The following is a 69762-nucleotide window of genomic DNA, read 5'->3' on the forward strand; positions in this document are numbered from 1 at the left end:
CATATTAACTCATTCACTCCCAGTGACAAGTATACTTGTTAATTATAATTTTTCAGAGTGGGGATAGATGGGAAGAATCTCCACTGTAAATGTCAAACTTGGAAACACCTTTACCTTTGCCTAACCACCGGTAGATGACATCATTGCCCCGTTTTATACGAAATAAACAGTTTCAGAGTCCATGGGAGAAATGGCTTTATCTTGGCAAACCTACATTTTTCTACTGTCAATTATAATAGAACGGGACGGGGCAAAAAGTATTCTATTCTGTCGTTTGGTAGATTTGACTTATATTCAATTTATTGAACGTAATATCGCGTGGGTATTGAACATTTTGAATTTTTTTAATATGGCTGGCAGTGAAAGAGTTTTAATAGTTATGAATACATTGCCTTGACTGTGGCATTTGTTCTTTCTAAATTGTCATCAGAACGCATTTCCATATGTGATCACGATGACTTTACATATATCAAGGAGAGTGGTCCGCTGTATCTCAAGGGGCTGATTCCAAAGGTGTATTTGAGCTGGGACACGATAACGTGGATTGCAGCACCTGTGGTGTAACCTCGGACCAGCGGCTCCGAGAGGTAGGTCACCACAAATCCGAAATGGACCAAGCCGAGTACGATCTACATAGATTGGACAACAAGAAGTCAGAAATGCATGCTTTGACAAGAAAAAAAAAAAAGCAATGCATGCTTTGTTACAACTGGGCATGGAAGCAAATAGTGCACCTGAAATAGTCCTACTAAGAATGTAACGGCAGTTGCCACTCGGATCCGCTCTGCGTCGCGAGCAGGGCTGTCCAATACGCTGGTGTTGGTCACGTTGTCCCATAAAGTCATAAAGTCTGAGTCTGGAGCTAATCGCTCGGTAACCCCACCGAGCATCACACTAATCACTGCAAATGTTCCTGAAGGAGAGAAGAGTACAACTCATAATCCAAATACTGCACATTTCTAAGATAGAATGTCAGAAGGTAATATTAACCTCTGCAGCAGGGGTCTCCAAATTCGGTCCTCGAGAGGCCCTATCCAGCCTGTTTTCCATGTCTCCGTCCTTCAGCACAGCTGAATCTAATGATCAGCTAATCAGCAAGCTTTGCAGAAGCCTGATAACGATCCCGATCATGAATCAGGTGTGTTAGTGGAGGGAAACATGGAAAACAGGCTGGATAGGGGCTCTCGAGGACCGAACTTGGAGACCCCTGCTCTACATTCTATCTACTTATTGACTTTCCTACAACCAAATAATTTAAGTTTCCTGGCTGTATATCAGCTTTGTACTCAAAAGGCCCAGATTTCACACGAAGAACAAACCACAACTTCAATGAAGTTGGGAAATTGTGTAAACCGTAAATAAAAACACAATACAATGATTGGCAAATCTATTTTTAAATTAATACACATTAATACAGTATACATACAGTATTAGTAGCATACAGGCGTATACATATTTAGTGTTCAAACTGATGAATGTTATATTTTTTTGGGCAAATAATTCCCCCCGAACATCTGCTTGAGCAAATAATCCATTACATCCAATACTTTTTTTTCCATTTTATTTCAGCAAGACCACATCAAGCCACATTCTACATGTGTTAAAGCTGCAATATGTAGCAATTTGCCCAAAAACATCTTTAAAAATAGCCTTTTTATTGGAACATTTATGACTCAAACATCTTCCAATAAGCAGATTGAGACCTTATCTTTTCACAATGGATACTCCTGAAAGCTTCTGGTCAATAGTGTTCAGATTGCATCCGGGTTTGAATTTCCCGCCTTCGGTCTGCGGATGTGATGTTATGTGCGCGTTGCGTAAGTAAGAAGGGAGAAGCAGTTCCAAATTGAATTTTCTGCATTTAGCAGCTTCAAAACAACGTGACAAATGTAGTTTGAAAAAAATGTGTGAACACTCTCTACCAACAGTCCCGACATGTCTCCCATTGAACATGTGGCACATTATGAAGCGCAAAAGAAGACAATGAAGACGTTATACATCAAGCAAGAATGGGAAAGACAATCAGTTCCCAAAGGTTTATTGAGTGTAAATAAAAGATAAGGTGATGTATCAGTCAGTGGTTAACGTAATAAAAAATAATAATAATAAAAAAATAAAAATAAATAAATAAAAATAGTAATGTTTATCCATTTGTACTTCAAATACAGTATCTTGTCTTTTTTGTGTATTCAATTGAATATAGGTTGAAAATGATATGCAATCATGTTATCCTGTTTTTAATAAAAATTTTATTCAATATCCCAACTTCTTTGGAATTGGTATTTGTACATTTGTTAGTAAATGAAGACTTTTGCAGTATGTACAGTATACTTTTTGTGACATTTTTGTTTGGTGGTGTCCCATGAGATCTTTCTAATGTAAGATATGTGCTCAATAAGTCATTAGACTCTGTGAGTGGCTAATTACCAACCTATTGAGATGTGCTTGGAGGTGCCAAAAATGAAGTAGATGAGGACGGGGTAGAAGGAGGAGTAAAGGCCGAAAACTGGAGGAACAGCCGCTAGCAAGGCATAGGCCATACCTTCAGGGTCACAAAAAAAACAAAAACAAAAAACAATCATCAGCATATCAACCGACTATCGTACTTTGTTCAAATCAATATTTATTTAGTGTATCTAAAGTGACAAGTTGAAGTTTACATGTTCGGCAAGCTCAAAAATCCCTGTAATATATTTCTATGCAGTATGCATATCTGACCTTGGGGCAGCTGCATGATGCCCACACTGAGCCCAGAGATGAGGTCACCCAGAGCATTTTCTTTGATGGCGTAACGAGGCAACCAGGACAGAATAGGAATGCTACCCAGCAGGGAGCGCTTGATGCTGGAACTTAAACACCCGAGATGAAGATTCGACCTGGGGGGAGGCAGACATGGTTCTTTTGTTTTCATGTACCTGTATACTTTAATTGGTGGTCTCTGTGTGGAGCAGCAGATGTGAAATGGCGAAGGTGAATCTTTTCCTTTCATGCGAGTAGCCAGCTTGTATTACTTTGTTGTTGTGCAAACTTTAGTTTTACAGTATTCAAAAGATTATTATGCTCTGACAAAATATATCCATTAAGTTACTCAGTGACATCAGTGAAGTGGGTGGGACAAATTATTAAACCAACTTTTATGAGCAATTGATCGTCCTTTCACATTTAAGAACAACAGTACTCCTCTCCACTGAGGCCAAAGAGCTACTGTAAGAAAAAATGTCAAATTCTGTTTGGTAAAACACAGTAACAGTGGTCAAATGAATATTAAGATAATTGATTTATAAAAGGGATGGATGCTTTGTTAAAATAGTCGCTCAAAATCTACTTTCTGCATTCCTTAGCCTTCCATGAAAGTAAAAAAAAACTTGCAAAACAAGACATGATAATATATTAGCTTGGATTTAGGAAAAATTAGCAATTTTCGCCCATTTTCTCACATGTTTTGACTCAAAGACAACCTGAGCAAAAACCTTCCTTTGTAAACAAGTGGGTATACTGTGAAAATGTTAATTAATGATCAATCCAATTTGGTCATTTTAGACATTATTGTGAATGTGATTTTATTCTGTCAACATAACAAATAAATAATTAAAATGTTGAAAAACAGTATGAACAAGAAATCATGACCATTACATCAGATGACTTACAAGATACTAGACATTAAAAAAAGATGTTACATGTATAATTCCTTTGAACTTTATGAAACAGGCGTTATATCAATGCTTTTTATATTGTATTGTGAAAATATAAATAAGTGGGCATAAATTCTGAGCAGAAACTAAAATTGTGTTGGTCTCCAGCATTAAGATACCGTCATCTGTTGCAAGCAAATTAGCATACTGAAGGTAACAATGACACTCTTAGCATCAGCATTCTGATTCGCGTTGTAGTCATGCTCATAACATTACAATGCTGATAACTTTGAAGTGAAAGGTCTATGGGTGATGACAGTTCATCGTGAGGTGTTCAAGGGCAGGTTGGAAAAATGCGTTACTACATATTAAAAAGGAATGTAATTGTTTTAATGGCTGTAATAGTGTGAGGGAGGACAAGAGGACAGACCACTTGGAGGTTTCTCAAATTTGTTTGTGGAACAAACACAACAGGAAAAAAAGTTTTGTTTACATGCCCATGCCATGTCAATGGATGAGGATAAATGAAGTTTACCTGAGTGATTTTTTGACCCGGTCACACACAGATGCTTTTGGTGGCAAAACCCCGGCCAGTTTCTCTACAGTTTCTTCATCCATGATCTCCCTGTGGACTCTGTTGACTAGTTCTCTCCTCTCCTCCATGACTAACAACAAAAAAGGTTTACAATAACACCTGATGGATCTTGATTCCTAAAAATACACACTCTGGTTCCATACTTACTAAGCACAGAAAACATGGAGCAACAATTACCTTGAGCTTTCCTGTTGTATCCAGAAAAATAACAAATGATTAAAAAAAAAAAAAAGTCTTCAGTTTGTTTTTCCCGAATCAGATGACATGGGTGCTTGATGAACTCATCCAACTGAATAAAATCAAATTTGTTAGGTCCTAAGAGGTCCACTTGATAACAAATGATTCCTCGCTATGTGCAAAGCAGTCCCCCAGGCTTTCGATCCAATTTGCTGAAGAGTTTTCCATCAGATTCAAGTGGGACAGCTCTTCATTGACTTTTTCTGAGCCACAAGAAATAGCCGAGCGCAATACGGTCCCTCTTTTAACTTGCGCTCTTGTTATAGCTTGTATCCGCGAGAGATTAGATTAGTCAGCCATTGGAGCACAGTGCGGGTTGTTTCTTGTCCAATGATTACACCACGCGGAAGAAAATATGATGCCAGCTGGATTACTTTCAAAACAGATAACAATTAACTGAGCTGGAGAAACAGTAGACAGTCAAAAGGTGATGTTTACAGAACTGTTGTCTCACAGCCTCAAAAGTCTTTTGAATTGACTTAATTCCATATATATATATATATATATATATATATATATATATATATATATATATATATATATATATATATATATATATATATATACACATATATTAGTGCTGTCAAACGATTACAATTTTTAATCCGATTAATCACGCTTTTTAATTTTGATTAATCACGAATAATCAGCTAAATTACTTGCGTAATATAAAATGCAAAATACCGTAATATTTGGACATTAACGCATTTTATGATCTGAATGTCATTTGCAAACATTGATTAAATGTACGTACGCAATTGCATGCATGCGTGTATTGCTCAAAACATAACAGCATCATATCAATTGGGTGCAATTCAGCAATTATATTGCAAAGAACGTGCTGAATGCTGACGTAAACTTGGTAACAGCATCAAATCAACTGGGTGTAATTCAGCAATTATTAATTAATTAAACGCAAATTACTTTTGTTTAATCTAAAGTCCCGTCGGAGTGTTTTTTTAAAGCGAAATTTAGCACCGAGCACACCAACTGGAGTCACCCCGCTCATTTTGGAACAACAGGCGTAGGAAATGCCGTGCACTGACCTAATCAGTGACCTGCGCAGCCTTCAATGTAACCATCCGCGGTTACGTTCAAGGCTCAAGTGCGGTCGAAAAAAATACTGCGATTAATATGCGTTAATACGTGATTAATGCAACATTTCTGTGATTATTATTGTCTATGATTGTTATTGTCGCGATGAACTGATGAGTGGTGAAACAATGTTTTTTTTCTTCAAATAAACAGACTTTATTAAGTGACACGACTAGCTCGAATTAAGTAGTAAAAATTAGATTTTCCTACATTTCGCAGTTGCTTCTTCTGTGCCTTCTTCTTCTTCTTTGGTTTATTGGCAGATTGCAGCCTTTCATAGTCTGTGTGCCTTGAACCTGTTGTAGTTTATATTCAGCCAGACTATAGGAAGCAGTGAAGAGCGTCTATGTATGACATCAGAACAACACTTCAACGCAATAGTAGAAAACAATTGTACTTTTTTTTTTCTCGGGTGACCGACATTTCATTTCCAAAAAAAGAGGACACTTGGCCCAGCCTCGAGATCGTGATATACCAGTCACAGTAACACTGCACTTCACCTCCTATTAGTCATGCAATGAAAATCGGATATTTTCATTAATTTATCGTAAAAAAAACACACAACAAAAACAAAAACAAAAAAACAAACAAAAAAACGATTTGATCATCCTAAATAACCTAGTAACAAGAAAAATTTGGGGCGAACAGTATACAAACATTTAAATGAGAACAAAGAATCAAGATTTAAAAACAGAGTTGTTTACAACAGCTTTTGCTAGTCCACTATGTTTTTCGTATATAATAACTAGGGATGTAACGAAATCCAAACATCACGATACCATATTATCACGATATGAAGGTCACGATACGATAATTATCACTGTATTGTGGGGGGTTGGTGATATTTAAAAAAGATCACAATATGGTAAAAACAAAAAAAAAAAGAGCTCATACTAAAAAAAAAGCACAATATTGTGATTTTGTACATAACAGCAATCCATATAAACTACCTACAATCTCGAATAACAATATTGAGGCACTTACTGGGTAATGCAAGCACACATTGATCGCTTCACAAGCAAATTAGGTTCGCCTTCATCTGACAATTAGCACAGATTTTAAACATAGAAGGGCAAAACATCCCTAATGAAAATGAAATTGCACTAATAAACTAGCCACTAGAGGGTGCTAGAACTGCACAAATGGAAATCAACCTGACTTTTTTAACAGATGTGGTCCTTTTAAATATTGTGAACATGACGACAATATTGTGGCAGTTTTAATATCACAATATCACGATATTGCCCTTATTGTTACATCCCTAATAATAACCTGGACTGCTAATGCCACCGTAGTGAGAAGTGAAGCCTCAGCTTCAGCCTTTTTACGTTGAAATATGTGACAGGAGTCCGTTGTCGGTACCATATGTGTTCGGCCTGCCAGATCCATTCGGGGGCCTTCGCGTCTGGTCGGCGCTTGCTGATGACGTCAGTACAGCAATCGAGCAGTGTCAAATGTGTTCACGTTGGTTTGGTGTCCGAATTTTGCGGTTCACGTATCACAATACATCACAAAAACAGTCGTAATGATTATAGGAACACATTAGCACGTCAACTGACAATATTTCGTCCCATCGCAGTTTTACTTTTTTGCATTTATGTGCTATTTTACCTCCATTTTTTATATTTATTTTATCTAATGTATTTTTTCAATCTATTTCATTATTTAGTCAATCTTAAAGTATCCTGCTTTTATACTTACGTTTATTTACGTTTTGCAATCTCAGCCCATACATTTTGTTATTTAAATGACATCTTTAATATTTTCTTGCCAATGTTACCTCAGAGGTGACACTGCACTATGAGTTGCGGAGGGTCGTGCGTATTGCAGAAAATAATTACCATGATGATGATAATAAAATGATGGAATTATTGCCTGAGATGTGACATTTCCTCACCAATATGTTCTGTACTCAGCCTCAGGTTATTAGGTAACTACGAATTTATTTGTAACCTTCATGTTTGTGCATGTGTGTCTCATGGACTATTGATATAAATATTAATCAAAGGTAATGGCCTACTACCGTAAAGTCGAAACTCATAAGTTAACTTCATCAACTACAGTAGCACATTTTACTTTTTCTTTAAAGATGTCAAATGCATTAACAAATCAATGAATGACACATGAATGAATGAATGAATGAATGAATGAATGAATGCACAACTTTTCTTTATATGTTCAGTATTTTTTTTCCTTCCACAAAACAACAACAACAAACAAGTCTGAAAGGGTTTCACGGCAAACCTTTAATCCTAGACAAGGGAAGACGAGAGATCAATACATTAGAATAGCCACGGTGAGATGCAATTGATTGATGATGATTGATGAATGATTTTGACGCGTTACGAATCCTTGCCTTTTGGGTCGCCGAACAGTTTGATCCAGTAGTGCGGCTGTGATAAGTCCCATTAGATAAATAATAATAAATTTATTCGTAAAAAGCGTCAATGTTTTCCCTCCAACGACTGGAAAGTTGCCTCACCAATCACAATCGTCGACATCTCAGCCAATCCTGTAGCGTAAAACGTCTCAGCCAATCCTGTAGCGTAACGTCATCTGTAGGCGAAGGACCCCGAATGGATCTGGCAGGCCGAATACATATGGTACCGACACCGTCACTCCTTACTGACCAGTTATTGACGATTATATTGATGAATTAAAACCCACTTTAATTGTCAACAAAACGGATGTCCATCATTGACGGACTTTGTCAGTATTGATGGAATGCCCACTTCAACATAATTAAATAAAATGTAAAGAATGTAATCTTTTTTTTTTGTTTTTACAAAAATGTTTGTTGGGGGGTTTTTTTGGCCACAGGGAGGGCAGTACAAGACAGTCGACTTTTAAATGGAGGTGACTTTCGCAACTACTTTAAGTGATTCAGTAAATCTCTGTAACAATAGTCACTTTATTTTCAGAGGTTAAAGATAGATACAAACAAGTCTATGGCATTTTGCTTTGTGCGTTCGTATTAAGCAAGCAGAAGGCAAAGTTGTGTTTGAAATACACAACCTTTAAGTCTCATTGTTTAATGTTTAGACAGTAAACATGAACTTGGAGCAGCACTAAGCAGCTTGCAGCCTCTATTGTTTGTTTGTTTTTTGTTTTTTTAGGAATTGTTCTCAATCTGCTTATGTGCTGCTTGTTTTGAAGTAAGTTGAGTTCATGGCTCGTATCTGGGAAAAAAATTCACAAGACAGGTCACTCATATTTTAAGACACCACTGTATCTGTATGATTTTAATTTGGCAATATTTCCCCAGTCTTAGTTATAAAACCTTTCCAAATCTGTCAAGATTGTGAGGTTATCTGCGGTTCACGGACCCCTTTAGGTCAAACTACAGATTTGACAATTGGATTTATGGCTGGGTCATTCCCAAACTTTGAATGCCAATGTTAGTACAAAACCAAATTGTTGGCTGCTATTGGCGTTGCCACTGATTTGTTGCCACATATCTTCTTGTTTTTCATCAATTCTGGCGATGTCGGAGTCAGTGTGGTTCTCCGCTTTCTCCACTTGATGATGACAGTCTTCATTGTATTGCATGTAGTTTTCATTGCTTCTTTCAGCTCTACCTTTTAACAATCAGAAGCCCTTTATGCCTTTTACTACCATGCATGTCCACTTTATTTGGGTTGTAAACAAAGTCACGTTTTAACGTGGGAAGTGTTTATTGATGGAATTTTTTATACCGAAGCACAGCCACGTTTTAGTTTTCCCGGAAGTTTCAGAGAGTGGTTTACAATTAGTTTTTCCTTTACAGTAGTTGCATATATATATATATATATATATATATATATATATATATATATATATATATATATATATTTTTTTTTTTAAATCCATTTTTGATGAAAAAATATTCAACAAAACGTCTAACTTTCGCACCTTAAGCATGGAAGAATGCTATATTAACGGAACATTAAGCCTTAATGTTTTATTTCAATGCTGTTCTAACATGAAAAAGGTTACAACCTGTTTGTTAAATACAGTGGCTCACAGTTATAAAACTGAAGTTTGCGATCAATAAAAAATTAATTTTCATACAAATCTTACAGTGTACATGTACAAGTTCACTGAATGGTATTTTCTACATTTGAGTAAAAAAAATCGCAACAATCGACTTGTAAATTCATATCGGGATTAATCGGTATCGAATCGAATCGTGACCTATGAATCGTCAGGTTCTAGGCAATTCACACCCCTAATATATATATACATACTCAACAACAAATATATATATATATATATATATATATATATATTTTTTTTGTTGTTGTTGTTGTTGAGTTTTGTTTTCTAAATGACCCTCCTGATTAAAATGTACGTGTAGTTCAGAAGTTCATGAGACTGAGCATGCAAGCGTTGTTTTTGCTAAGTGAAATAAGTAGCACATGATAATGGAATTGATAGTGCAATCACAATTTATGACTGCACTCGATTAACTTCTAATCAAGATAAGGAATGATATGAAGAGACTATCATTTTTTGGAGAGCATCCAAAGATGCTGTGGCACATATTGTGAAACACTTGCTGTATGACTAAAAATCATGAGCTCAGAAGTCATATAATATTTATTTATTTATTTTAAAGAAAATAGTCAGGAAACATTATCAAAATTTAAAAACTCTAATATGTCCCTGACACCTTACAACACACACTTAGCAAAGGGGCTGTCTGCCGGTTTCACTCCGGAAAATGCACTTTTTAAATACAGGATTTAAAAAAAACAAGCTACTTCTCAATTCTATACACCCCCAGCCTGTATTTTGCCATTTTGTGTTTGTTTTGTAAACAGCGGGCTGTTCCAGCCAATCGCAGAGAGCGGGGGGGGGGGGGGGGGGGGGGGCGCAAACGGGGCCGGGCGAACGTGTCAGCTGCGTGACGTCACTGGCAATTTGAAAGCAAGCACGTTTTTTTTTTCACTCACTGAGTGAGTGAGTTAGTGAGTGAGTGAGTGGAAAAAAAATAAAATAATCCGTGCGTGCTTTCAAATTGCTGCGGGAGTGACGTCATTCACAGCTGACACATTCGCCCGGCCCGTTTGCGACACGTCACCCCCCGCTTTGCGATTGGCTGGAGGGGTGCAAACACTGTCTTTCCACAGAAACGGCCCGCAGTTTACAAAACAATCACAGAATGGCAAAATACAGGTTGCGGGTGTGAGGGTTTAGGACAAAATCACCCCCACACGTTATGAAAAGCCCATATCTATAAATTGAGAAGTAGTTTGTTTGTTTAAATCCTGCATTTAAAAAGTGCATTTTCCTGAGTGAAACCGACAGACAGCCCCTTTAACATTTTCAAAACATAAATGTTATTTTTCCAGCGTCCGTGTTCAATGGTGCCATAGTTTTGAGATGTACAACAGAGGAAGCAGTCCAAGTTGTACATTCAACTTTGTCTTGCATCAGAGGTGATTTCCTGAGTAAAGACAAAAAAAAAATAAAAATAAAAACCTTTTTTGTGATAGGCTAAAACAGGCTAAGTTGTCTTCTATATTCTCCAAGTATTCATTTGTGAAAGAAAGAAAAAAAAGTCACATGCACCGATAAGTAAACCTGAATTGTTGTCACGTTCTGAAGCATTCACACACCATTCCTATTTTCTATAAAGTACACTATCAAGTAGGATGAAACACACCTCAAGAAGTACAGGCGGGGAGCTGACACGATGGACGGCGTGATGGACTGATGGGAAGATGGAGGAGCTGGGCAAGCTGTTGGGGATGCATCCCTGATACTGAAGCTGGGATAATAAGCTGTCTATTGACACACAGCATATCTCAAGTTTATGCACTTTGGTCATGCAATCAAAAATCACATTTTTATATTAACATGTTTGTGACACCACTGAAACTTATGCAGGTAAAAAGAAACATGCATATACGTGCAAGTCTCGGTAACTTCTTTATGTCCAAATTGGGTGTGTGCGATCTTAAGCACGTGTCACAATGAGTGAGTTTAAAAAAAACAAAAAAACAAAAAAACAAAAAACATGCAATAAAACTAACCCGGGCACGAGGCCAGCAAAACACGAAGACTCTGCGCTTCAAAATTCTTCACAAGCTGTTGGACACACAAAAAGAACACAAATCCTGAGAGAATGACGTGAATATATTTTCATTCAAGCAAAATCTGTCACAAAGCTGGACAAGTTATTTGTGCATTTATTATTTTTTCAGTGAGGTCAAAGAGGTGATAAAGTTGTAACAGTAAGATTGGTTAGTCATTCATCTAAAGCCGTCAAGTGTAAGATAGTGTGCAATCAACAGGGTGTGTGTCATGTTTTCATCAACACGTGACCACTAAACATTTGAAAGGAATTTCTGAAAGGGAAGAAAAAACAATAGTGCGATCCATAATCAAATCACTACAAATCACATGCACTTCTCATTCATTCTCAAAGTAAAAGGAACAAACTCCTTTTGATATTTTCAAGTTGTTGCCTGTTGGTCTGGTTGGTTTGATTTTCAAAAGGCTAAGAAGAGCTATACAGTGAATATGGTGTTTCTTTGTGAATTAAATATAAGGTGGGGATTCTTATGATACCCTGCAATTGGCTGGCAACCCCATATGAGGACATATTGACAACATAACATACATACCTTGAAAGTACTCATCAAAGTGGAAGTAGGAGTCAATGAAGATCAATTTTTTTCACTGCCACCGTAGGGATCCCAGTTCAAGCAAAGAAAAATGTCAGTTTTATCGACCATGTACAATATGTGGGAAATTTGGGGATCTTTTTATTTAAAAACAAACAAACAAACAAACAAAAAATCATATTATTCACAGGAAGCTACCATACTTATTGTGTCATTTCAATGATTTCCAGGGGATTTTTTTTTAATCTTTTTTTTTTAATTTTTTTTATGAATATTATTCACAGGAAGTGACTGTACTTACTGTGTCATTTCAATTATTAAAATTAGGGCTGGGAGAGGACTAATATCATTTATCGTCTGATTTCATGACAGCTGCCTAGTATTGGCTGCCTTCTGGTGGCTGTTTTACAATCAGGAACTGAAGGCATACACGTCAGAGAGATGCCCATTAAGTTGCCATTTCTGTAAGCAAACGGTCTATAAAGAAATAGAAAAAGATCATAGAAATTTGCTATTAATTTCATGTAATTTTAAGGAAAAATGTTAAATTAAATTAGATCTTTCTTCAAAATTATTGGAAATGTTATGTATCGTGCTTGGAATCAGTAACTACTCAAGAATTGAGTACTTGTACTGGCATCAGTCTGAAAAAAAGTGGTCTTGAATATCCTAAATTAATATCCAATGAATTGCCTCAAATTACATTAGATAATCAATCATACTCCACCACTCATAAACATTGAGTTTGAAGTCAAATAACCGATGAATAAAGGCCAATTGTGAGAACACACATCTCAGTGCTTTCTAAATCTTGGTCCACTGGAGCACAAATGTCACAAGTGTTGGTTTGTTGACCCAGAAGGCTGACGTCAGTCGCGTCATTGTGACTCCACTGCGCTTTGACAAGATCAATATGGAAACAATGAATGAATCAATCACCTTGCAGAGTGCTGTCATGGCCACCGAGTCCATAAAGCTGACCGAGCTGAGATCCAGAATCAAGGAGTGGCTGCGTGTCGGCGCCTGGGCGGAGCAGGACATCAAGGAGGTTCGGACTCCTGCTGGGTCCTCCTCCTGAGCACCACTCACGATCTGGATAGAGAAGGGAAAACTTGGAGACAATTCCATGACGCTGTGTATGTTTGTGTGTGTTTTCCACCTCTGTGATCTCAGTGAAGACCAGTTCAGAGTTAGCAAAATAAATTGGACTGCGACAAAGGATTATGGTAACTCCGGGAACCATCTTTGCCTGTGAAACATACACACATGATAATCACTTCTGCTCAAGAAAGAAGGATGCAACCTTAATCCAACATACAGTTGCTACCATGGACATTCCTTTCTATATTTTTATGCCCACCTGTTGAACCAAAAACTAAGATTTATACGATTTTTAGCCCTTGACTTTTTCTTGATTGGCTCAGATGGTATCCAGTCAACCATAGAACAAAAGCAAAACCTATAACTGCTCATAGATTAAATTAAAAGGTCATTGAAACAATAAAACAGGTATTTAAAAAAAAAAGGCGAAAACACCTCAGTGTAGAGTTGCACATCTTTGTAACAATCTGTACCAGGAATTTGACCTAACACAGCAGTGGAAGAGCTGGAAGATAAGGACACATGAGAGAAATATTCATCAGGACAACATGACAAATGACCACAAAAAAAAGGTATAAAACCTCTACCATATAATTACAACAAAAACAACACAGGTATATTTTAACATGGCAACACCAATGCAATCCATTAGTCCATCTATGGCATTTTGCATTGTTTGTTACCATAAAGCGTGTTCAATTGTGAGGTGATCAGTCCAGTCATTTGAAGACTTAAATGTAGGTCAAAATTAATATCATGCATAGAATTGTCTGCAGATTAAGAGGTAAAATATAAATACACTGACCGTTGTGTTCTGTAGATGAGCATAAGCAGAGAGAAGGGTATGGCCACTGCAAGTCCCAGGTCCAAGTTAAGGACGAGAGTTGAGATCAGTGATGCCACCCACACAAGCTTATGTAGAGAGACATCAGAGCAGAGGTCAAAGGTTCATGCTCAGGAAGGCGTCATGATAAATGAGTGCAGTTTGTATACTACCAGATCGATGCGATCAGACTTCCATAACGAAACCACATCTTTAAACTGAGCCAGCAAGCCCTGCAGGTTCACCACAATGATCACTGCTAACACTGCCTGGAACGCACAGCAAGTTTTTCATTCATTGTCAATCTTACAACTTGCTGACATATGACAGTCAAAAAAAACAACAATGATCCATGACGTGATAATTCCGTCAATTTTCTACCACTTATCCTAGTAAGCATTGACAAATCTTCTCAGAATAGAGAATAGTTTGGTGAAGGTGTACGCTATTGGCATACACAAATTTTGAATAGTGACATAAAGTGTCCAAGGTCAGCTTCCTTATAGAACTGATGCCTTCCAGCATCTGACCAATCTTTATATTTTAGTGTTTACAGAGTATAGCAGGGCGGCACGGTGACCGAGTGGTTAGCACATCCCCCTCCCAGTTCTGAGGACTTCGGTTTGAGTCCAGGCTCCGACCTTCCTGGGTGGAGTTTGCATGTTCTCCCCGTCCCCGCGTGGGTCTTCTCCGGGTACTCCGGTCTCCTCCCACATTCCAAAGACATGCATGGCAGGTTAATTGGGTGCTCCAAATTGTCCCTAGGTGTGCTTGTGAGTGTGGATGGTTGTTCGTCTCTGTGTCCCCTGCGATTGGCTGGCAACCAGTCCAGGGTGTCCCCCGCCTACTGCCCGAAAGCCAGCTGGGATAGGCTCCAGCACCCCCCATGACCCTTGTGATGAGCAAGTGGTTCAGAAAATGGATGGATGGATGGATTCATAATTTGTGGGTTTTTTTTTCTAAAAATTAACTTAGCATGAAGCTTTTTATTTGTACTTGTAGCGTGAGGAAGCCAAAGTGAACAACAGAGCCTGAATATGCATGCATGACTGCAGGAAATGGTATTCCAGAAAAAAAATAAAAAATAGCTGCAATTATTACAAATAGACTTCACCTTTGGCAGCTGCTCAAAGAGATGACCAATCTTCAGCAAAACAGTTAAAATCATCAGGGCTGATACCAAGCCTGACATCTGAACAGCAAAACCAAAGATTAAAAAGAACAATGGGAAGGATAAAGTAACATGAGGATTTGAATTGGGGGGTAATGAAATGAAAATCGTCAAAGCTGGAATTTGTCATGTTGCGTTTCCACCAATAGAGTCTTTCAGGGGAACAATACCTGTGATTTGACACCAATGCTTTCTTGAACCATACTGCGTGAGAAGGAGCAACTGACAGCAAAACACTGGAACACGGCTCCTATGGAGTTACACAAACCCAGAGCCAGCAGGTCCTAAGGAGGGAGGAACAAAGATGCTTTGGATTTAAGAAACAAAATTAGATTTTACACATAATCTTCCAAAAATATCAGCTCAGGTTCAGAGAGGGTTTCAAGTGATGTTTGAAAAACTACTGTGATGTTCATTTTGGATGTCAACTAGCCCAGAAATCTTCTATTTGTGTTAGTATGGTATGAATGGAAGAGACCACTTTGCAATTGAAGTGGTATTGAGTCAATTCATGATGAAATTTCAAAACGACTTGGACTAGGGTTGTAACAAAATATTGATGTCAATTAGGCCAGCACGATATATCGCTTGAAAATCGCGATTGCGATAGCCACATCGCAAGACGTGCGATGTTTTTATATATATTTGTTTTTAGAGCAAACAAACGTTTGTTTTGCTTCATAAAGGAAGCAAGCACCCACCCACCACTCCCCCCCCACCACCCCCCATCAGTCACCGGTGCCGCCCCCATTGGAGTTCGGGTGCAAGGTCGTTGACAAGGAAGTTGACAAAAGCATATCAGCCATAATAATGTTCAGTTTTTGAAGATCTACTGCACCTGACTGGAGTCAAAGTGGTAGCCATGTTTGTGGGCAAACACTGAGCCCATGGCTGTGAGGAAGCTGAAGCCCACCAGAGCGACCGACAGAGCCGGAATGAAAAGTTCCCTGACCATGGAGAGAGACGGGAGGACGGGCGCCGACAGCCTGCAAAAGAGGAAGAATGACAGTTCAATTCAATTCACAATATAATTGAAGCATTTTATCGCTGACCTCAATAATCAATACTCTTAAGATTGAAAATCAATGGGTTTCTTTTGGATGCAGCAGAGTAATCTGAAGGGCTCAACTATTCACAAGCAAAGATGGGGCGAGCTTCACCACTTGCGTTTCAGAAAAAAACATTTCTCAATGTACAAGTGCAAGGAATTTAGACATCATCTACATTCCATAATATCAACAAAAGATTCAGAAAATCAGGAGAAATCTCTGCTTGAATGCAGCAAGGCCAAATAAACAACATTAAATGCCTGTGAGTACCTTCCATCTCTCAGCTGGCACTGCATTAAAACCCGGCATATTGCTATAATATATTGGATACACATGGGCTAAGGAACCATTATCAATTAAAAAAGTTGCAAGTAAAAACTCAACCATGCAAAGCAAAAGCCATACATCAAAAACACCCTGAAACACCATTTGCTTCTCTGAGATGGTTGGACTCAAAGTGATAAAGTGGGCTGTGGTCTGACGAGTCCACAGGTAAATTGTTTTTAGAAAATATGGAGGTCGTGCAATCAATACCTCCATGCACTGAGGTTACTACATATATTCAATGTAGAGGATAGCTTATTTACAAACATCAATACTACTAAATATGGCATTAGAAAATGAGGAGCTTGACATTATGATAACAAGACAGGAATGTGGGTCATTCAACATATAGCCTCTATTCATTGTTTATATATTGTATAATTCATGCCAATTGTATAATTCATGTCAATTCACAATAACAATAGCACTAGTATCTGGTATTAGAAACAATGGATGTTGAACTCAAAACAAGCAACAACAACAACAAAAAAAGACCATAAGACTATTCCACTGACCCAGAGGGAATGTCTCCAACCACTTGGACTCTGTGTTGTCCAGCCAGGTCCATCTGTACAGAGATCACAGTACCCAGGACAATCTGCATGTTGAAAAATATAATAAAAAAAAAATGCCATTTGAAGAAAAACATGGTGTGGCATTTCATTCACATTCTGATACATGACTCTTATACATACAAATATGCTTTATACTTGTATAATTTAACAGTTTATCAATGGTACATTCAATCACATGGGTGATTGCATGTGTTACTCACCAATATTGCTTCCCAAGGTATGGCCACTGGAAGCTTGCTTTTAAAATGTCTATTCAGCATTTTGCCACCGATGAGCATCACCATGGAAACCGAAGTGACTGACAGAGTTCCTGGTATTGCGCTGGTCATCCCACACAGGACATCGTATAAAGTCTTAGAGAAGAGGACATAATCAAAGTAAAAATACTTTAAAAAAATATACAGTACACCTCAAAGCCTTATCAGTCCTGATGTGAAGAAATTGAGAAAGTTTAGTTCAGTTCCTAATCTTCCAAGGAGTGGCCGTCCTGTAAAGATAACGGGCACCAAACAGTGCAGAATGCTCAGTGATGTAAAGAAGAATCTTATAGCTAGAGACTTCTGGCACAAGCTAACGTCGCTACTGACAAATCTATGATAAGTAAAGCTGTAAACAAGAAAAGATGTCATGAGAGGATACCACAGAGGAAGCCACTGCTGAAAAAAAAAAACAAGCACTTTGTCACAGGTTTTAAATTTTTAAACGAGCACCTGAAAGTTCCACGTTGGCCGAAAATGTTACATCATACAACCAACAAAATCTCAACACAACTGTTAAGTAAGGAGGGAATCAACATAGTTTGGAGCAGCTTTGAAATCTCAGAGCCTGGTTGGATAGTTATAATCAACGGGGAATTTATTGCTGAACTTAAAACAATTTTGTAAAGAGAAATGGTCCATAATCCTGAACGTTGTGCAGGTCTGGTTTGCCAAATGAAATGTTTGGTAAAAATTATTGCTGCAAAGGAGATTCAACAAGTTATGAAATCCAAGGTTCGCACACTTTTATCCACCATGCACTGTGGCATTTATCTGATGTATTCTATAAAAAAGTTGGCAACATGATATTGTGTGCTATTTGTCTATTGTTATGATCAGAATCACATCACATTTTATGACCAAATTAATAAGAAACTGAGGTCATTCCAAAGCGTTCACAAACCTAAATACATCATTGATATTGATTTAGATAACAGAGAAAAGATGAGGAGAAAATGTCGCGAAAGTGGTGGAAGTGAAAAGTCGTTGCCAACGATAATACTGTACATGTCTGTTTGACTTGTTTGAAGGACCAATCATGACTTACTGTCATATTTATATAATTTACAATTGGAAGTGATCATGAGAATAAAAAAAAAACAGGTATAAGGCTTTTATGAGAAGTGCAACAAGGTTTTGGCCCAGGAGCAAAAGTTAGCAAAAGTCGCCACTACTCCAAGTAGTATAAGTGTGCGTGTGTGTTATTAAAACAAACCCAAGTGGAGGCCATCAGTCCAGTGTGTCTCTGTGCAACTATTCCAGTCATGAGGGGCAGCTGCATGGCAACCACATGCAGGCCAGCACCTGTTGTGTAGCCTCTGATGAGAGGATCGGACAACCAGCGGCACACAGCTCCGCAGCGCAGCAGATACAGCAGCAGCTGGATGAGTGCACACACAAACAAGCACGTAAAACACTGCTAGCAGTTTTCAAATCTGGAATTAATAGGAACTGTTGAGCTCATACACAACATTATGACTTATTTTTGTGTGGTATGGGAAGGGTTTGTTGTGTGCCATCAGACTTTTAAATGTACAAAGAATTTCAATTAAAGCATTTTTTAAAATCAGAAAATAGATGAAAATGTATCATCAATGTGTGCACCTGTATGAGACCACAGAGCAATGTAAGTTGGACAGCTATGTTTACTTTAGCTGCCACCGCATCAACATCATCGTCAGGCAACTCCACAATGGCAGGGACAGACCCGATCATGATGGCCAGGACAGCAAAAGTTCCTGAAACATAAACACACCCTTTGCTGAGGTGACTTTAAAAGTTGCATGTCCACCAAGCAGTTTAGTTTGCCACTGTGTCATTTTTATGGCTTTCCATTATCAAAAGTTGCACAATTTTTGGTACTGTTGATTTGACGACATCACACTTATGTATGCCATCCAGGCAGGATGGTGGTGAAAAAAAAAAAAAACGAGGCTGCAATTGGTATATTTAAGCATATTCATATAACAATTTTCACACATTTCAAGAATTACACATCTGGAATAGAGCATGGAACCTGTGGCATATATACGTCACTGGCATTTTGGCTTTAATGTGACAGTCACCCAAGGAGAGATGTCGAGACGTGCCGAATATGAAGTAGATGATCAGCGGGTAGAGAGACGTGAAGAGGCCAAACACCGGGGGAACGCCAACCAACATGGCGTTGGCCATACCTGGATAGGAAAGATAAAGGGACATGACTTCTAGGGAATAAATAAATAAATAAATAAATAAATAAATAAATAAATAAATAAATAAATAAAGTGCCAGAGGGTACTAGTTAGCCCCAAGGACAACATGAGTAGCAAGGGACAGCCCACGGGTGTGTTCGAAAAACAGACTTACTTGTCTTCAGGATAGTGTTGTTCCGATACCGATACTGCATAAAAACAGTGGTATCGGTATCGGTGACTACTCACAAGTAACATGCCGATACCATTAATTCCAACGCTAATATAGGATTTTGGATGCAGGATCTTGTGTCTTGCTCGTGCACAACATTCACTGGTATGTGACATGTTCACTGCATGCCGATCTAAGATATCCTATTGGCCCTTGAATGCTCTGAATCAATGGCAGGACAGCTTTTTCATGTTGAGGAAAAAAAAAACAACTTAAGTATCGGTATGGTATCGGCCGATACTGCAAAGCTGCGTATCGGTATCGGGAGCCAAAAAACGGTATCGGAACAACACTTCTTAAGTACTAAAATAAATCAGCTTGTGTTCATCCATCCATCTATTATCAATGGGGAAATGCTGTTTTAAGTTCATTGTAGAAATGTGATTTTAATACCGTAATACTACAATATTTTTGATCACAGTTATCATAACGTCAGAACCTAATATCGGCCCATACCTACCTTGTAGTGGCTCACTAAATCAATAAATTTCAGTGGGAAAGGAGTATACACTTGAGTCTATCCCAGTTGGATGGAAAGCTGGAACTCAAATTCAAATCTGTAACTTTAGAACTGTGAACTACCAACCTCAAGTGAGACATTGTGCCACATTTACATGCAATTTTTAATGATACTTTTCTGTTCTGTTAAACGATGCTCACCCTGTGGCAGATGCATGACTCCCACGCTAAGCCCAGACACCAGGTCTCCCACTGCGCTTTCTCTGACGGAGTAGTGAGGCAGCCATGACAGGATGGGAAACAACCCCAGCAGAGTGCTCTTTAACCTGGAGACTGAACACCTGAATGGAATGCAAACCCACAATTTAGATGTTGGCCCTAGTTGAGAGCATGCAGCAAACCTGTCCTTATTTGACTCACCGACATTGCATCTTGACCCTCTCCAAAAAGGACATGGACGTGTCTACTCGCTGTCCAATGACCTCCAGCTGGGCCTCATCCAGGGCCACAACATGACAATGCATGTTGTCAGGATGGCTATTTTCATCCATCTCAAACCAAGTTTAGGACTTTCCGGTAAAAAACGAGGACTTTCACTTTTAACACTAAGTGTGCCTTCAATGTGTCCTAAGTACTTTTCTGCCTGCAAAAGGCCATACAACTGAAATGGGAGGCTTTACAAGTAAAGCGAATGAGGGAGAAAGGGTGACCTATTTGAGTGTTCACATGCCAAAGTGAGAGTGGGGAGCAAAGCACACGTGAGACGAGGGAGGTGGGGTAACATCCTTGAACTCTGGACACTGCAGAACGTTGACAACCCCCCTTGTCTTACCCCACCACCCTCATTCTCCTGCTCTGAATGCCTCGATTATGGTTTGTGTGGAAATAAGTGTATACTTTAGTTACGTAAAGAACGCAAAAAGCGCACCTTTCTTCAGTGATGTCATCTATGTCCCGCTCCCCACTGACACACGGCTACTTCGTCAAAAAAATACTGTAACATAAGTAATCATCTTAAAACAACGAGCACATCGGGACAATTACGCAATTTAATAAGAAATTCCCCATGCGCTAGGATAATTTATAGCGGGATAAAATACTTAATATAAAATATACACTAATAGAAAGTAAGTGCGACATTTTGTTCCGCATCTTCGGACAGTCAAAACAACAAACAGACATTCAGGAAGGTACGTGGCGAGGGGGCGAGTCGACACGCTACAAAAATTCAAAAGCAGAATATATTTGCTATTTAGTATACTCATAGAATTGGAGTAGTACAGTAGGCTACTGTAGCCCATCTGTGGCGAAGACCATTAATAAAATAAAAAATGTATATACACCGATATAAAATTTCCCTCACACTCACAAAAAACAAACAAAAAACAAAAAAAAACTCACACACTTCCTTGCCTGTCGGTAGACGTACGTGGCATTGGCACGGTATGAAAGCGCTAGGTCCTTACCATTATTATTATTCCGAACATTATCTTCTAATTATGAGAAACTGAGATTGGATGCGATGCGATACTACTTTATTTGAGACAAAATAACATATTTATCTGAACTAGCCGGACACTATATAAAAGACACTACAAGTCCCAGAATGCACTGCAATAGAAGGCATTCGTGGGGGGTGGGGGTCAGAGAAGAGGAAAAAAAAGAAGTGCTGTTTATTTATTGTTTCATGGATGGCAACGGTGTTACCCAAGTTTATTCTTCTAATTGTTCAGCCTGTCAGTGACTAATTTGTATATTAATAGAATATGCGCATAAAGAAAAAAAAAATAAAAATTCAAAAAAAAAAAGAGAACATTAAAACGTCTAATCTCAGACTGAAGCAGATGTACTACCACCACCACCACCCTACTGTGCTTCGTGCCACTAATTTAGGTGGTACGGATTCTGCGGCGAACGAGTGTGGCTCAAAGGGCTGTTTGTTGTTTTCTCAATAAGCGATGTGCGCATTAAGTTTGCGCATGCGTGGGGAAAAAAACGAGGCTACCAAGTCCAACTACCCTATCAATTTGAATGGCGAGGATTAGAGTGGTGACAATGTTTGCGTAACTGTACACTTTAAAGCTTGCCCCGATGTCAGTAAACCACATGCAATGCATGTTAATAAAAAAAAACCCAGCAACATTCAAGCGGTTGAAACGTTACTACCAGAGCTGATTCCATTGGATCCAATTTATTTTCAATGACCGTTTGGTTTCGCCTACCCATAATGCACCGCACCGCTACCCATAATACACCTTGAATTCGAGACGCACACATCGCTTATAGTGCGCATGCGTCAAAACAAACCCCTCCACCCTGCTTTATTTTACGCAGAAAACGCGCTGGAGTGTATTTGATTACATACAATACTGACTCGTTGCTGCAGCTACGAGTCTCTAACATCCATCCATCCGTTTTCTTGGCCGCTTATTCCTCACAAGGGTCGCGGGGGGTGCTGGAGCGGAGCCTATCTCAGCTGGCTGTGGGCAGGAGGCGGGGTACACCCTGGACTGGTTGCCAGCCAATCGCAGGTGTCTCTAACATGTCGGGCTATTCTATGGTAACTGTCTACAGTTCTTACTGAAAATCTCTTCAATGTATTTAGAAAGGCGCATGTAGCTATGCTATTATTGGGACTGTTTAGAACTAGCTATAGCATCAAATGTTGTCATACTAACGTACAAGTTAGCTTTACGGAAACCCTCATTCGTTTTTGCTCTGTAGTAGTTATATTTTCTGTCAGTACATAAACAGCATATCGATTGTCACATTTTGCTATATTTTGTATGTCGTTAGAGCCTGGAAGGTGAGACCCTTGAGGCTTCTGACTCTGAATATGAGGACGACATAGCAAGAGTCCAAAATCTCCAGGCCCAGAGGATTACAAGTGCCTGGGTATGTTTCAGTAGACCTGTATGTTATCCTTTCTTACATGCACGTGTTTGATAGTTACATGTACATCTGATTGCAATAATAGTTAGGTATTATTGTAATATTACCTGGCCAAGTTGTAATGCTAAAGAGAATTGTATTGTAATTGATGAATGTGATTGCATGTTTGAGCCAATTTGATACAAATTCACATTTCAGTACACATTCCTGCAGGTTTTTCCACCGGTGTACACAATTAGATACCATAAATGCTCATTTTGATTTTGGTTTGTCTACAGGCTAGGATTCAGAGTCTAAGCCATGAAGAATGTCAAGTGCTGCTTGAGCAGTGCCTCAACCGTGAGCCCAGTTTGATTTTTGACCTCCTGGACACATGTAATGCAACTCCAGTAGAACCTTCTCACTCACAACCACTGAGCTGGTGTGTATGTGGGCAAATGCAGAGAGATGCCCACATTTCTGGAGAGGAAATGCTGTGGACAAGAACCTCAACACTGTGTGTCGTTGATGCCACACATGGACTTGTTCATACTTGAAGATGGTGTACTGCGAATTGCCAGACGACTCTGGAATGATATACGAGCAGAACAAGACTCCCAAGAGCCCGGAGAAAGCAATAGGCAATTTAGGCACGCCGCCTATCGCCAATTTGTTGTTTGGAGATATGGAGCGCTAGACCCAGGCAATGGGATTGTTATACCAAGTTGTTGTGTATGGAAAATTCGAGACTGTTTTCCTGACCCACATGGTAATTATGTTGATTTGATTCCGTCTAGAGCAGGGGTGTCAAACTCATATCAGCTCAGGGGCCACATGGAGGAAAATATTTTACCAAGTGGGCCAGACAGGTAAAATCATGGTACACAATTTGTGTCAGTTATACACCGATGTGAAGGCCAGCCCTAAATAGCTCAACTGTAAATACATTGTTCCAAAAAACAACACAAATGCAGATGGAACATGGCAACACTTGGCTCATATGAGTTCTGAAAAACCTTTTTGACTTTGCGTGTATACAGTTCTGCCTTTTCATTGTAAGCCACTGCAACATTATGTAACGTGTACATTAACACTGCAATTAAATAAAGGGGAAATGTACGTACAGTTTTTGCCAATTGCTTGAAGACTATAGTAGACACATGCTTAAGCCAAAGTAACATAACTTGAATTTGTCACAATACCTTAAAAACAAAGTGAGACCATGCCTTAAACACAAGTGCCGCTTTTCACATTTGTTGCAAATTGCAATGCTCTAACACACTTGAAAAATTGTCACCCCTTCATCATTTGTTACCCATCTCAGGAATAGGTTTATTAACTGATGGGCCAAGCTAAAACATACATATGTAACAGAGTACGTGAATATTATTGTATAAATTTGGTTGATTCAGAAAGCGAGTGTTTTTTTGTTGTTGTTCTTTTAAATCAGTAGTGTGTCTCCCTCAAAAGCTGCATTAGGTTCCTCATACGTTCGGGACGCCATCGAGGTGACTGGTGCAGAGGAAGCTCAAAGAAAGAGAAGGTGAAGCTGCGAGAGAAGCTGAGGTCGCTGATGGGACGCATTGGAGGGAGGCGGATTGGACGAGGTGTCACAGACTGGGCCGGCACCTTCGGTTGCGTATTTAGTTCTATGCATTCTTCATCTAAAGAGAGCATAGAGCACCAGTATCAATATAAGTAGGTTTACATATGCAGCATAGCCAAGCTACTACTATAATTCTAATGACCGTAAGTGATTTATGAAAATTAAGAGGTTCTCAAAATATGTTAGACATAATAAAAATACCTTTACCTTGTGAGCTGAAACTCAAAGTTAACACATTGTTCTGATTCCCATGATAAGGAGTTGATGGAGGCTGTTTTGGAGAAGAGGGTACATGAATGGATGTGAAAGATGAGTCGGAGAGGAGGAGGGTCCTCCAGGGTGTCATGGTGGAGTCGGAGAGGAGCGGAAGTGGCCCATCATGAGCAGAGGGGCTCTGCTGATGGCTGCGCTTTCTGCGTTTGCTACGCTGGGGAGTCCGTGACGGGACATGAGTCTTGACTGTGAAATGAAAGTAGAAATGGGTCTGACTTAGGTCATTCCAAACTGAACTACATTATCTCACATACTTTTCAGTGTAGATTGAAGTATTAGAAAAATCAGTGTTATGTCTTATGTGTAATTCACCTGTTTTATTCCCGGAAGAGCCAATGAGAGGAAGGCGTTCCCGCGGCATCACCAATATAGACTGCTATTGACAGAACATAAGCAAACGTCGCTTGCTGTCAGTTGGCATAAATGTGGAATTGCATTGATGCACAGTGTACATCAGAACGTATTTGAGCCAGAGTTGAACATTTTTGCCTTCTGTCTAAATGCAAACGTGTGCACCCAATATTTATTTTTAATGTCATTGGAAATGCTTGTTGTATTTAATCTTGGAAAAACACAAACCTGAATCGAAACAAATTAAAAACCCCATAAAGACTTTGGCATTGATGCCTATGATATATGTTCTTTCTTTAAATTACTCCATGGTCGGGTTATTTAGTTACCCAAACTCAAATAATGCAGTGTCATATTAGAGCATTTTATTATTGTGCTGCATCACCACAGACGCTTTGAGGAACAAGTTGAAAAAATGCCTGTTATTCCTCTTCCTGGGTTACCAGCTGCTTGTCTTTCCTGTAGTGATAGGTTTTCTAGGAAACAATGTGGCAGGATGAGTTGGTTTAAGGGAATGCTGCACATAAGAGGAAGAACAATTTGCGGGGGAACTGTAAAATTCCATGATGTCATCTAGTCCTAGCTGTATATTCTACTGTCCTGATTCTGATCCCTAAGGAGAAATGTAATTTTGATTTAACAGACCATGTTAGGTGTTCTTGCAGTCACATATATTTGCCCAAAAGCTGTGAATAGAAATTATCTGAATGTGCCGTGTGATTGACTGATATTACAATTCAAATTCAGGTGGGGTACGCTCACCAGGAGCCATAATGTGGACAAATCCTTTGAAAAATGACCGGATTGCACTTAGATCATGTAGACAAACATAGCTTTGAATAACTGTCTCGATTTTATGTTTACCGGTACTTGGGTTATCTTTGTTTATGGTAATAATTTAAGAATGAGTCAAACACTTTTTGACAACTATTCCAGCAATACATTGTGAAAGGTTCACATGAGGGCAAATGGTAAAATCAATCTGGTGCCATTCAAGTAAGAGAATAGGTTTGTGTTGCAAGGATTTTACACTTAATAGTATAATTGTGAGTAAAATGAAATGAGATTCTTTTTGTCCCATTTTTGATTGATGGTGTAGCCTACCGTGAGAGTTTTCTAATGTAAAATATTTGCCTTGGTGGAATGAAGATTGGGAAGTGCTGTATGGTCTCTGCGATGTGAACTGTATTGTGATATTTGTATTTACATTCAGGTTTGCACTTAGTGTGGTCTTTTATTATATGTTCATTATATTAAGTATCCGTCACACTTTTTTTTTTTTTTTTTTTTTTTACAACACAAGAATGACCTTTTTTTTTTTTTTTAAAGAATCAAACTTTTTGTAACGAAAATGTCTGGCTTGGCGTGCAGAGGATGCTATATCATTGGCAAAGCACTGTTTGAAAAATGAGAAAAGGTTTTAACAAGGTTACGTTTCTCGTTTTCTTCTTTGTTCAATGCAGTAGTTATACAGTTTCATCAACTACTGCACACCATTTGTGGAAACAAAAGCCATGCAAATCCGAGCACATCTGAGCTAGATACTGAAATTGTGTTCCCATTACTTGGTTGACAAGGAGTGAATTCTAAGTTAAATTGGACAAGGACCTTATAAGCTACTTACGCACATCATCAGCTGAGGAGGCTTCAATTTACACAGACAAGAACTAACACACCAAGACAAGCAAATGCTATCAAATGAAATGCAAAACAATAATTCTACCTTTGCAGCTTGTTAAATGAAACAAGTCAGTCTTCGATTGATGCTCTCATCTGTGGAAAAGGTGATGATGGAAAAAGTATAAGAAATGTAAACATCTACCAGCTCTTTTTACAGCACACCCATCTGACCTCACAATGAACATCAACAGCGAGGTCGGGGAGCTTCTCATATTCCCAATATCTCTCCCCCCCCCCCCCCACCAGCTCGCCTCACCTTCACCACGTCAACACAGAAAAAACGCTTTCACTCAGGTGGCGCCCCTTTTCGCGATGCACTTGTAAGCAGCACTTGCACATGCACGTGTTGACTTCTTTCCGTGCTATATCTTGAGGGACATACTTTACCTTTTTCACTTTCCTTCCTCCTCTTTTCTCTCTGTGATGACAGGTTGTGACATAGGCACTAGACAAAAGGGCAACATGAGACGAGATTAATATATTAATGGTGCATTCATTCGGCGTATGAATGACTGATCATCCATTTGCCGTACACACGCACACAATACTTTACAAGTGAATTTAATTTGACTTTCACTAAACTTCTGAAGGCATATCCAGCTGTTCAATGTTTCAGTACTGTCTGATCTCAAATAAAAATTCATTGCTGGATAAGTGAATTGTTTATGATAATCAATGTTTGTTTTTTCCACCACGTTTTTTTCAAACTTATTTGTGCTATTTTTAAGTAATGTATATGTAATTCCTGAGGGAGTCCTTAAAACAGCTTGTGATATGCAGCAAATGACCTTTTTTGACCAGAAATTTAATGCTGTCAACACTCTGCAAACAAAAATAAATACATTTATACAGCACTTAAGAAACAAGCTTCCTTGATTATCATCAGGTCTTGAGCCACTCAAGTAATAAACATCCTTTGTAGCTACCTCACAGTCAGATGATGAATGAATAAAGAGATGGAATAAATTAACTTTATTTTAAAGGTCTGAAAATATAACGAAGGATGCTTTTATTGATTGCAGCATGTGCAATCCAAAATCTGTCTTTAATGACACTATTTTAAGAACCACTTGTTGTTGCACTTATGTTAAACGCTACTGTGTGCTCTACTCCTTGGTGCTTTTCTTCCTTTCATACATCTGGATGGCTTTATTATTGTCTTTATTTCAAATTCGCAACAGCTGGAAGCCTTGACCACAGACCAGCACCCATCCTGTCAGTTCTTTCCCTTCTTTTTTCTCACAGGAAGATCTCAAAGGAATTTCTGTGATTGTCTCATCTCCAGCTTGGTCATTGGTGTGTAAGTTCTCACTAAGTAAGTACTCTGTCTGTTTGTCCGTAACTGAGTCTTCTGTCTTTTCCCATGACCCATCAGCAACTTCTTGCTCCTGACAGCCCAGCCCTCCCATTCGTTCTAAGCTTGTTTGACCTTCCGTCCTTCCATAAACAACCTTGTCAGCCTCAAACTCGGCTTTCCTCCTTCCATCTCCTGCCACCTGCTCCTCCCACACTGCAAGTCCCGCAGCATCAGCAACATGGGAGCACAGCACCCCTCTGTGTTTGATGGCAGTACTGCAGAGCTCCCACAGGCAGACTCTCTGATCGCAAGAGGTGGTGACAATCAAACCTGGTCTGAGGAGCTTCAGGGCAGTCAGAGGGGCTGCATGTGCCAAAGGGATATCCAACTGGGAAAGGAGATGTACACCAAGATGGCTTTGTGGCTGGCCCTGCGCAAAGTCCACAGTCCTGCCACGATACGCCAAGTAGTCCACCCTGATGGTGGACACCATCAGCTGTCCATCATCCCCGCCGCTCGGAACGGTTACCAGGCAACCTCCATCTTGGAGCCCTTGTGTTTGAGTCCAAACAGCCAATGAGTTGACACCACTCTGGTGGGCGGCGATGGTCAGGCAAGGCATTGGTGGCGTTGGAGGACCACTCGGTGAGCCAGAGGTTGCTTGGGTCAGATCCCACACTGCAATATTGCCATCAGTTGCAGCACTGAACAGCAGCACATACCTGCAGAAATACATTTGGCATTATGACTTTAATTAATCAGTTTTTCACAATTAATCTTATTAAAATATACCACACATTTTAACCATATTTGAACAATAAAAAAGTGCAAGCATAAAATGTATAAAAAATAGTGTATGTATTGTAGTGTGTAAACGCATGTGCTTTAAGAGGCGGGGTCTGTTGGGTGGCATGTGACATCAGCAAGTCTGGTGTGAGTTCATTCACTGGGCATGAGCTGTGGCATATTGTAATTTACTGTTCTCCTAGCAGTCAAAATCTAAAAGCTAAATTGTGCATGGGCGACTGTGGCTCTCCTTTCCCACATGCAAGCGGATACCAGTAATTAAGTATACTGTAAAAACCCATTTAAAAAAAAAATGCTTTGTGGAGATGAGATAAATGATGAGACGAGGAAACAAAGGTGAGTCATGTCGCTTTACTCTCTACAACAATGAATGTTTACATGCAAATTACTTCCTAGAACTCTGCAATGAATTTATTCATACAATTGCAAATTACATCATGATTATTCCTTTCATTATCACTATATTTTGCATACAGTTTACAATTTTATTCATACAGAACATATTTTTATTTAAAATACTAACTTAAAAAAAAGCACAGTTAACTTTCACAAATACAATATACACATAAATAATATATTATGTGCTCACCTGTTGCCTTTTCCATCCTGGAGGCTGCAGGTGGCGACACTCAGCACACAGCGCTGGTGGTAAAATGTCTCCCACAACAAATCTATATGGCGTTTCACTTCACTGACAGAGAACAATCTAGAAAAGAGAGCAAAGCAGTGAGGAATGAGCAAACTGCTGTCCAGTCAAAACAAATATGAGATCAGAGAAATAAAAAGACCACTCAGTGTGCAAGGTTTAGTTGAAACAACCTGTGATATTGATACCTGAATGGCTACTGGATATCACTTTAAATACCAGCTTAAAAAAATGAAATAAAAGAGCCATCTGGCTCAAGAGAATATTTTTAAAAAGTAAAATTTTAAAATACATATATATTTTTTTAAACATTTAGATTGCGCGAATGTGCAATCAGAATCAGAACCTTGGTTTACACTGCACTCTTTGATCCTGCATACATATGACAAAATGAGCTCATAACTGATTAGAATACGATCCATATTAGGCTTGACACGATCAGGAATTTTGGGGCCGATCGCGTTCATCAATCAGCGAGTTTAAAAAATAAAAATAAAAAATAAAAATAAAAATCACTGATCTGATGGAGCCATGTGTCTGTTTATATAACTTCTTTATTTACTGTTTGTTTGAAAAAATAATATTGTAAAATTTAATAATATAAATAATATACGTAATACCAAATAACATATAATTTGAAAAAATAATAATAGTCTAACCCAACCATAGCGCAAATACACATCTAATTGGCATCTATCGAAATGCAATGGAGGAATAAAATAAAATATAAATTATATTAACAAAAGGCTTATCAACAATAAATATAACCCCTTGTATAACCATGTTTACATCTCTTTCTCTGACATTAATTTTAAAAAATGCATCACCAGTCATTCAGGTTTTGCTCAAACGAATGCTATCTACTGTTTCATATCAGGAGGCAGTATTACACAAAAGTACAAAGAAAAAAGCAATGTTTTAGGGTGATTAGGGTGGTGGTTGGGGGGGGGGGGGGTCTGTATTATACACAGTTGTACAGGAATCATTTATCAGTCAATAGTACCTAAAAACACTGGCAGGAAAATCACTAACCTGACAGCCCCATCACTGCAGGCAAGAGCCACAAGAACAGCGTCTGAATTGTGGTCGACCACTGCCATAGACATGTACCTGAAAAGAAAGAGCCGTGATGGGAACACTTCGTAAACTTATTTACAATTTATGTTAATACACCAAATCCTCTCCTGACTTGCCTTGTTTCCGGGTCCATTTTCACCATCTTGTGTCTGTTCCGCCTCCTCTCCCAGTGTTCGTCCAATCGGTGACTGGCCACCTGCACCACCTGGCAGAAGGGGGCCAGTCTCTGCTTGTTCCAACCGATCCACAGCCTGTAGCACTGTAATTGAGCTCGCCCGCTGGCTGATATCAGCAGGGCAGAGAGGGACTGGGATTGGGTAGTAAATCCCTGTCCGTCCAGATGAGGTAGTGCCACCATGGTGCGTACACTTGAGATGTGGTCGGTAATAACGGAGAGGACTGCGATGCTACCAGAACTGGGATGTATGGCCAAAACAGTTAAGCTTGTGTCTTCACCACCCGTAACGATTACTTCCCATGGCCCCTCAACTTGAACCCGATCCGGCCCCAATATTCCTGCTACGTTTGCTGTTGTGTCTTTCTGAACACAAATGCTCCCCAGCCGACAAACGCACCCGATCCCCCTCCCATGTATGCCCTCCCTTAGGCTCCATCCTTCATTCCATGCTGCCCTGCCGGACCAGCTCGGTGACTTTAGTGGGGGCTCCGAAGCCAGGACGGATCCCTGCTTAATGAAAACCAGAGCGCCGTATCCGGGCCACACCCCAGTGTGGCTCGGCCAGAAGCACCAAGAGCGATGGCCACCGCCACAAGGCACCGCTAATAGCCTCTCCTGCCTTACCGGGTCCCAAACCACAAACTGGGTGGCATGAAAGCCAAAGATGACAAACCGAGCTTCTGTTTCCTTGTTCTCGATTGTTAACCCTTCTTTTTGCTCCTTGGGATTTTCTGTCAAAGACTCCCGTATCGTATTTTGACTTTCAAATTCATTTATAACTCCATTCACTCCAGAATTGTTATGCTTGATGATCAAAGCCCTCTCCAGCCATTCCATACCTTTGCAAGCCCGCTGGACTCTCAGAACCTCCAGCTGAAGGAGGCCCTTAGCACTTGCCTCATGTTTTTCAATCTGTGTGTATTGCACTCTGAAAACACGCACACAGCCATCCCTCCCAGTGCTGTAGAGAAGTCCTTGATATTCACAGACTGATGTAACACCCTGCTTTCCATGCACTCCAAACAAGCAGCTTAGTGGAGACAACGGCAAGCCTTTTTGTTCCTCTGGTCTGACTTTCTCCTTCATGGTTCCATCAGTCTCATGACTTGTTTTATTTGCTTGCAGAAAATCAGTTAACTCGTCCTCATAACCCTGCTCCAGGTCTTCCTGAAACAAAAGCAGGGACCCTCTTCGGTCCCCGCACACCCACAGAGCCCCCTCAGATATGGAGGGGAGGCGCACTGCAGTCGTCAGCCAACGTTTTGCACAAGCAGGCAGGGCAAATGATGGGCAGCATTTTACCCAGAGAGACACAGTACCCATTTTATTCACTCTTATGTCAATACACCAGCGATAGACACGTCCTTCGGCACCTGATGCAAGCAAATAAACATATTTATCACAGTGTTGCCAAATGAGACTATGAATCTTTCCTGATCCAGCTTGGAGAACAATCCCATTCTGGGGATGAGAGATGTTAAAGACATTTAAGACTCCACTGAGGCTCCCAACAGCACATAAAGTTGCTCTAATTGCGGAGTCTTTCACTTTAACACCAACAGTTTCCATCACACAGTAGGACTGAAACTCAGCAGAACCTTGCCACACCAACTCCCAGTGGCCCTCACCATACTGGTAAACAAATCCTTGGTCAGTACAAGCCACAATCCTACACTGGCTCCACTTTTCATTGCACACTTCACCTTCTACGACACAAACCACTTTAGGCGTGCCTTCACCAGAAAATTCCAGGTCTGTTATCGTCCTTGTCACAGTGTCTTCCTCTTCTTTGTCCTCAACCTTCCACAACCTCACCCCTCCATCCGCACCCCCAGTTGCCACCCATCTGCCTGTGAGATCTCTCCCTGCACTGACCGCAAGCGCTCGAATCCCACCCGCTCGATGTCCCTTCAACGTGCGAAGGACTGTCCCAACTCCAGCCGAGTCCCAAATTAGGCAAGCGCCATCTTCCCCAGCGCTAAACACTCTCCTTGGAGAGAGGCACACAGAGAAGACCCTTGCTTGGTGTCCAAAAAGCACCCTTAAGCAGGTTGGCTTTAAGTCCCCACAGTTCCCTCCAGAGCCCCCCAAAGCACCCACACCCCACACCCTGACACTGCGGTCATCTGAAGCTGACGCCAGCCATCCTTTCTCCTGGAGGTAAGAGATGCTGAAGATAACTCCAGTATGTCCCAGCAATCGCCTTTCCACAGGAGCTTTGTCGTTACTTTCTTCTCCTCCGGGCTTCCAGAGAACCAGCTGGTTGAAAACAGTCCCTCCTACCAGAACAGTATCTGCCCACGATTTGTGCACCACAAGGAGTGCAGAGTACAGCAGACACCCTTCCAGACATGAGCGCTGAGCTATGACATTCCCTGAGCTGATGTCCAGGAGAAGGGCACCGTTATGGGCTACAGCCACACACAGGAGAAGTCGTTTGTCATCACATAGCCAGCGGATATCCAGAACCCAGTCCTGAAGCTCCACGAAGGGACTCAGTAGCTCCAAGCGTGCAAGCTCCAGAGCAGAGACAGCCAAATGAAGTCGCACCAGTCTGACCGCCTTCCCACCAAACACAGCTAGGTCATAGGAGTTGGGTTCAGGGGTGGAGCTCAGGCCTGGGATTGAGGAGAGGGGGATTATGCTCGTCAGTTGTAGTGAATAAAAGTAGAAAACCGAAAATGTATTAGTATTATTGTTCGATGCATCGCAGCACTATGTGAAGACTAAGTACGTAGACATAAACCAGTGACAGCCAATTGCGTGCTGACATCATGACATGAAGTTTACCTTTGGTTTCTTTGCAAATTTCTCTGAATGAACTCTGTTGCAAAACTGTCGACAAGACTCTTGGCCTTATCCCATGGATGCGGTGCTGTTGGAGGACAGGTACTGAGGTCCATGCTTTAGGTTCAGGCTGAAGACTGTACACCGTCAACACTGGACCCTCACCTGACAACAAAGATGACTGAAGAATATTAAAACTGCAATTGTGTTGCAGAAATGTTTACAAAATGCTGGGATCTCATAATACAGTATGAACAAAAGTATCGGAACACCAGACTAAAAGAAAATATTCATTTGCTGAGACTCACAATTTTCATTCTAGTTCAGTGGTTACCTTGGCACCTTGAGACTGAGATAGCTGGTCAAAATGTGTTACCAGGAAAAGTTACCATAAATATTGGTATGAAAAACATTGCAAGGCCACAAACATAAAACAATCAAATTAAAAGCAGGTATGGCAATAACTGAGCGTGTGTAGTAATTTGCTTGTCAGTAAATTAGTTCATTGCATGCCATTCTCAACCTTGAAACTTTATATACCGTTGAAAACTGCCAACCCCCTCCATCCATCCATCCATCCATCTATCCATTTTCTGAACCGCTTGCTCCTCACAAGGGTCGCGGCTGCTGACACCCAGTATTTGAATATGATTTTATTCTTTTTTATACTGTGACTGTGATCCATTTTTGAATTGAGAACCAACAATTATTGTATTTTGTCCCAAAGGTGTGAGGTGGTGTTCTTCCAAACCAAACTGATTCTAGCATGCCTTTATTGCGATTGCTTTGTACTCGGCGTTTCATGTTTGAACAGCATTAAAATAAAATATTAAGGCTTAGTGTTCCATTAATATATTTTTCCATGCTTAACTCATTCACTGCCTTTGACAAGTATACTTGTCAATTGTATTTTTTAGAGCGGTGCTAAATGGGGGCGAATCTGAGCATGCTCCACTGTAAATATCAAACTTGGAAACAACTTTACTGATGCCCAACCACCGGTAGATGACATCATTGCCCCATTTTATAGGAAATAAACACAGTTTCAGAGTCCATGGGAGAAATGGCTGTATTTTGGCAAACCTACATTTTTCTGCTGTCAATTATAAAAGAACGGGACGGGACAAAAAGTAGGGAGTCTATTCTGTTATTTGGTAGATTCGGTTTATATATAATTATTGAATGTAATATCACGTGAGTATTGGAAATGTAAAAATTTTCTATAATGACTGGCAGTGAATGAGTTTTAAGGTGTGAACCTGAACCCTAAGTAAGACGTTTTGTTGAGTATTTTCTATCAAAAATTGTTGTTTAAAAATTGATTCAGCTGCCTATTGAATCGATTCGAGAATTGCGCGCTGTAATATGGCAATATATTGCTGAATCGTATGGTGCTCGGGTGAGACTTGTTTTTAGTGTGTGAAAATGGGACCCACAGACCCGAACATTATACAAGAGTAATCAGTTGTGTTACGTTCGACGTTCGTTTAGAAGAATCTTCAACACGTATGAGCGAGGGGGCACTTATGGTATGACAAAATAGGTTCGGGGTACACGACACGACAGGTCACGAACCACTGATCTATAGCAAGATTGTGACCACGGACCACAAACAAAGCCTACCTGTCAGTAGAAAGGTATCCTGAAGGAATTCCAGAGCTGTGACTGGGACTACTAATGCAGTTGTCTTCATATCTCAGTGATCGGGACCTTCATAAAATATGCATTGATTAGGGTGATTTAGTTAGCAACCACTGCGGAAATTTAACACGTTACTTTTGGTGGGGACTTTCGTAGTACTGTATTTTTGAAGACGCTAGCATCCCACTCAAGCATATATGTTAAAGTTTATTGAGACTACAAAATGTAACGTTTACGCTTTGCATCGTACCCACTAAAAGTATCTTGAATAAAAACAATGTTTTCAAAACATTTTCATGTTTCCAACAATATCCAACGTGATTCTGTTCCGGCTTCCGTTCTGTACCGCGTTCTGACCAATCAGACTTCTCACAGGTCTTCCCTGGTTGATGAATGGATGAAAAAACATCAAGCCTAATTTCTATTGGGCGTAATGTGTCACGTGTAAGAGTTCAGCAGCGTTGTGATGCTTTTAGGGATATTTGGTTAAAAGGATAGTCTATATATCCACGTTCGTACATAATTTTACTTTTGCATTTTATGCGAGTTTAATCTTCAACTTGAGGAACAAATCCATAATTTAATGTACAACAGAGGTAGACCGATATTGCTGCAATAATAACGCGTGAGTTTATAAAACTCAACAAATATAAAACAAATGGCGCAGTGAAGCAAATAATGTTCCCCTTTTCCGAGTGAACCTTAACGTTCCAGTGGAAGGTGACGCTGCGTGGAATAGCAGTCCAGCTAAAACTTCACCTCGACTATGCCAGGGAAGTGCAAATTCCAGGAGTCCTGGCTCTCCAAGGAGGTATACAAAGACTGGCTGGTTAAGGATACACAGGACATTCACTTCGCCCGATGTCGGGCCTGTTGCAAATCCATTAAACTTCAGACCATGGGCGAGGCTGCTCTTACAAGCCACGCAGGGGGAGCTGGCCACAAAGCGGCGGTACGCAAGCTTGTGGAAGGTACAGATCATATCATCAATATCAATCATCAATATAACGATCATTCTTGACGTGTTACATTATGCTGCTTGCTTCCTGCAGCATAACAACCATACCATGGCGTTCTAGCTAGCTTTGTTATTGCTGGGATAGGTCAACAAAACACTGCGAAATGAAGGTTTACACTGAAAATTAGGAGTAAAATTACGTTATTATTCATCTCAGAAATGGTGCATTAATGCCAAGCGATGCTGTCAGTGGAAGGTCCACATTCATCAAGACAGTGTTTATTAATATACTAGATCACAACGTTACGTATAGCCACGCAGAGGTTATGGTGGTTGTTGCAGTACACGTACATTTTAACATAGTGCCACGTTTTTGTCAAAAGATTCCAATAATCAAGAACTAGTGAACAGCTGCCTTTTTTTTTCACTTCGCTTCAATATGAACAAATCACACTATTCACTGTTGTGCTGTGGAGCCTACCTCGCTCGTGCATATTCTGTAATGTCTCGAGATGCCACAAGATGGTGCTAAAGTCTGTTAAAAGTCATAATAATTGGTGTCAAAGAAGTATTTTTAAAGTGATACGGAATATGCAGGTTCTAACTTGCATGTGCTTGCATGCTTCTGGTAAAAATGTTAGGAAATCATTTATCTGTAAGCCATTTTTTTTATTTTTTAAACTTTTAGTTTATATGTAAGCTGGATGGGCTCTGCCCACTCGTTTTCACAAACACATTTAGCAGCAGTCCCTCCTCTCTTGTTCTGTCAAACAGGCAGCTTGAGGATTATAAATGCTGCAGGGCAGATGAATGGCAGCTTGAATCAGGTAAAACGAAACAATAACAGTACATAAAGTCCAATTTCGCCTGGAAGTAAGATGTCGGTGTGATACACAGGCTGAAGACAGCAAGGACCACGTGGCTATCTGCCTGCAGCGTCACGACCTGGAGAGGCTACCTGGGAAGGACTGGGCAGATTTGCAACACAGCCCCACGTCAAACTCCAGTCTTCACAATACTGAGCTGCAGGACTCGAACTTCCCTGCTGCCTACTTCACAGCAGCAGGTAAATACAGAGTCACTTCAGCACCAAATCACATGCTATTTGGAGTTTGCAACTAGACATTAACTTTATCCATCACTTTAAAATCCACAAAGACAAATATTGACAGTTTTTCTAACCAATTCTGAATATATATTTTTTTCCCTCCCCAGGCACCTCGGGCTTCCTCAGCCAGCGCCTCGTCCCGCCGGCAGGCGTCCGGTCGCAGGAAGCAGCGGATCAGCAGCAGAGGGCAGAAGTCCTGGAGCAGCAGCAGCACATGAGGTTGCTGGAGTGGGAGAACAGGATGAAGGTGCTGGCCTGGGAGCAGGAGCTGGCGAGGGAGAAGACGCGAGCCGCTTGCCAGAAGGCGAAAGCCTTCAGGATGAAGAAGAACTACTACAAGGCCAAGTTAAAGAGGATGGGAGAGCGTGTACCGCCGTCCTCCAGCAGCGATGAAGAAAGTGGGCCCGATCCCACGGGATGAGCCAAAGTTTTCCTGTTAGCCGTTTTAGCGCTTGTCCCACAACATGCCATTGAACTATTTTCATACATGGTTTTGTACCTAAATGCTGATTGTCCTTCGCCTCGTCAGCCTTTCCTGTACATGGAGAACATTTGCTATTGTGGGGCAAGGTACGACATTAGGCCCACTTTTTTTTTCCTTTACTTTTTAAATGAGCTAAAAGGTATTTGTCGCTTTTAGACAACAGCTTTTATTCCTTTAAATTAATCTGCATTCCAGACGGTCTGGAAGTCTCAGAGTTCAGACCTCAGAAGTGAATTAAGGTCAAATGCATCCATTTTTTTTTTTTTTTAACTGCTTATCCTCATTGCTGCCACAGATGAGCTGGAGCCTCTCCCAGCTGACTTTTGAGAAGAAGAAAGCTAATTGAAGTGTACATACACAAACTTCTTCACACCTTTGGACACCAATTTGGCATCTTCTATTAAAACGCATTTTTATGGAATTCATATAAAAAAACACGTAAGTAATGGAAAAGCATGCAAATTCCACATAGGTATCCCAGCACCAAGATTTTAACCTTGAGCCTTAGAACTGTGAGCTTTTATATGCTAAAACGGATCACCTTACTGCCTTGGGTCAATCTTGATGTCGGCGCCCAAGTAGTCCTCTAACGCTAACATAAAATGAACAGTTTGTCCGGATTCAGTGGATACATTGGAATCTGCTTCTATAATGTACAATTCAGAATTACAACTTAAACTTAGTGGCTATTAGCTAATTTAATAAACTTAGTTTCGTGTTTGTTTATTTAAATATTGTCTGTTTTGACAGTTTGACCCTGGAACAGATTTCTGTTACTATTATTACCAATCGAAAATAATAAACCGAATGCTAACATGCGAACAGCAATTTCTGAAGCGACAAAAACTCACGTGACATCATGCTAATGACTTGCTAATGCTAGCTTGTTAATAAGCTTTGTGCAAAATAACTATTAGCTAGTTGTAATGGTTTGAGAGAAATGTTTTGATGACCAATTTTGCTCTTGAAAGGGACCAAACTGTTTGCACTAATACAGTTGATTCCAAGCTACCAAAATGACAATTGTAAGCTTACCTTGATGTTTGTGGTACTCTCTTTACATTGCACAGCCGAACGGAAACTGAACTACTTTTCATGTTTTATATGGCAGTTGATGTTTGTTTTGTCATGTGTGACTGTGGTATTGACATATTTGCTTCTACCAGCATTCTTACTGTATATGGACAATCTAGCGGAACAGTGCAACTTGTATGTGCATGTACTTGACTTTGAAATGTACTAAGATTAGTAAAAAAAAATGCTAATCAAACTTGTGTTACATGGTCAGAATGAAGTTCATACCTTATTGTAAATATTGAGACAAATTTAAAGGCATTTTACCACTACATCCAAACCCATTACAGTATAGCCTATAGAGACATCACATTCACATACTTTAGCCATATTAGATTTCAGACACTTTCTAATGTACAGTATTCATGCAATGGATCAGCCATCCTACAAAAAAAAATATAGCCTAAATGTATTTTCCCTATTCAGCTACTGCAGTTTTTATTGTATGGGATCCTCATGTCTTGAACACACACAAAATAAAAACAGCAGCATAGTAACACATTTTATTTAAAAAAAAAAAAAAAAGTTCAACATTTCTATTGTATCCATAGTAGCAGGAACCATGATGGTTTCATGCTGCGATCGCTTGCTGGGTGCTGGGAAAGTGACATCCCATCATAAACACAAATGCACAACTGACATTGCCGCTCATTCTCCCTCATTGTTTCTTTCCTACATATTCTGTTCTTGATTCAACCACTTTGCCTCCTTGCTGTAATTATTTAATGCTAACCATTGCATTAAAACAAAACAAATGTGATTCAGTGTCAAACTTGGATCTGTATTAAATCAAGAGGGAGGAGCAAATGATCTCTTTAAAGAATATTCTATCCACTGAGGGTATGCACAATATATCGCCATGAGTTTTATTGATTATTTTTTATTTGGTAGCTTTAATTCCAGGTGTAAATAAGAGGATTGGGCATTTTGGTTTGCAAGATACGTACTGTACAGGTGGGAAAGTGTTATAATTTTAAGTAGAAAAAAAATGACATCATATATAATGTATCACTATCTATTCAGATTCAAGAGGAGCTGAGCAAGTGAAAAAGTGAGTTGGGATTCAAATATAGTGGAAAGCTGCACAAACACTTCCATCATGCATCCGCCAATATTGTCAGACTTTCGATAAGTGATTTAAAAAAAAAAAATAACAGTCTGTGTTACATCTGTGACACACGTTTAAAATTGTCTTTTCTTTTTTTGTGTAATGCCACCACAGGAGTGGACCAGTGATATCCAAGAGGAAAAACTGTGATAATGATGCTGCGCACATTTATGTCCTGGTTGTTATGAACGCAATTTGACTTTTCAACAAAAAAAGAATCCTTATCTTTACAAGAACAAAGCTTTAGTATGTTTGCCCGCATATGTAGGTATGCACGATTTTCAATGATACAAGCAAATTATTTAGTGTACTTTCAAGGGGGCTTTAATTTGAGAAGCTCTGCTCTAACAGACGAGGCTTTTGATTGTTTTCATGGGACACAATACTTCCACAGGGAGGGCATGTCACATAGTGTAGAGGCAAACAAAACGGTGAAATGAAATTTCCTGTTTCAATAATAATCCCATGATAATTCGTCTTTTTCTTAAACACATGGCACCTTTTGCACTCCACCCTCTGAGGTTTGTGAGGGTTTTTTTTGTGTGTGTGTGTCATGTCTGTCATTGCTTCCTCCAGCAGGAGTGAGAAGGGCAGCAGCTGTTGTGATGAAAGAGAGCTGCAACTGAAAAGCACATCGAGACACACCTGACATCATCCGCTGTGCGAAATGGTGCAGCCGCACTGCAGAATTCACCAGGCGGGAGACTAAACTGCGCCTTCACACAGCAGTTCAAACTGCTGAGGAACACCTCATCACTCTCAACTTGTTGGCAAGAGCTACTGACAGGCCAAACGGAAGTCCACTTGTTTACGCTAAACATGGTCATTTAGATTTAGTGAGTAGTGATTTGAATTAGACGTCCAGTAGGTATTGAAAAGAATATGTTGGATTGAGAGTTCACGCTGACTCTGTTCTTTCACTCTTGTGTGATACAGAAGAGCCCCGGCTTTATCTGCTCTCTGGCTAAAATTGCATTTCAGTTCTGGAGCCCCCCCTCCCCCCCCAAAAAAGAAAAAAAAAAGAAGGCACGCTCAGTTCACATAATAGTTCATTAGTTTTCATTTTGTTTTATATAGAGTACCTATGTAATAGAAGTATTTTCAATTGTAACTGAACTACTGTATTAAAAATGAAAGACTATGTTCTGACTTAGGTACAATTATGAGTTAATCCACTGCCATGGAAACTGAACTCGGTCGTAAAACCTTGTACCGTACTTTCTTTATGTTGTCTAGGATGGTGGCGGCCCACAAATGTTGGTTTGTTTGGCACTGAAAATGGGTTTAAAAAAAGAATAAAAACAACCAAGAAATAATTAATTTAAAGATTAAATAATGTACAGATATTTAAATGGGAATTCTAAATCAGATTATTTCATTAATGTACCGTACTTTCTTTGTTTAGGTTGATGAACTAGGTTGGTGGCGGCCCACAAATGTTCGTTTGTTTTGCATTGAAAATGGGTTAATAATAATAATTATTATTATTATTGATTTAAATATAAAATAATTTACAGATATTTAAATATGAAATCTAAATCAGATTATTTTATGAATGAAATTAATTAATTCCCACACAATGTCAATAACATGTCCTTAGTGTCATTGCAAATCCACAATAATTTTTTGGGGCACAATTTAAAAATAATGTAATCTGTCAGATTGGTAACATTGTTTACACTGAGACTTGTGAAATTGATTGGTTTTCGCCAATCAGATCATTGACCTATCCACCTGAAAAGACCACAAGCTAATTTTAAATTAAAATTAAAATGTTAAAATATAAATTAAAATGTTCTATGCGCCCACACTAGTCACTGTTTTTTGATGAATATTGTGTTTGTGAATTTTAAATTGAGCAGAAAAATCCACCTTTTTTTTTTTTTAAGTCTATTTTAGAGGCGGAATTTTGTCACTTGCTGTCAACTGGGTTTGGTCATTTGTGACAACAAGCTGAGCCCTTAGGCAAACAAGTGGCAGTACAAAGCAAAATGGCCACCCCCCAAGATGGATAAAAAGTGGTAGATTTTTCATATTAATTCTTGTTCCACAAATCCCATATTACTCAAAATTCCATGTTTAGAATCGTGGGGGCACAAATTATTGTAAAGAAATATTTGACTTGACATCCTCTTTAAACGGTTGTGGCTTAATGTTAGCCACATTATATTGAGTCAGGCGGGTGTCACTGAGGATATGATGCCAGGTCCAGGCACGGAAGGTAGACACATGACAAGGTCACATTCATTTAACGGCGGAACTTAGATCACAAAATATCACAATCTCATGACAACTTGTGACGGAGCTTTAATGGTCAAACCCTGAAACCTCGCGTGGCACCCTCAACATAGTCTTCCACGTTACAATCATCTCGTTCCATTCGAATCTCTTCACTTATAATATTAATAATAACGATCCTCTATTTACACATCAGCCATCGATATGTTGATGGTTTCCCTCCAACTATGTCTTGCGGTCATCAGATGTTATGCCATTTGCAATTACCACGCACATTTGATGAGAAATGTTTTTTTGTGTGTGTGTGAATTAAATACAGCTCACTCGTACCAACCTCACTCACACGGACATTACAAAAAAGAAAACATCACAAGAGACAATTTTGTCTCCAATGAAAAAGATACAAAATGTATAAAAATGTTTTAGTATGTACAGTCTTTTAGATGGATTCTGTCTGCATCGGACTGAGTGTGATATTGTGTAAACAGTTTTTGTCCTCTGGGCCATCAAAATCCACATCTTCTTATTTTTCCACACGATGTCACCTTGCATCCAAATTTGTATTTTAGTCGTCCGATGCCTCGCTGGTTCACCTTATCCTCGGAATGCATAACGGAATACAGAGGCTGTCATCAAGACTGTCCTTCGCTTCTGTTGGCTCTGGGATGGGGAGAAGATTGCAAATAATTTTATTTTTAAAACATTTTTGGATTTATGCAGCTCAAAATGAGGAGACAAGGTCATGCATACAATTTGAGCAGAAAGTACGCCTTCAAAATGAGCAATGAATGCTGACTGATGTGACCACGCAGGTATACAAGATTTTCTATATAAGAAATTAATCCATCATAATGCTTAAACTTAAATGACAATTAATCACCAATTTATTTACAGCATATCCTCATTGGAGAGACCCGGAAGCCTATTACAGGTGAGATAAGGTGAGGGGCCAGACTGGTCACATGGCACATAAACAAATGAGCAGTCACACATTCACACCAATGGACAATTTACAGTCTTCAAGAAACCTAACATACATGTGTGGAATGTGGGAGGTTGCTGGAGTACCAGGAGAAAACCCACGCAAATACGGGGAAAACATGCGAACTCCATACAGGAAGGCTGGAACTGAGAGCCGAACCCCAAACCTCACAATTGTTAACAACTCTGCCATCGTGCTGCCATGCACATGATGAAAGTGACATCATCGACCAGCACAGGCCCCCGAACCGGTCTGCAGGAGCCCAAGTACATCTGGTACTGACGCCGGTTGATGCAACTTTTACGTCATTATAACCATCCATCCATTTTCTTGACCGCTTATTCCTCACGAGGGTCGCGGGGGGCGCTGGAGCCTATCTCAGCTGGCATTGGGCAGTAGGCGCCCTGGACACCCTGAACTGGTTGCCTGCCAATCGCAGGGTACATCATTATAAATATTTTGAAAAGGTCAGAAAACAAACAAACAAACAAAAAAAAATCTTGGAAGGTACAGTAACAATTTTTGAAGGTTTAAGACATCGTCGACACAAGCAAACAGACTATTTTCAGCCTCACAAAAAGAAACCACGTAAATTTACCTCACATCTGGCAATTTCAAATAATATAAAAGAGATGGATGAACATAAAAAAAAGTGCTTTCAGCCTCAATAAACACATTGAGATGCTTTTCAGGCTGCTGTATGTGCAGAGGTATTAAAAAGAAAAACAAGAAAAAAAAATGGAAACACTGTTTGCGCATTCCCTGTAGTCATGGGAACCCCGCCCGGTCACGGGGCCACTCACTTTTGTGCCTCCTGGGGGGATAACAAGTCTTTTTAAGAGCAAAGAGATTTAGCAATAGAGCCAAAGCCGCCGTGCATGCACGATCCATATTGTTGCATGCGTAATGGCCGTTACCCCCCCAACGAGCAATCAAGCAACACGACGCACGTCATCCTTGAAATCCGTTCTATCCTTACGCACACAACACCAGCAACCAACACAAACTGCCCGATCCCACCTGATGAGGGGAGAGAGATGTTTTTAAAGTCATCTTAGCAACTCCGGGTGTCCGTCTTCCGCAAACACCAGGAGTACCTCCTGCAGAACCTCGCGAGCACCTGGCAGGTGCCCTGATGAGCAGTAAAGTCGAGGGAGCACTTGGATAAGAAAATAAAAAAGTAACGCTCGTACAATAACTCTAGGGCCGTTATAGAATGGGACAATGTAAAGAGTTACAGCACAAAAGTAGCTTCGTTATGTAACGTAACAAATTGTAAGGGCGTTAGTTCACTGCTTCTAGTCCGGGAATTACGGTACTTTGTGCATGCCGATCTCCTGGATCTGTGCTGAATTTAAAGTAAATGAGGGGAGCAATTTCGATTGTCCTAGAGTCGGCTGCGTTCATTCCCACAATGGTGCAAGCACTCACTTACACTCATGCCGGTCTAGGAAAATACCAAAAGAAAGAAAACTCCACTAATGAGCAACACGTCGACAGCGCTTTGTTCTAAACTTGCACTGGGCACAAAAAAAAAGAAAAAAAAAGTGTGCAATTATAATAATATGCCATTTTTATATACTTGATAAAAGGACGTCAGGACAAACGAAGAAGACACTTACTCCGAATCCGGGGACACTTCAGATATACTGTGGGAGGTGGCAGACTGCGGCATGGAAGGGGCGGGGCAGTGGGCCGAGCCGTTGGGCCCAGAGTTGGGGGCAGCGTTTGGAGGAGTGAGGACAGATGGGTTGAAGGATGCAAGGATGGAGGAGAGAATGTCCAGGTGTTCACTCGAAGGTTGTCTCCCCAGAGGGTTCATACCCGTGCTGGGCGCGGCCACCGTCTGACCGGGGTGCCTACATGCAGAGTCAAGGCGTCCTCGGACGTGGGCCGACGGGGGGAAGTGATCTTGCTGGGGCTCCTCCGAGATGGGCGGAGGCGGGGAGGACGGCGGAGGCTGGTCGGGGTGCGAGGGCTGGCGGGGCGGCAGGGAGCGCAGCCACTCCCGGCAGGGTTGGGACTGCGCTCCCACCCCGTTGGCCTCCAGCTGCTCCCTCGACTTACTGCTCATCAGGGCACCGGCCAGGTGCTCCCGAGATGAAGCCTGTCGCCGAGTTTGCATGTTCAACTGCGATCTGGACCCGCTCAGGGTTCCCTCCATGCCGCCTCCCATCCCATTTCCCCTCAAGTCCTCTCGCGAGGCGTGGATAGTGCCAGAGTGATGGTTGTCCAGTCTGTCCCTGGGGGAGCTCAGGTTCTCCCTGGATGACGACACTCGCTGGTGGTCCAGCCCCAACCCTGCGAGCCCTGCTCCCTGGCCCAGTTCTCTCCTCCTGGGTAAGAGGTCCAGATTGTCCCTGGACCCCCGAGAGTCCAGCCGGTCCCTCGAGCCCCCGACCGTTTGCCTCCCGAGAGGATCCCGAGACAGCTGCCTCCGGGACAGCGAGTCCAGATGCTCCCTGGATGAGTAGCGGGAACCTGGCTGCGAGAGGGAGCCCGTGCCCCCTCCTGCACCGGCTGAGGCCGAGTACATGCGGCCGTAGGAGGCCGCAGGAACACCTCGGTGGCCCAGGGTCGAGGTGCGGTACCAATTGAGCTCACTGGCCCCCCGGCCCACTGCGGAAAGCCCCTGGAGGGCGGGGGGACAGCCGAGACGATTCTTGAGGATGCCTATATCAAAATATGACACGAAAGATAAAAAAGATCAAGAGGCAGCAGAGCCATGAGGGGAGAAAGGAAGTGTGAAGTCACTCCACAATGGTGACACCTTCGGAAACACAGATCGTGAAGGCTAAAACACAATTTATTCTAGTATAAAACTAGATAGCTTTCTTCATTCAGAAATATTCAACATAACTTCACGTAACACAACGTACGTGACAGTATGCTGCGATCTCACTGCATGAAATTATACGGTGAACTACTGAAATGTAAGAAATACCGATAAAATAAAATAAAACCAATATATGAAGCAAAAATACGAGAAGGCAAGTTTGTTGAAGGTCAAAATGAGTTTTTAGACCCCCAAAAAAATAAAAAATTACTATCCACCATTGTGGTTGCTTACTTTCGCCTTGAAAGCTTTCAGGTCGGAAGAGGGGAAAAAACAACTTGGATCAATCCGACTTCCGACCATCCTCGAATGCAGCAATAGTCCACTTGCAAAAAGCAGTGTGAATATGAACTGCACCAAACGTAAAAAATAAAGTCCTCTTTTGGTCCGGACCAAACAAGCGGACTTAAGTACTATACTGGTCTGAATACACCCATAGGTTAGTTTAGTAGCAACTAGCGCCGGAAAAAGCACCACTAAAGCGAATTTGTGAATAGCTAACTGCGACTAGGCAGAGTGTGACTTTATTACACTATTTTTATCATATTTAAAAAAAAAATAGTTTTATAAGATAATATGCTGCTTAATTTGTGCATCTGTGTCATAAGCCTAACATTGGCTCAGGTTTTACACATTTGATGAGTGGAGCGGCGTCTGTGATTCTCACCCTTGCGGTGCCTGTGCGGCTGCGTGAGGCCGCTCTCGTCCCCGCTGGTGAGTGCTGCGTCGGCTTGGTTGTTGTTGGCTGCGTCCTTACTGTAATCGGCCCCGAGTGGGCGCTCGGAGCCCCACTTTTGCAGGGTGTGCTTCTCGCATCCCTCCAACGCGGGCCAATAGGACAGGAGGTCGTTGCCGTCCAGATCTGTCACACACCACGAATGACCAGTCAAGGTTTGCTTATATTGTCGGTGAAAATACAGTCCAAAACAAAACAAACAAAAGATTTTCCATAATTACTCAAAGTAGCAAACCAGGGAAAATGAAAAGTTCATAATCATATATCTTCTGTTAAGTCAACATTAAAATCTTTAAAAGCACTTTCAGGATCAAATGTAGTCATTTTCTGTTTACATTTACATTGCATTATAGTATTTGACTTTATCATAATGAAAAAGATGGTATACAGTAGACAAACTCAATCATTGTAAGGGCAAGAAAAAAATGGAAGGAAATCACATATATGTATGTATATAGATGTGCATAAGATTTATTTGAACAAACCAGCAGTATGTTGAATAAGGTATTTATTTTTTACTTGACTTTTCAAACCTCGAAAACGCAACTCGCGGGATCCCCAACGATGATATTAAAGCTTACAACGCCATTCCACTGATAAACATCGACCATACCGAACTACATTATTCATGGTTGCTTTTAAATGAAGTGTTTAGCAGCTGTGTCACAATTTGTATTTAATGTATTCATGTTCTTTGCCACGGAATGGTGGCTGACTGGTTAGCACGTCCGCCTCCCAGTAGTGCTGAGGATGTAAGTGTTAGGGTTTGTGGGGGATTGAGGACCCAAGTGGAGGGAGGCAAGGCGAGGCGTGGCAGGTGTGCTCTTAAGCATTCTTTAATTTAACTCAAAACAAACAAACAAACAAAGTCCAACACAAAACAAAGCTGAGAATAAACTTAAACTGTACTGTACTTCTAAACTAAACCAAGCAGGACTCACAGGGGGCAGGAAACAGAGTGTGACAAATACAAAAACTCGACAAGGACTGAATGAAAGCGGGGAACTAAATACACATAGTAACGAGAGACACCTGGACACGACACAATTGGATTGGGGAGCTGATTGGATAACACAAGGGAACGGGAAAACGAGCACAGGTGGACATGATAAGACTTGACGAGACATTGACAGAAAAGTAGACGCAAGGAAAACATGACCAAAAAAAACGAACCAAAGCACAGATCCTAACAGTAAGTTCGAGTCCAGGCTTCGGCTTTCCTGGATGGAGTTTGCATGTTCTCCCCATGCCCGCGTAGGTCTTCTCCGGGTACTCCGGTCTCCTCCCACATTCCAAAGACATGCATGGCAGGTTAATTGGGCGCTCTGAATTGTCCCTAGGTGTGCTTGTGAGTTTGAGTGGTTGCCCTGCAATTGGCTGACAACCAGTTCAGGGTGTACCCCGCCTACTGCCCGAAGCCGACTGGGATAGGCTCCAGCACCCCCGCGACCCTGGTGAGGAATAAGCGGTCAAGAAAATGGATGAATGGATGTTCTTTGCCACAGATGTGGTTGTTCATAATGCTATTTGTATTCCTCCTGTGGTCTTCTGATGGTATCCATTCAATGTCTCTACCAAATCAATGGAAGCCTTCATGTTACGTCAATCATCAAGATCTTTTCTCAGAATTGACCTTTCAGTAAAAAGTTGCGTCCGTCAACGATGTTGAGGTCGTTCTCATTAATGAATTGATTCAACCTCTCCTGGATCCCTGCTGTACAGCATGTTGCATTCATTATACAGCTGACAGCTTTTGGTCTGGACTCAAGAGAACCCAGTTGGCTTAGGCTTAACATTGATTTATATTATAATTTTATAAAATGCTATTCTCTTTGTCTGTGCCCTTTTCTCATTCCTCACATTTGCAGAAAGCATGTTTGAAATATTTCCATTGTATGCCCTTTACGTGTATATTGCCAAATATAAAAATAAATGTAAGACATATTCAGTAATACTTTTCATTTTTGGATCAAGTTTAATTTATTTTTGCATGGTCGTTTCTATCAGGCGTATATGTTTTGTCTTGATCATTATTTTCTGAATTCACTGGACCTTAACAGTATTCAAATTTTGGGGATTTTTTTTATGATGGTGTCTTCCTTTCAGAGAAGATATACTATGTTTTAGCTGCAATACATTGTGGCTACAAATAAAAGAAAGGACAATGATTATTAGTGTACGTATAAGACAATTGTCTACCTTTGGTACCGTTGTGGGTCGGCTCAGTGAGCAGACGCTCGCCGTGATTGGTGCGCTTGAAACGTCGCTGGATGCGCCCGCGTAGTCGGACGTTGTCCTCACTCTCAGATGAAGGGATGGACAGACTGCGCTCTTCCTCCATGGAGAGGTCGGAATCAGAGTCGGAATCCTCACCTTTTAGGAGGGTGGAAGAGAGGAAATGATTACGGTAGCTTCCAAAGTAATTGTAACTTCCAATTTTGTAGCAAAAACAAATGCTCAAACCTGGTGCATGTGTGTTTCTGTACTTGATAAATGGAATTTGCTGACCTATGCTTGTAGCGTTTTCAGGTTGTTTACCTCCATCTCTGTGGAACATGGCGACGTCCAGGTCCGTTGCCCCGGTTTGAACGATGCTTTGTTCCAGAGTTTGACGTGCTAAAAGATTCTCTCTAAAAGGCAAACAGGGAGAGGAGTGACGACACAATCGGAGAAACATGTACTGCATGTTTACTCATGCTGACTAATAGAGGGCAACCGCGCACAGACACAGCATGTCATTTACAAACGAGGAGACAAGCAGCGAGCCACAAAGAAAAAGCCACTCCCGGCAACATTAGTGCTGCTCTACATTCGCTACAGTACACTGTTTGACCCAATGTGTGTTCTCTTTACCCCACTGACCCACAAAACAGACAACAGGCTCTTAATGGCTGGAGTTACAGTAACCCCTAAAGCAACACTGTCCCACATCCAGTGGCACAAGGAACAAGTGCTAGTTCCTCCTCAATGATTGACGTTTCATCTTTTTTGGGATGTATTTCTGTATGTACAACACATGATGTATTTATGTGCTCTTATACCTGGCGGAGCTGACAGAGGAAATGGTGGATGCTCCCAAGGTAATGCGATGCAGCCCACTCTGCTCCAGCAGTGAAGCATTGTGATAGGGATTCTGCGCCTGTAAAAAAAGACACAAACTTATCAAGTAGAATTTAACACTATAGTACTCATAAAGTCACAAAACAAATAACTGTACAGCATAGAACACATAAAAGAGGGAAACTCCGGAATTGAACATTGTGAAATGCATTGTGGGAGTATTCAAATTAAAATTCACATCTGAGGGAGTGACATCATCGTTTTCAGCGCATTGAGGCTCAAATGTCCAAAAACAGCAAGAGGAACGAGAGTTTGCAATGCAAGATGCAAGTACAGTCACTATTTGTTTAAGCTAAAAACAAAGGTCAAAAGGTTTGTGGCACATTCTTTTAATCGAGAGTGTTATCTACGTTGCTTCAATAACACTATGTAATTAAAAAAAATAAATAAATAAATAAAAAAAGATCACAGGGCAATATGCATTCAGTCACACCAGATTGTGTGACTGCCGGATGTCCCCAAATCAAATTACTCTATTTATAAACAATGTACATTTTAAATGTTGAGTTTTGCCATTACAACATTATTAGTTAAATATAAGTAAATGAGACTGCCTTTATTTTAGAAATTATTTAAAATTGTATTGTTGTTAAGTCTAGAAAGTCTGTTTTTATTTTTTATTTTTTTTTATTATTAAAAACAAGTATAAAATTTAAGTGAAATTCTGAAAAGACTCATTATTTGTTGAAATTAAACTAATTATGATAACTCTAAAAGGTTGCTGTCTTTAATTTTTAATAAAAACCAACATTTTTTTCTTAAACGTCACTGTTAAAAGCACACTTCCAATTACGTGTCACGCCGCCACCAGGCGTGGCGGTTCATGCTTTTATTTTTGTGTTTCTGTTTCCTGTTTTACGTTGAAATCCCAACTCTCCTCTCACCCCAGGTCACTTGCCCTTCCTGCCGCTCCATAATTACCGGTCCCCGCCCTTGATTATCACCACCTGCCACCAATCACCTACTGCAATAAAAGCCACCTGCATTCTCCCCTCAGTGCCGAAGTGTCACCGTCAGTGCATGGAAGCGTCCCACAGTCCTTATGTCCTTGTTCATGTTGCCTAGCGTTGTTGCCTTGTTTTTGTGCCTTTTCCTCCCTTTTGGAGCGCCTTTAGTTACCCCTTTTGCCTCCCTGTTCTCCTCTCAGTTTGAGAGGAGACCTCTGTTGGCCGGAAATAAACCTGCTGCCTTGGTGGCCTACCTTACGCCTGCGTCTGAGTCCTACTTGTCCTCGCCTTGTCAGTACACTTCGGCCAGCATGGACCCAGCAGGCACGGTCGAGGCCGCACTGCAGAGCCAGGAGGCCCGGCTCAACAACCAGGACCGGATCCAACAGACCATGCTGTCCCGGATGGAGGAATTGACCAGCCAGGTCCACGAGCTGGTAAGCCTTTCACGGCGTCGAGCGCCAGCTCCCACTGGACAGATTCCTCACCCTGAGTTCTCTGTATCGACCACGCCATTCACCGGGGTAGGATTGAGACTGGCCTCCCCAGAACGATACTCCGGTGAACCCGGACGCTGTCAGACTTTCCTCACGGAATGCGACATTCATTATGAACAGTTACCACAGGCATTTCCCACCGCCCGATCCCGAGTGGCCTTCATGGTGTCTCACCTGACGGGTCGGGCCAAAACCTGGGCGACCGCGGAATGGGCCAGGGGTTCCTCGGTCTGCCAAAGCGTACAGGACTTTCAAATCGCTTTGCGCCAAGTTTTTGATCCAGAAAACAATGACCGAGAGAAGGCACGAGCACTGAACCGACTTCAGCAAGGCAAAGAATCTGTCAGCGACTATGCAGTTCGCTTTCGAACGTTGGCAACAAACAGTGGCTGGAACGCCATCGCACTTCACGACCATTTTTTGAAAGGACTCTCACCTGCCATTCAAGAGCTTCTGGTTCCCGTAGATCTCCCCGCGGACTTGGACGCCTTGATTTCCCTCGCCATCCGGACCGATCATCGTCGTCAGGAGCTGGCCAAGATCGGCGGACCGCGAAGGAGGGAGGAACCCACCCCCTGGACGCGGCCACCGGAGGCCAGAAGGCTGCGACCCATCTTTCCTTCCCGACCGGAACCAGGAGAGGTGGACCTCGCCAGCGACGAACCCATGCAACTGGGAAGGGCTCGGCTTTCGCCGGAGGAGAGACAGCGCCGACGCCGAGAGGGCCGTTGCTATTATTGTGGTGGTCTTGGACACTTGGTGGAAGCCTGCACCACGAAGGGCAACCCTCCGGTGAGTTCTCCGTCACCCCGACCAGCCAAGAACCACAGACTCACGCAAATTCAGATAACTCACCACAATGTCACCACAGTTCTGTCAGCCCTTATCGACTCCGGATCCGACGAAAGTCTCATGGACTGGGAGCTCGTAAGGCAAATACGATGCTCCACCGAACCCCTTTCCGCGACCATCCTGGCTAAAGCGCTGAATGGCAAGGAGCTCTTCAAAATCACCCATATTACTGAACCTCTGGAAGTCCGAATCGGACCTCACTTCGAGACTCTCCGGTTCCACGTTTTCCACGCTGCTTCCCCCACTTTGGTGCTGGGACACCCTTGGCTGTGTCTACATAGCCCCAGAATCGACTGGAACACTGGAGTGGTTCTGGAGTGGGGAAAGGACTGCAGCTCTCACGGGTCGGAACAACCCGCACTCCGAAACTCCACAGCCCAGGTTCACCAGGTGACTCTCGTCCCACCGGCTCAAGAGTACCCGAACTTGCACACTGTTCCCTCCTGCTACCACCATCTGCGGGAGGTCTTCAGCAAGACCAAAGCCATGACTCTTCCTCCACACCGCCCATATGACTGCCCGATCGATCTGATTCCCGGTTCAACCATTCCCAAGGGGAGACTGTACTCAGTCTCAGGACCCGAACGCCAGGCCATGAACAACTACATTGATGACTCCTTGAAAGCCGGCCTCATCCGACCGTCTTCCTCGCCTGCAGGAGCAGGCTTTTTCTTTGTGAGTAAAAAGGATGGATCCCTACGCCCCTGCATTGATTACAGTCCTTTGAACGACATCACTGTCAAGAACCGGTACCCATTGCCCTTGATGTCCTCTGTGTTCGATCAGCTGCAACAAGCCAAGATCTTCACGAAGCTCGATCTGCGGAACGCCTATCACCTCATTCGGATCCGTGAGGGAGACGAATGGAAGACAGGCTTCAACACTCCTCGGGGACATTATGAATACCTGGTCATGCCATTTGGCCTCACGAATGCTCCCGCCGTCTTCCAGGCAATGATAAATGAGGTACTCAAGGACTTCATAGATCACTTCGTGTACGTTTACTTGGATGACATTCTGATCTACTCACCTGACCTAATGAGCCATCGAGACCACGTAAACCGAGTACTCCAACTTCTACCGCAGATTCATAAGAAGCTTCAGCACCATTGCCGCCCCCCTACACGCCTTGACCTCCCCACAAGTCCGTTTTTCATGGAACCCGGAAGCCGAAAAGGCATTCAAAGACTTAAAAGCACGCTTCACCAATGCCCCAATTCTCAGAGTCCCAGACCCCAAACGCCAGTTCGTGGTGGAAGTAGACGCCTCCAGTGTTGGAATTGGGGCGGTGCTGTCCCAGCGTTGTCAAGAGGACGGCAAGACACATCCCTGCGCATTTCTTTCACGAAAATTATCCAAGGCTGAGTGCAATTACTCAGTCGGAGATCGGGAGCTTCTCGCTGTAAAAGTGGCCCTAGAAGAATGGAGACACTGGCTGGAAGGCGCTGAAATGCCTTTTGTGATCTGGACCGATCACCGAAATTTGGAGTACCTACGCCAGGCCAAAAGACTCAATCCCCGACAGGCCAGGTGGTCCTTGTTTTTTAACCGCTTTGTATTCTCGTTAACTTACAGACCAGGCAGCAAAAACGTCAAGGCGGACGCATTGTCAAGAATCCACGAATCCGAGCTATTGGAGGCCGAGCCTGAGACCATCCTGCCCCGGGATTGCATTGTTGGAGCCATGAGATGGCAAATTGAGGACGATGTCAAGGAGGCATTGCGCAACGTCACTCCCCCCACGTCTTGTCCACCACGTCGACTCTTCGTGCCTGAGGAACTACGATCTCAGGTGATACACTGGGCTCACACTTCACAGCTGTTTTGTCATCCTGGAGTCCGCAGGACCGTGTATGCTGTTGCCAGGAGATTCTGGTGGCCGGCAATGGAAACCACCGTAAAAGAGTACGTCGCTGCCTGTCCAACTTGTGCCCGCAACAAGTCCTCAACTCAGTCCCGGATGGGCCTTCTTCAACCACTGCCGATCCCATCCAGAACATGGGCAGAAATCTCATTGGACTTCGTAACCGGACTACCCTCATCCCATGGTAAAACCACAATTCTCACAGTTGTCGACAGATTCTCCAAGATGGTTCACTTCATTCCACTGTCCAAGCTCCCGACCGCCAAAGCAACCGCCGACGTTATGATCCACCACATATTCAGATTTTATGGTTTTCCCTTGCACATCGTCTCCGACCGTGGACCACAGTTCGTCTCCCGATTCTGGACACAGTTCTGCAAAGCCCTAGGAGCCAAAGCCAATCTTACTTCTGGATACCACCCTGAGGCCAATGGACAGGCAGAACGACTGAACCAACAGCTTGAAACCGGTCTCCGATGCCTTGTCTCCCAGAACCCGACCGCCTGGAGCAAGTATCTGGTATGGGTCGAACTTGCGCACAACTCATTGCCCACATCTGCCACAGGTCTCACCCCGTTTAAATGCGTCCACGGCTACGATCCACCATTTTTCGCTGAACTGGAAGAGGAGGCAACGGTCCCCTCGGTCCAGGCCATGATCCGTCGGTGCCACAAAGTCTGGTCGGCGGCCCGGACGGCGCTTCAACGCCAGGGAGACCGGGTGAAGAGGGCCGCCGACCGAAAAAGGAGACCGGCACCCGAATACCGCCCAGGCCAGCGGGTGTGGCTATCGGCCAAACACCTCCGACTCAAGGTACCGTGTCCAAAGCTGGCCCCGCGATTTGTGGGGCCTTTCCCAGTAACCAAGTCCATAGGACCTGCCGCCGTTCGACTCCGTCTGCCACGATCCCTCAGAGTTCATCCTACATTCCACGTCAGCCAAGTCAAGCCTGTTCAAGAAAGCCCGCTGGTGCCCTCCGTACCCGACCCACCCCCCCCGGAGATGATTGAAGGCGGCCCCGTTTACAAGGTCAGAAAACTTTTGGATGTTCGTAATCGGGGCCGCGGAAGACAATACCTAGTAGACTGGGAGGGATACGGCCCGGAGGAGAGACAATGGGTCCCCTCCCGGTTCATTGTTGACCCCTCGTTGATTGATGATTTTTACGCAGAGCACCCTGACATTCCTGGGCCGTCAAGAGCCGGCCGTTGAGGGGGGGGTACTGTCACGCCGCCACCAGGCGTGGCGGTTCATGCTTTTATTTTTGTGTTTCTGTTTCCTGTTTTACGTTGAAATCCCAACTCTCCTCTCACCCCAGGTCACTTGCCCTTCCTGCCGCTCCATAATTACCGGTCCCCGCCCTTGATTATCACCACCTGCCACCAATCACCTACTGCAATAAAAGCCACCTGCATTCTCCCCTCAGTGCCGAAGTGTCACCGTCAGTGCATGGAAGCGTCCCACAGTCCTTATGTCCTTGTTCATGTTGCCTAGCGTTGTTGCCTTGTTTTTGTGCCTTTTCCTCCCTTTTGGAGCGCCTTTAGTTACCCCTTTTGCCTCGTGCCCTTTTTCCTCCCTAGCGGAGCGCTTTCTGTTGTCCCCAGTACCTTTTGCCTGTTTTTTCCTCCCTAGTGGAGCGCTTTTTGTTCTCCACTTTTTCCCCTCCCTGTTCTCCTCTCAGTTTGAGAGGAGACCTCTGTTGGCCGGAAATAAACCTGCTGCCTTGGTGGCCTACCTTACGCCTGCGTCTGAGTCCTACTTGTCCTCGCCTTGTCATTACGTGGCTAAAGTGGGTGTCATTTTTATGTTGTGCACGGTGGTCGGTATCTCGTAAATGCAACTATTAAAGTAACATAATGTAACTTTTAAAGCAAGTAATCAGTTAAGTAACTATTGACGAAGTTAAATTAAGTAATCATTAAAGTAACTACGTAAGTTCCTTTTAAGGGTAACTATGGCAACAATGAGCAACTGTTCATAACAAGCCAAGGAGGCTTCACCTGCGTGAAGTGAAAATATGAGCAGTTGTACTGTAGCAATAACAGAAAATAACATTTAACAGAAGATTTTCAACATAATTTTGAAAAGTGCCTGCAATTAGGATGTCATTTAGATGTAAGATGTGAATCTACATGAATCAGGATCAAACTTTACCTCCTATTTGTACCTTCATTTTAACAAATCCCTTTTCAGTTATCACTTCTATGGGATTAAAAGAGCTTCTTTGACAGATACAATTAAAGTAGGACATCTTCACATGACCTTAGCTATCTATACAGTATGTTCTTCATTCATATTTAATAAGCCAGAGAGCGAACAGATCATTTAAAATGCACATATACTGTTGGACAGAGCAGTGTTTCAAACACGGTCAGTTTTGTGCACCCAATAATAGCTCGTGAGAGGTACTGTATAGTGGTTTTAAATCTGGCAGTGAGAGTTGGGCCGGAAATGGAGGTTAAAAGGTTGGATGAACTATATCGTGACTAGCACTTCAAACACACACAATGCAAGATGGGCACTATATTATTTTATTTGGGTCAATATCGAATCCCGGAGGCATAAGGAGAGTGAGAGGACAGTGGAGATGGATAGGAAAATTGATGGAGGGAATTTGCACAGTAAAGTCAATGCAGCTCATGAGATTAATAATAATAATAATATATAACCTCACTGGGCACATCATTTAGTATAATTGGATCATCTAATGATAATATACAAATTGTTTCGGAAACCCTGCCTTCACAAAGATGATGCTCTGTTTTCTTCATTTTGTATTCCTTTAAATATCAGCTATTGTACTGTATGTTTGTTATTGTGGTTGTTTCTAATATTTTGACCTCCTTCAAAAGCTCATCACACCTGTGTGTGTGTGTAACTCACAGCATTCGATGTCAGTCTCGGTGGCTCATCTCCAGGACTCTTCTTCCCTAAACAGGCCACTCTCCAAGCCTCCTTCACCTCAGAGTTGAACACGGTGAAGACCAGCAACACTGACAGACCCTACAAAACGCAACCAATCTAAGCAACGGTCTGACACGGGATCCCAGTATGCTGCTCATGCAGAATGTTCATACCTGCACTAGACAGAGGATGTCAAATATGTAGTAGAAAGCCAAAATGCTGTTGTTCACAGCCATTAAACCACACAGCCAGGTGGAGGTGGCCACCATCAACAGCAGGAAGGCGTTGCGGATGGTTGCACTGGAAAAAGAAAAGATAATACATGCAATGCAACAACAAGAAAAGAATCGGAGCTGCAATGGAGCAATACTATTTTATAGCTGTTGAGCTGAAACAAACGTGAAAAAAAAATGGTTTTGCAATTGTCCAAAAAAGTGCTCATTTCATTATTTGACTGATCGAAATATTTTAAATAATGTTAAATACATTTTTGTGCAATAGGTGTTTTTGATAGGGCCCCAACAGTTAAAGTGACTGAATTTAAATATCGTTCAAGTACAGAGTTGTCCTGAGTTTCACAACTATGGTGCCATGCTCAGAAGTTTGGTAAGAAAGAATATAAAAACTTAATTAAAAAAATACAATATAATACATGATAATGTGATAATGAACTATGAAATAGTACTCACATGACAGGAAGCTTCTTGGTCTCCTTCTGAGATGTGTTACAAGACATCCTGGCGACAATCATGAAAATGCCTCCATTCATCTGGACAGAGGGAAAGGAAGGCATCATGTAGTCACATATATGCAGCCAGAGAAGAGGAAACAACTGTACTACACATTGAATATTGAAGAGGAATGTTTGTTTGATATTTGACCAGAGGAAAAAAAAGAAGACATAAGTGAAAAGTTACCAGTAGGACAATGGCTATTGGACCCGCAAAACTCCAAATGAGCTTGTCGTAGATGGAGATCCAACAGAAGTCTGGGTTTCCATAACCTTCTGGATCTAAGCCCACAGCCAGACCTTCACAAGTAGAAATGGGCAACTATCAATGAGTTTAGAAATAACAATCCTGCATTACTTATTCTGTAATACACATTACCAGCAGTCATAAATTGCTTCAGCTATCCAAATACAATCACATACACAAACATTTCACGTATATAATAATGTTTATTCCTGTTACGTTTGAAGTGAACTCCGCCACACTGAAAAATAAACATAAGTAGAAGTCTTTCTGATATGTTTGGCATCATTTTCCCATGAGCAGGGCAAACAATTTCACATTTCATTAAATTATGCATGCATAAGTTATTAAATGAATGTAATTAAATTAGTTCTGAGGAGCATGAGTGCTGGCGGACTAATGAACAGAAGTGGTATTAACACCAGCGCATGTTGATTTCTGAAGTCAGTAAGAAGAGAATTGAAACTCGTACAACAACAACGGCGATGTTGAAATCCATATCACCAAAAACATAATTGTTTTATTAGCATCAATTCATTTTTGGTACACTTGCAGCTGGGTTTTTGCACGAGTTGGAGTTTTTGATTGTCATGGCTAAAAGAAACTTTACATACTGCAAGGAGATGTGTGGGGTATATAAACAGTGCTCAACAAAAAATAAACTTATTTAAAAGTAAACTTATTCAACACGTTATTTTGCTAGAGTTTCTTTTCAAATCATTCATTTCCTATGGTATAGTAGACTACAATATAGTTCTGCAGATGTAGACCATTTATTGCAAATTAGAGTTTATCAATGTGTACACAAGTATGTTAATATTTTCTAATATATTTTTATTTTAATTAATTAATTAATTAATTAATTAATTAATTTAATTAATTAATATATTTTTATTTTTAAGTCCTGCATTCTGAAAATTGTTGTTGCATTCATTAAGGAATTGATAATTTTTCAAAATGGATGCACTATTTATTTTTTTAAACTTGCATGTGTGTATGTGTATACCAGTGATGGAAATTGCTGGAAAAATAATTGGCAGCTCGAAAGGCAGACACAAATGACCTGCATGCAGGATGTGTCATAAAGAAAATCTTCCTTGTGAGTATGTGTCCATTTCGGGTTTCGTCTTACTACTGCTGAGATAAAAATGTCTGGGAAACACATTCCACCCAAATGCCAATAGAACACCTTATCTACACAGACAGCTGTGTGCAAGTGGAGGATATTGGCAATGCGTTGACACTGATGTCTGACAGGTGTGAGCTTATGATTTGACTGTCAGCATGTGGATGCAGAGCAATGTTACAGCACACTAAATCAATTCAACAGCACCAGTTGTTTTTTTTTCTGACATACATTTTTTTTAGTTAATGAAAATAATGGAGACAATTGCTGTGAGCTATCCAAGAAATAGAATTACTGAAAACAGTATTTTTTATTTTTTTTATTCTCGATGATGCATTTTTAGAATGGCCTGCCAATGATTATAAGAAATAAAATAATATAAATAATAAAATGAAAAAATAAAATTAAATATAGATAAAAAATTATTGCAAGAAAACAAGTAAAAAAAAAAAAATCACAAAGAAGTGCAGTTTTCATTCTATTTAAGCCAAGTGAATTTTCCAATTCAATTATGGAACCGTAAGCATGTGCATGTTACCGGTTATAATGGCTGGCACGCCCCAGCCGATGGCGTAGTAGAACCTCATGGCGCCGAAGTTGATGTTGCGTTGCTCAGTCTGCATGCGGTAGATGTGAAGGCCCTCCACAAACATCCAGGCAAATGTGGACATGAAGAAGTAATGCATCAGGATGGCCACCACCGTGCACAGGAACTGCAAGAGAACGTGGAGAGGAGCAGGAGAGTGACAGATGGCTCAAAGCTAAAATAAATACATAAATATGTAAGTAAGTGAAGAAGAAGCAGATAAGAGTAAGGAGAAAGATAAAAAGGAGGTGTGCATAACCTTTTTAATGGATTAGTCTTAGCCACACATCTTGGAAAGTGGCCAGCAAAATGGCTACGAGCACTAACATGCTCTGCTTAGCATGATACTCAAAATACATTAATAGCGACAGCACACAGAGTAGTTCAGCTGGAGGTAGCCATTCACAATGTACAGCCGACTGTGTAAGGATGCGTTTTAATTAATGAGATGTCATGCTGACTGAGCACATATGTGCAGCAATTCCTCTGTAAGAAAGATATACCTCGCCACACACAAATGCATAGATGAGATTGATAAAATGACATGAGAAGTTGCCAGGAGGGAAAATGGAGACACGGGTCTAAGAAAGAATGAGGAATTTACCATCAAACAGAAAAAACAACAATGTGTTAAAAAATGTTACTGAGCTGTACGATTTCGGCTGTGAGTGAGACTGTAATCATGTATTCTTGCAAGAATACACAAACAGTATAGAAGAAGAAGAACTATTGTATAAAAATACTGGACCAATCAAATAATGGCATGGTTTAGATTTAGGTACTAAACAGCAAATTCACATTCATTAAAAGACAATCAATTAAAGTAGTGTATCATTCATTGTTTTCATTTTCAAGAGGCTACCAAATCACCGATCCAAAAAAATAATTAAAAAAAAAGTCAATTCAATTTTAAGCTCTGATCAAAATGTGAAATTGGAAAACAGGCCACATGACTGAATTTAACTTAAATAACTTTAATGAGTGGTCTTTACGTAACCTAGACGTTTGGTAAGAAGGAATGATACTTAAGTTGGATTTAATTAACAACTTTTCTTTCTGAGTGATGGCAGCAAGTGCCACTTGTCATGCTAACACTATGTATGTTACTTATGTACAGTACTTGATGCTTGGATTGGCCCAGAGTGGATGTGACAGACATGCCATTTGCCAGTGTTTTTTTTTTTTTTTCTTAAGGCTATTTTTCAGACTGATTAGTGAAACACACCATCTGGCAAGTCAACTTATAGGAATGATGCCAAAGTTTACAAATACATAGATGCAAAATCACAAACTGAAATGTCTCCACATATTTCCCATTTGGTTAAAATGGCATTACATGTGAAGATGATACCAAAAGAATAGAAAAGAAGAAATTAGTATCAACCTGTTGTTCAGTCTGATTGACGCCCAGCAGAAACACAAGCTCAGACAAAAACATGGCCGCAGCCGTGTTGGAATGGATGCTCCTGGTGTTGGACTTGAGGCCTCGGAGGCAGGACAGCACCAGGACGGTGAGCAGCAGAGCCAACATGGACAGCACCAGAGAGGAGTAGGTGATAAGGGCCAGCGTTTCCAGATCACCCTCCAACTGCTGCTTGTGAAAGGAAGAACAAAGAAATCAGTGGGCAAGTAGACAGGCAAAGTAGCCCACTGGGCTTATAATTCAAAACAATGACCAGAAACCTTTAAGTGTTACTTCCAAGCTTTTTGCATACCACTGTACCACCATCGGACTGAGCCAAACAAGCATGTGCCGTGCACGCATGACAAACCTCTCTTTGCGAACTGTCCATCAGCACTCCGAAGGTGCCCAGCCTTTGACACTGACAGCGGACATGTGAGGTGTTCCTATATACCACCATACAGTCCCTCACTGTCCAACAGCCTCCGATCTCACACCTACACATTCACATTAGCAATCACATTACTGTATTATCCAAATAAATCCCCTAATGGGACGAGCCAAAAGTCATAACACCCAAACATAATTGTGAACTTACTGGCTGCTGTGGTTCCACTGCACACATAGTGGCTTGCTACGATTGGCTGTTTCCAGTAGTTTAAACTCCAGTAGGATGGGCTGGTCCAAATGTCCACCCACAAAAGTTTGATTGGTGTAGACAGAGATGGTGACGACTGGGGAGTTCATGACTGGGTGTCTGGGAAGTCTGGAAACGAGAGAGTGCAGGGTTATTTATGAGCCTCATTCAGTTTTCATCTTTAAAGGTTTAAATTGTATTGTTCTAATGATAAAACTCCCTATATACACTATAATGCATCAAGATCATCGCTCTCCTTTATCCTTTACCTTCATATGCCAATTATGTAATATTACTAACTGGGTTCTCTTCAGACAAAACAATACTAAACTTGTTACTATTAGTCGTGAATGCTAGTAGTAGTCCCCATTGATGTCTAATAGGTCTTAATGAGTAACATTAGTGTTGGATTCGACTACTGTCAATATGTTAACAAGTAACAAAAGACGACATGGAATAATAGACCTCTAAGATCCATTTAAAAGTGGTCTTTAGAGGTTTTGGAGTTGAGCATTTTTCAGGGACACAGGCAGAGCATTTCGAGCCGGTTCATTAGCCATATCCAAAAAAGTCCACAAAAAACTGTGAAACTTGTCGATTCTCACCTCACTCCTCGTCTGTCCGTGTGATATTTGGGAGGGAGCGCTCCCCCCAGACTTCGGTAGATGAGCAAAATGACGATGGTGATGGAAGGTTCAACTGTGCGTCGGGCGGCGGTGTACTCGGTCTGATTGGCTGAGGAGGAGCTGGCTGGCGCTTGAACGGTGTGAGGTGGATGGACGTCTGAGAGGGAGAACTCTGTTTTAGTATTTCCTTATTGTCAGGAACTTTCACATTTGAATCATGACTTACGTTCTTTCTCTGTGCGCTCCTTTTCCTTCCAGTGTTGTTGTCGTGGCATCAGTGCAGCAGGGGGCAGTATCACATGGGTGGAGGGATCCCACACGGCCTGACTTCGAAACAGCGTGGTATGGTAACGTGGAAAACGTCGCCGCACGTGGGTGTGATTCTCTACCCGATCCAGGTTCATGACTAAAGTGCAAAGAGGAAAAACAAAAAAAACAAAAAAAAAACAGATCCCAATGTTTGAGCCAAAGGCAAGTTAGCACAGTCATATTTGTATGTGTAGCTCCACCCTCAAAAAGAGGACAGAACCCAACGATGGTACAAGCAAGTGGAAAGGCTCTGATCAGATTCTGCCACATAGAAAAATAGCTATTCAGCAATTTTGAAGCTTCTGAATGATCTGACGACTGACAAGGAGGCAGTCACAAGAAGGAGTCATGCCTTATCAGGTATGACAAAACTCATGTAACTATGCATTTCTCTCCCAGAGCAGGTTTTTGTAATGTTATGCTGGATGGGTAGAGACATCCAATTGCCACAAACTCAAGATAAGTCACACAACACATGACACTTGCACTTCAACTTCAAAATGATCATAGCAATAGATTGCACTCATGTACACCGAATTAACCCTTTCAGAAGGGGAGTTTAAACATCACAGTTGCAAGCACACACTTCCTTAGAATGTGCAAGCTGTGTGTGACTCAGAAAGGGTCATAACAAAGGCCTCTTCCACTAACACTTCCAATTCCATCACGCTGTCACCAATTGTCGCAATCTTAATAGATCACGTGCCACACACAGCATGCATCCATTAGCATAAACACACAATTTATCATCCACTTTTTGGGATCTTATTAAATTTATCTAGTTTAACTACTTGGTAGCACTTGTTGAATTCATGGACCCTACTGGTTGCAACACACAAACTTCATCTTACTTTAGTGTTTAAAATAGGTTTTTGCCCAATAAACCATCTGATGTGTCAGGTCACAGTATTGCCAACATTGCTCCTAAAAAAAAAAAAAAAGTAAATCACTAGATGACACAAGCTAGTTGTAACCTATATATGAGATAAACTGAATTGCATGTGATGAGCCAATGAAATATCCAAACGCTAAACACAGACAAACATAAGAGCACTGTCCTGCTATAGAAAAAGTTAATGTGGAGTGTATATGAGTGAATACTTAACCCTGCAAACAGAAGTGAAGGGGCACTCTATATACTCAGCAAACCACTTCATTTCACTTTTGGTTTCATTGTGTGTGTGTGCGTGCATGCATGTGTGCTTTCATTATTTTTCTCAAACTGCTGCATATCTAGTGAATACCTGAGACATGCCTCAAACCACAGTCACATAAAATTCTCAAATTTGAATTTAACAATTAGAACTGTACTTTGAACTTATTTTTAATATCAAAGTACAATTCCACCCAGTTGGCCTAGCGGAATAACAGGTTTTTGTGTTTCGAGTGTGATAGTTGACATTGGCTGTCCTTAATTTGATGCTTTATTTGCGTGAAAACTTCAAACTACACAATGCTTCAGAATCCGATTAGGACCTGACCATCACAGAAAATGACAGACCATAACCCTAACGTCCGAAAGAGGACATGGGTGAGAATGAAGATGAGAAAATGGGGAATATTTACTGTTCGGGCTCTCTTCTATTCATTTCATTTCAATGTAACCAGCGCGGTTTTTTATTTTTATTTTTTATTTTTATCACAAGCTTCATTATTTCATCCACAGGTACAAATGAAATTATAAATATGGTAGGTTAAATATTGTTGAAAAACACAATATATGTACTGCACATACTGTATTTCTATTGTTTGGCGGTGCACGGCGGGCAGCTGTGTCTTTCTCACTTAAAACCCGCAAAAGGATTTTTTGCCTGTGTGAAAGCTTCTGTGCACTTTGATTGGCTATAATTTGCGACATCGCCACATAGTCCAATTGTGGTTGAACCACTGAAAAACCAGTGGCCAAGACCAGGACACTGGTGAAACCTGGTGGCACAACACCGCACACTGCGCGAGTGTTAAAGTGCATCGCTCAGCACGGCAGCCTTAAAACAAACAGCAGGCCACTTGTGATTGATTAATTGCCCTGAGAATTAGATAAATGTAACTGCTTTTAAATGTTGTACTGTATTTTTAATTATCTGAAATTGAGTTACCTGGTGTATATAATGGGCTATATAAATAAAGTTGCCTTGCCAAGCCATCAGTTTCTCTCTGACAGGCTGAGTAAATTTGTTCACTTGGCAGCAACATGCAGGCCAGTGCTCAAATGCTTCAGGGATTGTACATGTTATGGAAGCATCCATTCTTATATATGGATGTGTGTGTGTGTGTGTGTGAGAGTGTGCATGTGTCCATCGCCATTTTTATGCTGCTGCCAGCTCTGATCATTTGCATCCCCCGCTGTAAAATGATTCGTTCTAGCTCATTTCATAGCAGATCATCTGTGAGGATTTAAATCTTATTGCTTTTGTACTCAATGTTATCGTGTTTGACTGACGGTTAGCTGGATCATGTTTGTAATGTGTCATCCTCAACTCACCAATATTGGGAGCCACCAGTGCGACGGGGTTGAGGTAGGTGAGCTTCATGTTTTGGGCCAGATTCTGCGTATACTGCTCCAGCAACTCCGACAATTCAGCCGGACCACTCGGAATGTGGTTCTGACCCTGGGTGAGGGCGCGCCAAAGCCCCTCCGTCCCAGGACCCAACAGCACACTGCAGCCTCGCAGGATGTTCTGGAATGAGCCAGAGAAGAAAGAAGTACATTTATGTGTAAAAATTGGAATGAATACTGACAAGGCAAATGTTTCGTCATGTCTGATGCACATGACTTGCAATGATAGTAGATAGGAAGAAGGAGAGATATAGTTTAATGTGTGTATAAAGACACAATGAGAAAGATTTTTATTTGGATGTTTTTCCGCATTCTCTTTATGGATCATATATGAGGGTGGAAGAGTCATGATACTGCTCCAGGTTCAATAAAGTATTGAAGTGTCATGATGCTTAGGGGAGAAGACAGCAACAGAGTGCAGTGGAGGAGGGAAGCAATGAACTGTAAAAGAAAGACAAAGGTTGGCTGAATATATTTGCGGAGGGGGTGACAAGTAGGAAATAGTGAAAAAAAAAACATTAAAAAAAAAAAAAAAAAACAAGGCTACATTCGATCAATATTGAGTTGTGTTTCAAAAAATAAATCTCTGGACATAACATCATCCATTTGAAGGATATCAAATGCATTACCTTGAGTCATTTGCACAAAATGTGTAAAAACAATATTTAACATAATATGTAATTACCCACAAATATCTGACCTGGAAATTAAGTTAACAAAAATAGTGCAGTACTATGAACTGAAAACATGCAACAACTGTAGCTACTGCACATGGTCGATGTTGGGGAAGAAGCTCAATTATGAATGGAATAGACAAGAGATCATTACACCTATTTACACAGTATAAGTAAAAGTGTTACATTTGGAATGATTGTTTATTGCACATGTTCTGACATAGGTGGCCATTCATTTCACTCAGTATAGAATTTCTTTTAAAATGGCACTGGGTTGTCATGACAACTGCATAGTCTCTATTGATCGTTCAAGGTAATGAAAGCTACTTGAAGTGTGATGCCCAAACCTCACAAATCCCAAAACTAACAATAAATCCCGCATCACTATGTTGGTATCCTTCTTCCATTGTTTCATTTCTTGGAAGGAGTGACACAGTATTCAGCATGTGTCACACATGTTTATGAAATAATAATTAAACTCAATATGTCTTTAATAGCACTTAAAAAACACAAATTTCATTGATAAATTTGAATTGGTTATTATTGTGTGTAGAACTGTGAGAGAGAAAAGAAAATATTGTTGACAAGACTGTATGAAAATATGTTGTAAATGTTGAAAATGTGAAAAAAATAATGGGCCAAAATGTGTATGTATCAACACATTAGAAAACCATGAACATTCCTCCTTTAAAAGGTCATCATTTCCTTAAAGTATGATTCAAACCACTGTAATTACAAGAGAACACTGATGATAATAGATTACTTCCCAACCATGTCAGTTTCTATAGCAACGCATCTGTGGTGGGATAACAATGACGGAGCCCTTCATAACAGCACAGGATGTAGCCACAGCAGCAAGTAGAAGAAAAAAAATCTCCCATGTCAGAATCTCACAAGGGCCAAATGCATAACTTCAAAATCAAATGGACGAAGCTGCAAACAACACACACAACAATCATTCAGCAAGAGGAGGAAGCGGAATGCTCGCAGAATGATTGCATGTCTGGAAAGCCTGTTAGCGTGTTCAAATGCCAACAAGTTCTCATTTTCTCATCATATATGATGAAATGAGACTCCCTACTATAGCGGGATGACATTTGCAATTTGAGATGAGCTACCATCACTAGATTGCCATAGCAACATTGCCTGCTAGTCTTGAGCATCAAGTGCAAGCGCTGTTGCATGTGTAGCTATTTAATATAGAGGTTTAGTGTAACGATGTAAGTCAACACGAAATTATCAGTAGCATGGCAGTAATCCTTTTGCGCAACCAAAATCACACACAAATTGCATTTGCATGGATTAGAGATGCTGCTTTCATCTACTGTACAGTAGTTGATGATACAGTCAGAATGGAATACAATTGTCACGGTTCACAATGCCGGCAGGCATAACTGGCACTGTGGCAGGGCTGAATTTCATAACGTATTTAGTAGAATTTCACACATAAAAGTGCCTTGTAACTACGCTTTTTGTCACAATGAATTCAATTGCTTCTTTGTGAGCGGAGATGTAAAATAGAAAATGGATGCAATTTGATCGTTATTCTTTGATTGTTTATAGTGTTATTGCAAAGTAATTTAATAATAGAACTAGGGATGTGCGAGTGGACCTAAATTTTAGGTATTGGGTACTTGTACTCGCTGCTGATTCAACGCTAAATAAGGCAAATCTGACATTGAGTACTCCTTGGCAGTAGGTGGCGCTATACGGCAGCAGTTTGACACAGCTACGAATCATTTGCATGTATATATGAAACTTTATAGGTCTGCAAAAATGTGCTATCGAACATCCCAAAATAACCAAATGTCAAATTTGCTATCGGACATCCCTCAATAAGCAAATTGATTCGCCACTATGAGAGAGTGGAGATCCATTTCCCCTTGGATCTTCTAATGGGGCTTGTTTTCGTCCTTCTTCCTGAGATTTGCCAAATAATGGACAGAACTTCAACCAAAAATAACATCAAAATATTCCTATCCAAGCATCGAGTGCGTAAATTTTGAATTTGATCCATCAATTTTTGGTATGGGCGGCACGGTGGGTGACTGGTTAGCACGTCTGCCTCCTAGTACTGAGGACTCGGGTTCGAGTCCAGGCTCCGGCCATTCCTGGGTGGAGTTAGCATGTTCTCCCCGTGCCTGCGTGGGTCTTCTCCGGGTACTCCGGTCTCCTCCCACATTCCAAAGACATGCATGGCAGGTGAATTGGGCGCTCCAAATTGTCCCTAGGTGTGCTTGTGAATGTGTGGATGGCGCGTTTGTCTCTGTGTGCCCTGCGATTGGCTGGCAACCAGTTCAGGGTGAACCCCGCCTACTGCCCAAAGCCAGCCAAGATAGGCTCCAGCACCCCCCGCGACCCTTGTGAGGAATAAGCGGTCAAGAAAATGGATGGATGGATGGATGGATGCAAGAAGGGTACCTGAGAAAGCAAGGAATGATGATAACACCATGCATACAGTATATTTGAGTAATTCTAGTAAGCTTGCTAGCGTTCAGACTTGGATATCTGGAACCTCCATCCATCCATCCATTTTCTTGACCGCTTATTCCTCACAAGGGTCGCGGGGGGTGCTGGCGCCTATCTCAGCTGGCTCTGGGCAGTAGGCGGGGGACACCCTGGACTGGTTGCCAGCCAATCGCAGGGCACACAGAGACGAACAACCATCCATACTCACAAGCATACCTAGGGACAATTTGGAGCGGTCAATGAACCTGCAATGCATGTCTTTGGAATGTGGGAGGAGACCGGAGTACCCGGAGAAGACCCACGCGGGCACGGGGAGAACATGCAAACTCCACCCAGGAAGGCCGGAGCCTGGACTCGAACCGGAGTCCTCAGAACTGGGAGGCGGACGTGCTAACCACTCGCCCACCGTGCCGCCTATATCTGGAACCTGTCAAAGCAAATTATTGACACATGCGTTTCTTCAATGTACTTTTATGCACTTCCAACATTCATTATCTTCCTGTTTTTAAGACTACAGTATCCTATATTGATATTCAAACCTCTAAAACATGTACCTCATTAAAGTGAGCATCCTGAGTGGCGGTGAGTCCGAAGCCACTTTGTAGGGTCTCGAAGGTGAGGAGGCGTGATAGCAGACGCTCTGCGATGACCAAATCATTCCCGTAGAGGCGGCCGGTCGCCTCGGTGACATCACGGAGTTGGTGTGCGAGCTTCTTCTCCATGATTGTGTTCAGCTCTGTCTCATTGCGTTCAAGTGAATCCAGCTGGATGTAAACAAAGAAATACGGCAATGTTAAAAACAGCAACAATTGTGCTTTGTCTATATCCTGAGTGCTACACATCATACAGCAGCATTGAGCTCCACAAATGGAGGGGAGGTGCAGTTGTAAAGGTCCGGCTCCATCCAGCCTCTCTCAACGTCACAGTGTCTGATGGCAGCCCCTGTAAAGAAAAACAAAAGACAGGATTTTGCTTGTTTGTTGTTGATGAGATCTCAACCTGCATGGATTGAATGGAGATGAGTGTGGACTCACCAACAGAACCTTTAGGGCAGGGCACTGCAGCAGGCAGGTTGAATTTGGTCCGTGGCCACCAGATCCCCTGAGTGATGGTTTTTGGGCAGCCATCATAAATGACTGCGCAAA

At 41.4% G+C, this 69762-nt stretch overlaps 6 protein-coding genes across 18 annotated transcripts in view; 2 read left to right on the top strand and 4 right to left on the bottom strand.

The window, feature by feature from the left end:
• The window catches only part of slc26a6.2 (solute carrier family 26 member 6, tandem duplicate 2), a 15947-nt gene extending 11274 nt beyond the window's left edge, over positions 1-4673 (bottom strand). For 2 of the 3 annotated variants that reach the window (XM_077514829.1, XM_077514828.1), the window contains exons 1-6: positions 4405-4673; positions 4168-4297; positions 2719-2876; positions 2432-2542; positions 735-913; positions 465-629 (exon numbers count right to left, since the gene is read on the bottom strand). In XM_077514829.1, coding sequence (XP_077370955.1) covers positions 465-629; positions 735-913; positions 2432-2542; positions 2719-2876; positions 4168-4295 — 741 coding nt within the window. In that variant the 5' untranslated portion in view covers positions 4296-4297; positions 4405-4673. Of the gene's footprint in view, positions 1-464; positions 630-734; positions 914-990; positions 1064-2431; positions 2543-2718; positions 2877-4167; positions 4298-4404 lie in introns of those variants that run through there. The other variant, XM_077514830.1, reaches the window with a different exon arrangement.
• Positions 4674-10408: 5735 nt separating this feature from the next.
• On the bottom strand, positions 10409-22123 carry slc26a6.1 (solute carrier family 26 member 6, tandem duplicate 1). Of its 6 annotated transcripts, none has more exons than XM_077514832.1 (18): positions 20756-22123; positions 20537-20676; positions 19537-19647; positions 19121-19209; positions 18687-18851; positions 17414-17566; positions 17154-17236; positions 16104-16251; positions 15436-15549; positions 15209-15286; positions 14268-14363; positions 14077-14183; positions 13707-13776; positions 13330-13419; positions 13110-13262; positions 11577-11631; positions 11207-11328; positions 10409-10987 (listed from the first exon to the last, which is right to left on the bottom strand). In XM_077514832.1, the coding sequence occupies exons 1-18, from the start codon at positions 20884-20886 to the stop codon at positions 10958-10960; spliced, it is 1935 nt and encodes a 644-aa protein (XP_077370958.1). In that variant the 5' UTR covers positions 20887-22123; the 3' UTR covers positions 10409-10957. The 6 variants fall into 6 exon arrangements, 2 of the variants coding, with proteins under 2 accessions (XP_077370958.1, XP_077370957.1); XM_077514831.1 differs by having other exon boundaries at positions 19076-19209; XR_013282528.1 differs by lacking the exon at positions 10409-10987 and adding an exon at positions 12171-12647 and having other exon boundaries at positions 11285-11328; positions 19076-19209.
• Positions 22124-22593: 470 nt separating this feature from the next.
• On the top strand, positions 22594-24331 carry LOC144014669 (uncharacterized). The gene is made up of 3 exons (XM_077514835.1): positions 22594-22895; positions 23132-23230; positions 23506-24331. The coding sequence occupies exons 1-3, from the start codon at positions 22878-22880 to the stop codon at positions 23761-23763; spliced, it is 375 nt and encodes a 124-aa protein (XP_077370961.1). The 5' UTR covers positions 22594-22877; the 3' UTR covers positions 23764-24331.
• A 179-nt stretch (positions 24332-24510) lies between these two features.
• Positions 24511-35909, bottom strand: wdr6 (WD repeat domain 6). Of its 3 annotated transcripts, XM_077514826.1 has the most exons (12): positions 35800-35909; positions 35532-35618; positions 33912-34073; positions 31060-33739; positions 30899-30976; positions 29810-29926; positions 28744-29135; positions 27504-27561; positions 27160-27209; positions 25398-25461; positions 25020-25271; positions 24511-24870 (listed from the first exon to the last, which is right to left on the bottom strand). In XM_077514826.1, the coding sequence occupies exons 2-8, from the start codon at positions 35599-35601 to the stop codon at positions 27509-27511; spliced, it is 3552 nt and encodes a 1183-aa protein (XP_077370952.1). In that variant the 5' UTR covers positions 35602-35618; positions 35800-35909; the 3' UTR covers positions 24511-24870; positions 25020-25271; positions 25398-25461; positions 27160-27209; positions 27504-27508. The 3 variants fall into 3 exon arrangements, with proteins under 3 accessions (XP_077370952.1, XP_077370950.1, XP_077370951.1); XM_077514824.1 differs by having other exon boundaries at positions 27504-29135; XM_077514825.1 differs by having other exon boundaries at positions 27504-29135; positions 35685-35909.
• A 154-nt stretch (positions 35910-36063) lies between these two features.
• Positions 36064-38119, top strand: fsbp (fibrinogen silencer binding protein). The gene is made up of 4 exons (XM_077514833.1): positions 36064-36520; positions 37282-37334; positions 37405-37573; positions 37723-38119. The coding sequence occupies exons 1-4, from the start codon at positions 36316-36318 to the stop codon at positions 38034-38036; spliced, it is 741 nt and encodes a 246-aa protein (XP_077370959.1). The 5' UTR covers positions 36064-36315; the 3' UTR covers positions 38037-38119.
• Positions 38120-42568: 4449 nt separating this feature from the next.
• celsr3 (cadherin, EGF LAG seven-pass G-type receptor 3) overlaps positions 42569-69762 on the bottom strand; it is a 119911-nt gene continuing 92717 nt past the window's right edge. For 2 of the 4 annotated variants that reach the window (XM_077514821.1, XM_077514820.1), the window contains 20 exons: positions 69652-69753; positions 69465-69559; positions 69172-69381; positions 65400-65595; positions 62835-63014; positions 62588-62765; positions 61944-62111; positions 61716-61842; positions 61328-61534; positions 59896-60070; positions 58175-58287; positions 57947-58026; positions 57431-57557; positions 57237-57356; positions 50115-50212; positions 49537-49703; positions 49273-49446; positions 47005-47199; positions 45124-46174; positions 42569-43179 (listed from right to left, as the gene is read on the bottom strand). In XM_077514821.1, the coding sequence (XP_077370947.1) occupies positions 43152-43179; positions 45124-46174; positions 47005-47199; positions 49273-49446; positions 49537-49703; positions 50115-50212; positions 57237-57356; positions 57431-57557; positions 57947-58026; positions 58175-58287; positions 59896-60070; positions 61328-61534; positions 61716-61842; positions 61944-62111; positions 62588-62765; positions 62835-63014; positions 65400-65595; positions 69172-69381; positions 69465-69559; positions 69652-69753 (3791 nt within the window). In that variant the 3' untranslated portion in view covers positions 42569-43151. The remainder of the gene's footprint in view (positions 43180-45123; positions 46175-47004; positions 47200-49272; positions 49447-49536; positions 49704-50114; positions 50213-57236; positions 57357-57430; positions 57558-57946; positions 58027-58174; positions 58288-59895; positions 60071-61327; positions 61535-61715; positions 61843-61943; positions 62112-62587; positions 62766-62834; positions 63015-65399; positions 65596-69171; positions 69382-69464; positions 69560-69651; positions 69754-69762) is intronic. The other 2 variants (XM_077514822.1, XM_077514823.1) reach the window with 1 other exon arrangement.

This window comes from Festucalex cinctus, chromosome 2 (genome assembly GCF_051991245.1).
Source record: "Festucalex cinctus isolate MCC-2025b chromosome 2, RoL_Fcin_1.0, whole genome shotgun sequence".
Classification (NCBI taxonomy): Eukaryota; Metazoa; Chordata; class Actinopteri; order Syngnathiformes; family Syngnathidae; genus Festucalex; species Festucalex cinctus.

What these genes read in the sequence shown, in the direction of transcription:
- slc26a6.1 (XM_077514831.1), bottom strand. Translation starts at nt 20,886, where the DNA reads ATGGATGAAAATAGCCATCCTGACAACATGCATTGTCATGTTGTGGCC. An exon ending in AGTCTGATCGCATCGATCTG is followed by an intron (nt 14,184 to 14,267) that starts GTAGTATACAAA and finishes TCTCTACATAAG; the next exon opens with CTTGTGTGGGTGGCATCACT. An exon ending in CCATGACAGCACTCTGCAAG is followed by an intron (nt 11,632 to 13,109) that starts GTGATTGATTCA and finishes TGTGTCCAACAG; the next exon opens with CTTGTGAAGAATTTTGAAGC.
- fsbp (XM_077514833.1), top strand. Translation starts at nt 36,316, where the DNA reads ATGCCAGGGAAGTGCAAATTCCAGGAGTCCTGGCTCTCCAAGGAGGTA. An exon ending in GGTACGCAAGCTTGTGGAAG is followed by an intron (nt 36,521 to 37,281) that starts GTACAGATCATA and finishes TCTGTCAAACAG; the next exon opens with GCAGCTTGAGGATTATAAAT. An exon ending in TGCCTACTTCACAGCAGCAG is followed by an intron (nt 37,574 to 37,722) that starts GTAAATACAGAG and finishes TTCCCTCCCCAG; the next exon opens with GCACCTCGGGCTTCCTCAGC.
- wdr6 (XM_077514824.1), bottom strand. Translation starts at nt 35,601, where the DNA reads ATGAAGACAACTGCATTAGTAGTCCCAGTCACAGCTCTGGAATTCCTT. An exon ending in AAAATGGACCCGGAAACAAG is followed by an intron (nt 30,977 to 31,059) that starts GCAAGTCAGGAG and finishes CTTTCTTTTCAG; the next exon opens with GTACATGTCTATGGCAGTGG. An exon ending in CAGGATGGAAAAGGCAACAG is followed by an intron (nt 29,136 to 29,809) that starts GTGAGCACATAA and finishes GTATTTCTGCAG; the next exon opens with GTATGTGCTGCTGTTCAGTG.
- LOC144014669 (XM_077514835.1), top strand. An exon ending in AGAGGATTACAAGTGCCTGG is followed by an intron (nt 23,231 to 23,505) that starts GTATGTTTCAGT and finishes GTTTGTCTACAG; the next exon opens with GCTAGGATTCAGAGTCTAAG.